The 70,863-nt window shown below is 44.8% G+C and overlaps 5 protein-coding genes and 1 pseudogene across 12 annotated transcripts; 4 read left to right on the top strand and 2 right to left on the bottom strand.

Annotated features, from left to right (window-relative positions):
- Positions 1-20,775: 20,775 nt before the first annotated feature.
- On the top strand, positions 20,776-21,455 carry LOC120681005 (heavy metal-associated isoprenylated plant protein 43-like). Its single transcript, XM_039962565.1, has 2 exons — positions 20,776-20,930; positions 21,043-21,455. The coding sequence occupies exons 1-2, from the start codon at positions 20,846-20,848 to the stop codon at positions 21,453-21,455; spliced, it is 498 nt and encodes a 165-aa protein (XP_039818499.1). The 5' UTR covers positions 20,776-20,845.
- Positions 21,456-22,631: 1,176 nt separating this feature from the next.
- LOC120681004 lies at positions 22,632-24,088 on the bottom strand (annotated as a pseudogene).
- Positions 24,089-24,127: 39 nt separating this feature from the next.
- On the top strand, positions 24,128-24,910 carry LOC120681003. The gene is made up of 3 exons (XM_039962563.1): positions 24,128-24,148; positions 24,324-24,686; positions 24,838-24,910. The coding sequence occupies exons 1-3, from the start codon at positions 24,128-24,130 to the stop codon at positions 24,853-24,855; spliced, it is 402 nt and encodes a 133-aa protein (XP_039818497.1). The 3' UTR covers positions 24,856-24,910.
- A 4,212-nt stretch (positions 24,911-29,122) lies between these two features.
- On the bottom strand, positions 29,123-33,460 carry LOC120681911. 8 transcript variants are annotated; one of them, XM_039963576.1, is made up of 8 exons: positions 32,915-33,454; positions 32,724-32,789; positions 30,828-30,859; positions 30,539-30,724; positions 29,856-29,918; positions 29,706-29,767; positions 29,417-29,579; positions 29,123-29,335 (listed from the first exon to the last, which is right to left on the bottom strand). In XM_039963576.1, exons 1-7 carry the CDS (start codon positions 33,396-33,398, stop codon positions 29,519-29,521), a joined length of 954 nt encoding a protein of 317 aa, XP_039819510.1. In that variant the 5' UTR covers positions 33,399-33,454; the 3' UTR covers positions 29,123-29,335; positions 29,417-29,518. The 8 variants fall into 8 exon arrangements, 4 of the variants coding, with proteins under 4 accessions (XP_039819510.1, XP_039819511.1, XP_039819512.1 ...); XR_005678130.1 differs by having other exon boundaries at positions 29,856-30,724; positions 30,828-30,952; positions 32,915-33,449; XM_039963577.1 differs by lacking the exon at positions 29,706-29,767 and having other exon boundaries at positions 32,915-33,459.
- Positions 33,461-40,693: 7,233 nt separating this feature from the next.
- Positions 40,694-45,346, top strand: LOC120680481 (transcription factor BHLH6-like). Its single transcript, XM_039961973.1, has 5 exons — positions 40,694-41,064; positions 41,243-41,474; positions 41,555-41,791; positions 41,915-42,085; positions 44,986-45,346. The coding sequence occupies exons 1-5, from the start codon at positions 40,952-40,954 to the stop codon at positions 45,094-45,096; spliced, it is 864 nt and encodes a 287-aa protein (XP_039817907.1). The 5' UTR covers positions 40,694-40,951; the 3' UTR covers positions 45,097-45,346.
- A 4,296-nt stretch (positions 45,347-49,642) lies between these two features.
- LOC120682648 lies at positions 49,643-53,802 on the top strand. Its single transcript, XM_039964627.1, has 3 exons — positions 49,643-49,968; positions 51,284-51,406; positions 53,134-53,802. The coding sequence occupies exons 1-3, from the start codon at positions 49,716-49,718 to the stop codon at positions 53,286-53,288; spliced, it is 531 nt and encodes a 176-aa protein (XP_039820561.1). The 5' UTR covers positions 49,643-49,715; the 3' UTR covers positions 53,289-53,802.
- The last annotated feature ends 17,061 nt before the right edge of the window (positions 53,803-70,863 follow it).

The following is a 70,863-nucleotide window of genomic DNA, read 5'->3' as shown; positions in this document are numbered from 1 at the left end:
AATTAAATCGGCTTAAGTGCGCTAACCATCACCGAAACAGCAACCAGGTTAACACGCAATTAAAACGGAGTAATCCGGCAGTGCTGTCGGGTAAAATCCCAATTAAACCACTTGAAACAGGATCGACAAAGTAGTCCAGAGAATGCAACATTCCACAAATTTTACAGTACATAGTATGAAAACTGATTTTTATTATTATTATTACAAATCGAGTTTGAATTTATAAAAGTACAACAGAGTTCAAGTTTGACGAAAAACGAACGATAGTCTAGCGTCGAAACCAGGCATCATGATGCCGCACATGACGTCAACCGTAACCTCCGATATACCACCTGAAAAACAAAGCCACAAGCAAGGCTGAGTATACTAATACTCAGCAAGGCTTACCCGACTAAGGGTATACTTAGCCCTTTATCTAGACATGCAAGGCTTTTGGCTTGAGAGGTTTGTTTTGCTGAAAAGCAGTAAAGAGTAGATCCTTAATTTCATATTTTAGCTTTCAGGTTCTAGTTCAATTAACCATTCTAGGTGAGCATCTATCCAATAGCATACATGGTGGGAAACAATTATCTTTCAGTATCCAACCAACCATATTCTTCATCATCATCATCTTCCACTTCTTACTCTATGTAGCAGAAGGGTTAAGCAGTCCCAAACCGTGAGAAGTGGACGATTCGAATCGAATTTATTAACATGGCCAGGCAGACCTAACACACACGTATGGGAACCAAGTCACCCACACAACTTTTCCCCTTTCTTTCCGGGTTGTGGATCAGGGTCACCCACCTCGACTACAAGAATCCACGCCCGGCGTGCGCCTTCTTGTACCAGCATGTGGCCGCATGTGAACCCAGTTCAAAGAGGGTGAAAGTAAAGTCCACTCGCCGGGCCGATCCGGTACTTAAGCTTACCAATTACCATATTTCTCGGCATGTGGTTAGTACGTTCAAACGCTTAACCACCACTACCACACACTGCGGACTTATCCATTTTCACTAAACAGACGGGCATCACAAGTATCACAGCCCCGCCCGTGAGCCTTATAGTTGCAGTATGTAGTAGACATTCAACTCCTATAATTCTCGCGAGTGACAGGAAATCACTCGACTTCTACCGAACCATTAGCCTAGCCATCTAGCGACCTTCACATACTAGTGTTCAAGCATAGGTACCTAGGAATTATGCAGCTAAGGTTCCAAGCAACTCCTATAAACTTAAATGCGCAAGTAGATAGAAACAATAATAGGTTGCATAAATTTAAAATAGATAGGGCATGCTCCGGGGCTTGCCTGGGATTAACACTAGGTTAGTGTTAGTTAGAGGATAAGTGCTCGGCGAGTATCTTCCTTCAGTCGTGCACATCTGGATCCATCCGTCCATCTTCTAGATGTGTCCACCATTCACAGTCTTCTGGCTCGGTTCCAACATCACATCCTTCACGTGGTACATCTATCGTACCTAAATAAAATGCAACAATGCATATGTATGAATGCAAAGTTCCGAGTTGCTCAACAATATAGATGTTATTATTTTTCTTTCACGATAAAGTTGTAGTCTAACATAAAGTGAGTTGGATGTGAAACTTCTTAATTAACATTTCCTGGGCAGTCATTTATAGAGTAGGAATTTTATCTATACTAACTCAAAAAAGAGCTGGATGTGTTGTTTTTCTTTTATATTAGTATAGAAAAAGCATTTCTACCCAAAAATAATTCTCCGGGCTAGGAAATGTAAGTGCTGGTAATGAAATTTGACTAGTAGGTTAGATTCCTTAAGATGAGATTGTGGTAAAAAATTTCATAATTTATTGAGCTATACAGCAAACATAGGAATTTAGATTCCTTTCCTAGGCATTTATCTAACTACAAATCTATAGAGTAAACTACTTAGTTTCAGTGGCTACAATTTTACAGTCATGATCAAGTTCTGAAAACCAAGCTCTAGTAAAAATATGAGATTTTTCTAATGAAGGAAACTAGGGTTTTTGATTTACAAAGGTTATTCATGAATAAATCAAAAGGACTAGTTATACATTACTAAAAGTTCCCAAAATTTTTCTATAGCATATAGAAACTAAGGTAAGGCTTCTATAAAAATTGCAGCTCAAGAAAACTAATATAGAACCCTGTGGATTTAATTCTATTTAACATAGGCATAAACCAAGATCCAATGAAAACTAGAGCTAGATTTGTTAAAAAGTCCTAACATTTTTACAGTAATCTACTCATCTAGGTTGTAGCACACTTTCCAAAAATCAGCTAAAGATCGTGGGTGGAGCTTGAGATACATACAAATGTGAATAAAACTAATATTTAATATAGAGGTAAAACTATTAGTCAAATGCAAAAGTGGATGTAACAAAAGTTGTATATTTTGTTGCAACGATTCCAAAATATTTGGATTTGTATTTTTATGATTTTTCTACGAATTTCTAGGTATTTTCAAAGTTCGCAGCTTTTGAGTTCTATAGTTCCTGTCGTTTTTACACTTGGACCCCTGGATTTCTGTTTTCTTCTCAGCGTGAGTCCCTGGCCGGTTGGAGAACAGAGGAGGGAGGGCGCACCGAAATCCAGTGAGGAGAGGCACCGGCGGTGGGGGCCTCGCTGGGGAAAAGAGAGAGGGGACCGAGGACTACCTCTAGAAGGTCTTGGGGCTCGAGATGGTGGCCTGCAGCGGTGGCTCCACGGAGAGGGGCGGACGGCGGCCATGGGTGGAGGTGGCTGGGCTTGGGAGCTCCGTTGGGACGAGGTGAAGCCGTTCCCGAGGTCGGTTGGAGCCGAGGGAGGGCGGAGGAGGGGTCTCCGCGTGGAGGCCGTGGGCGGTGGCGTTCATGGTGGCGATTGATAGCGGCGGCGGGTTTCCGGTGGGCGAGAGCGAGCGAGGACGGGCCTGTGAGGATCAGTGGAAGGTGGGGGAGGTGGCGGTACGCTCAGTTTTGGAAGAAGGGGACTGCAGAGGGGAGCTCCACGGAGCTTAGGCGGGGCCGACGGCCATGGCAGGCGGCAGGCGGCGTTTCTGAGCAGGGAGCCTCGGCTTGGGGTTCTGGGGAGTGAGGGAGCGAGGGAAGGAGAAAGCGAAGTCGGCTTCGTAGACGTCTTGAGCAGCAGAGTGCTGCACCGTCTGGGCACTGTATGGCTTGGCACCGACGTCGAGACGGCGACGGCGTTGGCAGCGTGTCGAGCAGAGCACTCGCGGGGGCGCGTGGCGAGCGCGGAAGGTGCCAGGGATGCCGATGTGGGGCAAAACCGGGGACGGGGATGGCGGTTTCGGACGAGGTGCGCTGCATGGCGCAGACGGCGTGCCGGCGGCGTACAGCGCCACCGTAGGCAGGGGACGCAGGGTGGAGATGATGGTGAGGGCAGACTCGTAATTAACTCAAAGTTCCAAAGTTCAGTTTGTAAATTCAGTTTTTCTCCTTACTCCCGAGGTCAAACAAAAAACTTTTGAATACCAAACTTTCTTAGAATTTCGAGATCTACAACTTTTGTTTTAGGCACTTTTTCATTTGAGACTTCGTTTGAAAGATAAAATTTGAAACTTGAGTGCATTTGAAAAGGTTCTATACGCTTCGAAATTCAAATTTTTCTCCCATGTTTGTGTGGCGAAACGAAAAATTGGTTTTGGGTAAAAGTCCATTTGAGCAATGTTTTGGGAATTATTTTCTAAGAATATTTATTTGAAATTTGAAAAGAATATAGTTTAAACCTTTAAAAACCTTGATTCAAATGACTCGTCATTTCATGTACAAAATTTCATTTTTTTTACTATGACTTCATCTAGATTTTGATTTATCATGACGTTAGTGACATGCCAACTCAATTTCATATGCACATAAACACACATACACATAGACATTCACGCATACACGTGCATTCATTTCAATGCTTCTTGGTTAATGATGTATGATGACAGGTTTAACATTTCTTGCTTAGCATTTTAAAACTCTGGGATGTCACACCTTGCCACGCTCAACTTGCCTAAATCGATTGAGTAGATTCAAAGCTCGCCGACTGCATTAAGATGGCTGAAGGCACTCTGCAGAAAAAGAAGCAGGAATCGGGAGGAGGAATTTGCGGGAGATCTGGAAAGACAAACCCCCGGCTTGTTCGGATGGGACCGTTTTTCTCCAGGAAACCTCAGAACCCTTCACCGAAACCTGCTCACATTCGGATTCCTGAACCAGTTGAATCCTTATTCGATCAGGACTTTGATCAATTCATGAATAGTCTCGACAACTTGGAACCATTCGACGATCTCAAAGACTGGTCAGATAACATCGACTTGTTCATGGATGCTATGGCCAATCCACCCCAGCATGCCGACACTTTATGGGAATTGGCCAAACTCAAAATGAGAAAATCCAAAGTTCCAGAACAATCCAACAGCTTGATTTTCAACAAACCCTTGATTAAGGAACCCGAAGGATTGACTCCCACGCAATCATGGCTACATTGGATGAACGAGAATGCCCTCCGCGTAGAGATGGGCATCCTGCTTCTTGCTCACCCAAAATACACATACTCTAAAATCGGTGGCCTAACTGATTCCGACTTCGAGTACTCTTCCAACTCGGAGCACGAGCTGGATGACCTAATCCAGTACAGCAAACAAGTCGAGTCAAATTCGACTAAGAATTCCAAGTCCGATCAGGACTCTCTCCCAAACTTACTCATATATGCAACGCCGCAAGGACGGACAGTGCGCCTGAAGGAGACACAAGATCCTAACGTCTCTGGCTCTCAGCCAATAGATCTACCTTTCCAGTATAGCACTCCACTAGACCTGTCCTCAAGCAAACAAGACCAAGAATTTCAAGATCTTTGCCGTGAAATCCTCATGGTTCGCATCTCCGAAGTCCATGAACCTGAGGATGATTCCACGGAGCGTCTCAACCTCGACGACTACAATTTTGATGATTTTGACGAGTATCTTTCCGACAACATGGAAACTACTCCCCCACGATCACAGAAGCCCAAGCTACTACCAAGCAAGATCCTCCTGCACCTACTCCAGCAGTGACAGTCACTGTGCAATTGGAAGAGCAGCACCCAGCAGAAGATCTCTACGAGCGTCGTCGCCTGCTTAACCAAAAGAGGGCATTTAGGCGCCAGTGCCTCTCCAACCGCCAGCAGGAACAGCAAGGCGACAACTACAACTACGACTACTCCAATTGCGACCTCCGCAATGTGATCAATGTTGGCCGTGACGCACGTAATGTCATCATCTCAAGGAGAAAGGAGCGCGAGGAAATTGAGGCTTATAGCCCTTCTTCCAACTATCGCATCCCACCACAGGCTTCCTCATCCTTTAAGAAGCACAAGCCGGCAAGTACCCGCCCTCAGGGTAATCCGCGCACCCAACCTCATCGAGAAACATCTCTTGCCAGAGACAGGATCAACAAGATGCTCCTTCGCAAGTGTTTCATCCACCCAAAGAGTTCTCATACGATCTTTGAGTACAACTCACTCCGCAAGGCCCTTGGGGCACCATTCCTAAAGGAGACTTTACCAATAATCTAGTCGACTGCTATGTTGACTAGTTTATCCCCCAAATAATTTTATTCTATTATGTAAAACCATTGCTTGCATCTACGAGCAAGGGGTAGGTCGTAAGAGTCAGAGTCTCTCATTTTACAATCCTAGTAATCTCGACAAATCTTCAATAAGTTGATTCCTTCATAAATCGACTACTTGACTCTCGCTCATCTGATACAAACCCTATCATAAATACTACCCTGAAAGCCATGCTCAACACTAGAGCAGCAATCGAGTAGTTTTTATGGTTTACCTCGAGTATTCTTCCGACATTTTCATCTTGGGTAACCCGACTGGGTTCATCCTAACAGACTTGTCCTAAGAGTTACTCTAGTCCTTGGTTAGGACACCCTACTCGCTGGCTCAAGTAGGTTTTGGATATCCTTTCGACATTTTCATCTTGGATAACCCGACGACGGGGTTCATACCTAACAGACTTGTCTTAAGGATTATTCCATTCTTTTGATAGGACACCCTACTCGCTAGCTCGAGTAGGTTTTGGATACTCTTCCAATATTTTCGTCTTGGATAACCCGACGGGGTTCATACCTAACAGACGTGTCCTAAGAGTTACTCCAGTCCTTGGTTAGGACACCCTACTCGCTGGCTCGAGTAGGTTTTGGATATCCTTTTGATATTTTTATCTTGGATAACCCGACGGGGTTCATCCTAATAGACCTGTCTTAAGGGTTACTCCAGTCCATGGGTCGGACACCTTACTCACCTTGCTCGAGTAAGTTTGGGATATTTCTAAAATATTTATGTCTTGGTTAACTCGACGGGGTTCATCCTAACAGTTCTATTCTAGAAATCAATCCAGTCCTGGTATAGGACATACTACTCACCGTACTACTCACTGGATCGAGAAGTCTGGGATATAAAATTGAATGCTACCTGGGTGACCACAAGAGGTCTATCCTAATTGGTCAACTATAAAAATTCCCTAAAGAGCATAAAATGAAGTTCTTGATACTCTAAAATAGGTTAACACGAGTCTCCTGCTTGCTCAGACCACTAAGGGAGCCTCAACCACAGAACCTTTTTGCCTTGGGTACTTGACGGGTGTTACTCGCTTGCTCGAGATACAAAAAGAGTTCTGTTTTCTCTTAGCACTCTAAGTAGTTGTCGAGAGTCTCCTGTTCACCTATCTATCAAAGAACATCTAAGCTCCTAAATACTCGACAAGAGCTTCCCCCTGTTGGACAATAAAGTCCACTAGAGCATTACTCTAAAGCATTTCTTTTTACAAAGAAATTTGGGTTAAGCTACGGCTTAAAAAACCCTCTTATAAAGTGCTTTTCCCACTTGGTTAATCCTGCGGGATTCAATCCTAACCGGTTAGCACTGGAGTTCTGATTGGAACCACTTAACTCGATCCTGTTCGAGAGTACTTTGCCTCTTAAGGCATCTTCGGATACAACTCTTCGTATCCACTACAACGATTGAGTGGGCGCAATGCCGCCAGGACTCATGACTTTCAAGTATATTTACTCGACACATCAAAGGATAGCATAATCCTACCATAAAGCAAGTACTTGACATTATACAAATATTCAACATTTGTCCAAAGTACTGATGGCCCACATGCCAAACAAATTTTACAAGCAAAGTTCAAGGGGATTCAGGCTTGTTCAGAGCCTCCACTATCTGATCAGCCACCACGGAGGTTTCTTACAAATACTGATTGAACTGTTCATCAGTACAATCAGACTTTGCGCCATTTCCCAGTGCATCAAGAGGAGTCTGTGGCCAGTAGGACTTCACCAACCCGAGTACATGTCCCACGTACTGTCGGGTGGTTATGGAGACGTACCTTTCGAAACTTTCGGGTACTTTTCGAAGCTTCCCTGCCTCGTCTTCATTCCCTTCTAGGATCTCCACAATCTCTGCCATGTCTTGAGCAGCATCCCTCACATGCCTTAGCTCTACAAGCTCCTGCTGCATCAAGTCCCGAGACTCTGACAGGTCCTTGAGTTGCTTCAGAATTGTCACAGCCTCTCGGTCAGAGTCCTCCTTGATCCTCTTGAGCTTCTCAATTTCATCTGCATTTCGGTACATAAGAATCTTTAGATCCAGTACCAAGATTTCCTCAATCTTTAACGATTTTGAGTAAACTGTGTACTCGATTCAAAGAAAATCTTATAAACACCAGGCAGAACAACTAGTCAACTGCATTATGTGATGAGGACACCACGAGTACGTCTACACCAGCAGCACCTTCTCCAGCGTCTCCAGATGCACCTCCACCCCAGGCGCCACCTTCTGGGCCAATCACTCGGGCCCGTGCAAGAGAACTGAACTTCGTCATGCTACTGAAGAATGAAGGCCCAGAAGAATAGAAGCTGGCCCAACAGAGGCCCTTGTGTGGGCGCCTAGGGCTACGCCCTCCCCCTTTGCCCTGGACACCAGGGGCGGCGCCCCCATCTCCTGGCCGCCCTTCCCTAGGGGCTGCGCCCCCTCTCCCTCTATTTAGAGAGAGGTTTCTTTTCAATTCAGACTCAAGTTTTGTTTTACATCTAGCTTTAGCTACTCTTAAACACGCGCAAATCAGCGCTGTCCTCGTATATCCAGAACTCCACCTTCGAGAGATAATCAGATTGCTCGCATCCTTTTCTTGTTCGTTCTTCGATTGCGGACAGGAAACGATCTTCGTGATCAAGCTGATCTTGCATCAACAAGGTCGGTAACCACAGGGAGTTGGTTCAGCGATTGCATTGGCGCTTCGGGTTCGCTCGTCGTAGTCGGATCGTGAGGGTCATCTTCCGCCAAGTCGAATTTATCCCCACTCACCGAAAGATCGGGCACTCCGGCTCTATCAAGTGGTATCAGCTTTCCAGGTTGATCGGTGAGTTTATCGAGTGTTTTTCCATTACCTACAGTACACAAAACCCAAAAAAAATTATCAGGTTAGATCCTTGTCCCAGCACCTTTTGAGCCATGCACTTTCTTTCAATAATTTGCATTGTTGAATTTGTGTGCTTACGCGTTCAATTGTTGCTGGTTACTTTGTGTTCTATCCTTGTTTTTCTTCTCTTCTAACCCTAGCGCCGCCACCATCTCTCTGCCGCTCGCCATCCCCCACGCGCCAGCCTTTCTTCGGGATCGCGCGTCTCTGGAACACGCCGTTCTGTGGGTCGCGCATGCCCCTGGATTGCGCCGACCTGCCCCTGATCGCCCTCCGCTGCCTTGTGTGTTTGGCAAGTCAAAAACAAAAAAAAGGAAAGAGAGAAACACAACCGCACGCGTGATTCCTGATCACACCTCCCTGTCCACCGGTTGTGTATTTCTTTTGGCAAGTTTAAAAAAAAAGGTTTGCCTAATCCTGATCGACTTCAATTGAGGAAGTGTTGGTCGCCTCGGCAGTCCTACCATACAAAGGGACGTCAGGATCTTGAGAGAGAGAGAGAGAGAATGGAAAAGTGTGTGTGGTAACTTGCTCATTTGTATTCCTTTGTTCATATAATCAGTTTGTGAGTTTCTCCGAAAAAAAAAACAGAAACGAAAAAAAAGAAAAGGGAAACAGAAAGGAGGTTACCTCATTTGGGCGCATCACGCAGGACGCCCAGGTCTGCGCACCTGCTGCTCCTTGTTCTTCCCTCTTGTGTTTTTCCTTTGCCCCCATACCCTTGCTCCACTTTTGCACCTTGTTTCCAGCAGCTTTAATTACGTGTTTGGCACTATAATTCAACCTTGCATTATTGTTTGATTGTGCTAACCCTTGAATTGAGTGCAGCCTACCCAGAACTCCACATAGTTCTACGACGAGTAGACTTTGTTTCTCCAGGCAATCGCTCCTCCAATCTGTCGCCGGTTCTACCTGTTGGTTGCAGATCACCCCTGTGTGCTTGGTAAGAACGGATAAGAATTTGATAATAGCACTACTGTGAGCGCCTTGTGAGCCGTTGCACCCTTGTTGTCGTAGGCTTTGTTTTTGTGTTTGCACTAACTATGGCAGGAGACGAAGGCACGCCGGATGAGAAGCTGCAGGACACGCGGACACGAGTTGATGGACTGGCCGCGGACATGAAGACGATGCATGAACGGCTTGACTCGACGATCACATCATCGACCAAGAGGTTCGATCAGCTCGACCTCGCTCAGATGGCCGCTAAGACCACGCTCGACACCATCGTGGCATGGCTCGACACATTGTCAACATCGATCACAGAGTTGCAGAAGGATTATGGTGGTGACACGGAACAGGAAGAGGGTACTCTCACCGGTCGTGCCCGCCGTGTGGTACGTCATCAACATAATGACTCATTTGCTAAGATCAAATTTAAAATTCCGTCCTTTAATGGCAAATATGATCCTGCTGCATATCTTGATTGGGAACTAGAGGTCGACCAGAAATTTTCATGCCATGATATTCCTGTTAATTCTCAAGTTAAAGCTGCTATTAGTGAATTTACTGATTTTGCTTTAATTTGGTGGCGTGAATATAAACAAAAACATCCCACTCCCACCACTTGGACTCAATTAAAAGCTGCCATGCGACATAGATTTGTCCCTTCATATTATGCACGAGATTTGCTTGAAAAAATGCAGTGCTTTCGACAAGGTCAACAGTCTGTTGAGGACTCTTATCAGGAGTTACAAAAAGGTATGATTCGTTGTGGTTTGTTTGAGACGGACGACGCTGCTATGGCTCGTTTTCGTGGTGGTTTGAACCGCGAAATTCAGGACATCCTTGATTATAAAGAATATTCTGATATGACCACATTGTTTGCATATGCTTGCAAAGCTGAACATGAAGTGCAGGGACGCCGTTCGAAGACATATCCTAACTCTTTTGCAGGAAGAAGCTCGGCAACCAGCTCAGCGCCTGCTCTACCTGCGTCATCCACGACCAGCAGTACACCAAGCGAGAGGTCGGCCAAACCTGCAGCACCCTCTCCCACAGGCGCTGTTCCTTCCACAGGACGTACACAGGATATTCAGTGCCATCGTTGCAAAGGATTTGGGCACATGATTCGGGACTGCCCAAACAAGCGCACCTTGCTTATCCGTGACAATGGTGAGTACTCTTCTGAAAGTGATTCCGAAGAAACTCAACATGCTATGCTTGCCACTGACCATACAGCTAATGTGGAGGTACATGTCACCCCGGGCGATGCAGATAGGTATGAAACTCTTGTTGTGCAGCGTGTTCTTAGTACACAGGTCGCCCAGCCCGAGAAAAATCAGCGACACACTCTGTTCCATACAAAGGGCGTTGTGCAGGAGCGGTCGATTCGCATCATCATCGACAGCGGCAGCTGCAACAACTTGGCAAGTACCGTGCTGGTTGAGAAGTTGTCATTACCCACTCGTAAGCATCCGAATCCATATCACATTCAGTGGCTTAATGATGGTGGAAAAATTAGAGTAACACGGTCGGTGCGTGTCCCTTTCTCCATGGGTGCTTATTCTGATTTTGTCGATTGTGATGTTATTCCCATGAAAGCATGCTCTTTGTTACTTGGTAGACCTTGGCAATACGATACTGATAGCTTACATCATGGTCATTCGAATCATTATTCTTTCATGTTTAAGGGACAGAAAATAATTATACATCCAATGACACCTGAACAAATTGTTAAAGATGATCTTGCTCGAGCTGCTAGGAATGCTAAACAACTTGAACCATCACCATCGCCCTCTAATTCTGAAATCAAGTTGAATGCTCCTGTTTTACTTGCTACATGTGCTGATTTTGATGATCTCCGCGATGCTCATTTGCCCTGCTATGCACTTGTATGCTCTAGTGTGCTCGTTTCACTCGATGATGCACCGTCTTTGGATATTCCCCCTATGGTTGCTAACCTTTTGTAGGAGTACGCTGATGTCCTTCCCAAGGACTTGCCATCAGGTCTTCCACCACTCCGTGGTATTGAGCACCAGATTGATCTCATTCCAGGCGCACAGCTTCCGAACCGCGCACCGTACCGTACAAATCCAGATGAGACGAAGGAGATCCAGCGCCAGGTACAGGCGTTGCTCGACAAGGGTTACATCCGTGAGTCTCTTAGCCCTTGCTCAGTTCCTGTGTTACTTGTTCCAAAGAAGGATGGATCATGGCGTATGTGTGTAGACTGTCGTGCTATTAATAACATCACCATTCGTTATCGATATCCTATACCACGCCTTGATGATATGCTAGATGAGCTTAGTGGTGCCATTATTTTCACTAAGATTGATTTGCGTAGTGGTTACCACCAGATTAGAATGAAACTGGGTGATGAATGGAAAACGACTTTTAAAACGAAATTTGGGTTATATGAATGGTTGGTTATGCCGTTTGGATTGACTAATGCTCCCAGTACCTTTATGCGCTTAATGAATGAAGTTCTAAGGCCTTTCATAGGATTGTTCGTTGTTGTCTATTTTGATGATATCCTGATTTATAGCAAGTCTATGCAAGAACATTTAGAACATTTGCGTGCTGTTTTTGATGCGTTGCGTACTGCTCACTTGTTTGGAAACATAGAAAAATGCATCTTTTGCACACAACGTGTCTCGTTTCTTGGCTATGTTGTTACTCCACAGGGCATTGAGGTGGACAGCAGCAAGATCGATGCCATTCGGGAATGGCCTACACCGACGACGGTCACACAAATTCGGAGCTTTCTTGGACTTGCCGGTTTCTACCGTAGGTTCGTCCGTGACTTTAGTTCCATTGCAGCCCCTTTGCACGAGCTTACAAAGAAAGGTGCGCCATTTGCTTGGGGCGACTCGCAGGAGGTAGCGTTCAACACTTTGAAAGATAAGTTAACACATGCTCCCCTCTTGCAATTGCCTGATTTTAATAAAGTGTTTGAGCTTGAATGTGATGCTAGCGGTATTGGGCTAGGTGCTGTTTTGTTACAAGAAGGAAAACCGGTTGCTTATTTTAGTGAGAAATTAAGCGGTGCTAGCCTGAGATATTCTACTTATGATAAGGAGCTTTATGCTTTAGTTCGCACTTTGCAAACATGGCAGCACTATCTTTGGCATCGCGAGTTTATAATCCATTCTGATCATGAGGCTTTGAAACATATTCGTACCCAAACAAATCTGAATCGTCGTCATGCTAATTGGGTAGAATTCATTGAGTCTTTCCCTTACATTATTAAACACAAGAATGGGAAGGAAAATGTCATTGCTGATGCTTTGTCTCGTCGATATACCATGCTGTCCCAGTTAGATTTTAAAATCTTTGGCTTTTAAACTGTGAAAGATCAATATGTCGATGATTCTGATTTTAAAGATATCTTAGCTCATTTTGATGAATGGCAAACCATGGGGCAAATTTCACATGCAGGATGGGTTCCTGTTTCACGCTAACAAGCTGTGTGTTCCAGCAAGCTCGGTTCGTCTTTTGTTGTTACGGAGGCGGTCTCATGGGACACTTTGGCGTCTACAAGACGCATGAGGTGCTGGCCGCCCACTTCTTTTGGCCCCGGATGCGCCGTGATGTCGAGCGCCTTGTTGCCCGCTGCACTACTTGTCAGAAAGCTAAGTCACGACTGAACAACCATGGTTTGTATATGCCTTTGCCTGTCCCTACTTCCCCTTGGCTTGATATTTCTATGGACTTTGTTTTGGGATTGCCTAGAACTAAGAAGGGGAGGGATAGCATTTTCGTGGTTGTTGATAGATTCTCCAAAATGGCTCATTTTATACCATGTCATAAGACTGATGATGCTAACAGTGCTGCTGAATTGTTCTTTCGAGAGATTATTCGTTTGCATGGTATTCCGAATACAATAGTCTCTGATCGTGATGCTAAGTTTCTCAGTCATTTTTGGAGATCACTTTGGAATAAATTGGGAACTAAATTGTTGTTTAGCACAACTTGTCACCCTCAGACTGATGGACAAACTGAGGTGGTTAATAGAACTTTGTCAACCATGATTAGGGCTGTTTTAGACAAAAATTTGAAACGTTGGGAAGATTGTTTGCCTCATATTGAATTTGCGTACAATCGTGCCACACATTCTTCTACAAAGATGTGCCCTTTTCAGATTGTTTATGGTTACATTCCTCGGGCGCCTATTGATTTGTTTTCGCTTGATGCTGAGGGCGCCCCACATATAGATATTGTTGCACATGTTGAACACATGCTTAACCTCCATGAACAAACACAACAAAACATTGCTGCTACTAATGCTAAGTATCAGGTTGCTGGTAGTAAAGGAAGAAAACATGTTACTTTTGAACCAGGTGATATGGTTTGGTTGCATTTGCGAAAGGATCGTTTTCCTACTTTGCGTCGTTCTAAATTGATGCCTCGTGCTGCTGGTCCTTTTAAGGTGCTAACCAAGATTAATAATAATGCTTATGTTCTTGACCTGCCTGCGGAGTTTGGTGTTTCCACTAGTTTTAATGTTGCAGATTTGAAACTATATGCGGGCGAGGATGAGGAGTTGCCGTCGAGGACGACTTCAGTTCAAGAAGGGGAGGATGATGAGGACACCACGAGTACGTCTACACCAGCAGCACCTTCTCCAGCGTCTCCAGATGCACCTCCACCCCAGGCGCCACCTTCTGGGCCAATCACTCGGGCCCGTGCAAGAGAACTGAACTTCGTCATGCTACTGAAGAATGAAGACCCAGAAGAATAGAAACCCTTGTGTGGGCGCCTAGGGCTGCGCCCTCCCCCTTTGCCCTGGACACCAGGGGCGGCGCCCCCATCTCCTGGCCGCCCTTCCCTAGAGGCTGCGCCCCCTCTCCCTCTATTTAGAGAGAGGTTTCTTTTCAATTCAGACTTGAGTTTTGTTTTACATCTAGCTTTAGCTACTCTTGAACACGCGCAAATCAGCGCTGTCCTCGTGTATTCAGAACTCCACCTTCGAGAGATAATCAGATTGCTCGCATCCTTTTCTTGTTCGTTCTTCGATTGCGGACAGGAAACGATCTTCGTGATCAGGCTGATCTTGCATCAACAAGGTCGGTAACCACAGGGAGTTGGTTCAGCGATTGCATTGGCGCTTCGGGTTCGCTCGTCGTAGTCGGATCGTGAGGGTCATCTTCCGCCAAGTCGAATTTATCCCCACTCACTGAAAGATCGGGCACTCCGGCTCTATCATTATGTATGCTAAAGACTAACCTTTTTTGGCCTTGGAGAGCTTCTTGAGCTTCTCCTGAAGGGCAGCCTTCTCGGACGAGAGCGTCTTTACTCGCTCTCTCAGAGTGTTCAGCTCCGAACCATCCTGGGCCGGGCTACCTTCCTGCCTCAACACTTCCTTCCAAGAAGCGAGTAATAAAAAGATCAGTATGCACCACTCGATCTTTACTTAAGTACTCGAAATATTCGACTACTTACCCCCAGCAGCTTGAACGCAAGCTTCAACTTCTCCTGCGGCAAGACACTTCCCGATGAGATCTGGGAAGTACTTGCCTGCACCTCAGAAATCATCTTTTTTGGCGCATCTTCAATCATCCCCACAGTATTCCCTGGATTTTGGGAATCTAGAGGGAAAAAGTGCAACTTAGTTAAATTAAGAGCAAACAACATGTACTTTTCTAGTACAAGGCTTTATAAGTTTACCTATAGGGGTGTCTTCAGACAGCTTCACATTGCCTCCCTCAGGAAGCTTCTCGCCACCCTCCTCCTCTGGAAGCTTGTCGCTTCCACGGCCCTTCGGGAGCCCATCATTGCTTCTATCAGCGTCAGGAAGTGGAGAATCCAGAAGCATGGCATTGGCCATGTCTTCTATATCACGAGCACTCATCTCAGGAGTACTCGGGGGGGCTTCTCCACTGCCGACTTGGGGGCTGAGTTGTCAGTATCCCCTTTTGTCTCCAGGAGCGCATCTCTGCCAAGACAAAGTAGTTGAAAAATACTTGATACACAAACAAAATTCTACAATTACAAGTTTTTAAGAAACTTACGTAGGAGACCTCTCTACGGCAAGCGTCTTGATGCCAAATTTCCAGATAGGCCTCATGATGACGGCCTGCTTACCCGCATCACCGGCATTATCTACACTAGAACTACTCGCCGGTAGAGTAGTCCCAGTTCCCTTTGATGGGTCCGCTGTGGTGGAAGGGACGGTTTGTCCCACCACAGCATCATCCCTAGATGATGAAGTTCGTGGCATCTTAGCCGCCGGACTTGGAAAAAGCAAAAATTCAAGTCAAAACCAACAAATCGAAGATGAAAAGTACTCGATTGCAATTAACTAGCTACTTACCTATCGCTAGTAGTTTGTGAGGAGCCGTAGCGCTTCCTCACCACTGACCGTGCACCCATCGGATGCCCGGTCTGGGTATCTGCGCTTGGAGTGGGGCTATGCTCCCTCTCACTCCTCTCCCCAGCGGCCTCCTCATATGCACAGCCAAGGTTAGACATCAGTATTGTTTATATAAAAATATGAACATGATATGACTTGGTTGACAACATAAGAGCGCATGGAGAAGTAAAAAGGACGAATGAGTACCTGGCAGTGGAGGACTACTTTTAAAACGCTCCACGTCCTCCTACAGAAAGCAAATTCTATCAGAATTTTACTAAGGTAAAGTACTCGATAACTATAAATTGACTACTCATATCAATACCTGCTTTGGAGGACTCACAGTAGAAAATGTATCAGGAACAAAGGGAACTTTCTTTACATCCCTTAATAGTCGTTGGACCCGACTAAAAACTTCCTCATCCGAGATCTCTTCCTCCGAGTACCTTGATGAGTCAGTTGTTCCCTGATATTGGAAACCAAAAGTCTTTCGAGCTTGTAACGACTGGATTCTCTTTTTCATCTAGTCGAACATGACGGCCTCTCCAGTCACATTCCTTTGCCTAAGATCGGCAATCCGTGCGAGTAGCTCAGGAAGTTGACTCTCATCGACTAGTTTCTTATTCCACTCAGGCCATTGAATTGGAGGGTCTGGAGTAATTGCTGGGCAGCTTTCCCACTGGTTCTCTACATAGAACCACTTGGGTTTTCAGTCGATTACTTTACTACTAAGACAATAAGGGATATAAACTTTATATTTTCTTTGTCTAAGCTGAAGACCCGCACCTCCTACTACATCTAAAACATTGGAATCTGGCTGCGGTTTGAGATGGAAAAGGAATCGAAAGAGCTCAAAATGGGGCTCGATGCCCAGAAAAGCTTCGCACAAATGCACGAAGATAGAAATATGAACAAAAAAATTTGAGATGGAAAAGGAATCGAAAGAACCGCACTCTAACGGATTTGGTTAACGCCATGTTAGATACAGTGGGACTTTCCAAGGAATGGTGGGGTGAGGCTATATTGACTGCATGTCATGTCCTAAACCGTGTTCCTACAAAGAATAAAGAGATAACACCATTCGAGCAATGGGAGAAGAAAAGGCCAATACTTTCATACTTACGTACATGGGGTTGTTTGGTAAAAATGAGTGTGCCAAAAACCAAGAAACGTAAGTTTAGACCTAAAACTGTGGATTGTGTCTTTCTAGGTTATGCTATTCACAGCGTTGGGTATAGATTTTTAATAGTGAAATCTGGAGTGCCTGACATGCATGTTGGTACTATAATAGAGTCCAGAGATACTACATTTTTTGAAAATATTTTTCCCATGAGAGATGGAACAAGCTCATCTAGGCAAGAGTTCATTGAGGATGATAGCTCTGCTGAGCCGATAGAACACAATGAACCTATACTTGTGGAAAATCCTGATGAGGATAACAATGATGCTCCAAGAAAGAGCAAGAGACAAAGGACTGTAAAGTCTTTTGGTAATAATTTCATTGTATACCTCATGGATGATACACCCAGAACCATTGAAGAGGCATATTCATCTCCTGATACTGACTATTGGAAGAAAGTAGTGAGGAGTGAGATGTATTCTATTATGTCTAATGGAGCCTGGGAGGTCGTTGAACGTCCTTATGGATGCAAACCAGTTGGACGCAAGTGGGTGTTCAAGAAAAAACTTAGGCCAGATGGTACTATTAAAAAGTACAAGGCTAGACTTGTGGCTAAGGGTTATACCAAAAAGAAGGAGAAGATTTCTTTAACACTTATTCACCAGTTGCCTGGTTGACCACAATACGAGTGTTACTTTCCCTGACAGCCTCTTATGGTCTTCTCGATCATCAGATGGACGTTAAGACGACTTTCCTCAATGGAGAGTTGGAAGAGGAGATCTATATGGATCAGCCAGATGGGTTTGTATCAAAGGGTCAAGAAAAAATGGTTTGTAAGTTGTTGAAATCTTTATATGGTCTCAAGCAAGCGCCTAAGCAGTGGCATGAAAAGTTCGACAGGACTTTGACGTCTGCTGGCTTTGTTGTGAACGAAGCTGACAAATGTGTGTACTATCGCTATGGTGGGGCTGAAGGAGTGATTTTGTGCTTGTATGTGGATGACATACTGATCTTTGGCACTAGCCTTATTGTGATTAAAGAAGTCAAAGACTTTTTATCTCAAACTTTTGAGATGAAGGATCTGGGAGAAGCTGATGTTATCCTTAATATAAAGCTGGTAAAAGAAAGCAATGGTGGGGTGATTCTTACACAGTCTCACTATGCGGAGAAGGTGTTATGTCGCTTTGGTCATAGCGACTATAAACCTGTCTCAACACCATATGATGCCAGTTTAATTTTAAGGAAGAACAAAAGGATAATGCGAGATCAGCTGAGATATTCTCAGATCATTGGGTCATTAATGTATTTAGCTAGTGCAACAAGACCTGACATCTCATTTGCTGTAAGCAAACTGAGTCGGTTTGTTTCAAACACGGGAGATGATCATTAGAAGGCTCTTGAAAGAGTAATGCGCTATCTAAAGGGCACAATGAACTATGGAATTCACTACACTAGGTACCCTAGGGTACTAGAAGGGTATAGTGATTCAAACTGGATTTCTAATGCTGATGAGATAAAGGCCACAAGTGAATATGTGTATACACTTGGTGGTGGAGCTGTTTTCTGGAAGTCTTGCAAGCAGACCATCTTAACAAGGTCAACTATGGAAGCAGAACTCATAGCATTAGATACCGCCACTGTTGAGGCTGAGTGGCTTCGTGAGATCCTTTTGAACTTGCCGATAGTTGAAAAACTGATACCGGCAATTCTAATGAACTGTGACAATCAAACGGTGATTGTCAAGGTGAACAGTTTAAAAGATAACATGAAGTCATTAAGACATGTGAAAAGACGGTTGAAATGTGTTAGAAAATTGAGAAACTCTGGAGTAATAGCCTTGGACTATGTTCAGACGGCTAAAAATCTGGCAGATTAATTTACGAATGATCTTTAACGGAATGTGATAGACAATGCATCTATAGAATTGGGCTTGAAACTCACGTGAGTCATTCTATAATGGAAACCTGTCCTATGTGATCGGAGATCCCGTGAAGTAGGATGGTGAAACAAATTAAAGTCTGACTGAGAGAAGAGAACCTTTATAAAAAGGCTCATTCTGTGTATAAGGTGCATTTCTCTTCTAATTTGTATGGCAGGTTGGTCTATACCTTAATGTGTTCCAGGTAGTTTCTTTAAAAAAATGAGTTGTTTTCTTGAAACAAAGATGTTGTCCTACAGAACATCTAAAAGGAATACATCTATATGAGTCTGACTACTGGTCATAGTCTATGAGAACTGGGTATTCTCTAGAAACTCATGAAAGGCCTGGAGTATGACTTATAAGCTCCAAACCGCGGGGATGCTTATGCAGCCTAGTACCAGTGTAGGGCTCTGATCAAACTTATTTGCACAAGACTGGCAATTCAAGGCATAGTCCATTGTACAGTTGTGAATAAGTGTAGCCTTTATCCTAGATGGAAGTTTAACTTAACAGTCTCTGTCAAATACTGGTATATCAATGAGGAAATGAGAGCATTTCTAGTGTAGCTTGAAATTTTTGGTGGGGATTGTTGGAATTATGGGCTTGGCCCATTTATTCTATTCAATGCATTAAAAGAATTCAAAGCCCACTATTAAATGCTAGGGAATCAATTGCTTAATTCTGTATCGGGAATTGAGGAGGATCTCAACCGACTTAAAGGGTGGACCCTATGTACACCACTTGTGAAGCCGGTAAGAGGAGGTCGGTGAACCACATGCGCGTGCGCGCTCGCTCGCCTCGCCGAGCCGGGCCGAGGCCGAGGCCAAGGCTGTGGGCGTGACGTGGAGTGGTGAGGCGAGGCGCGGCCGGACGTGACAAGCAGGTGCGGTGCGACGTGATGTGCTGAGATGAGAGAACGTTTTGCTATTGAAAGCATTAAATCAGAGACAATAAAACGTTGACATTTCCAGGTGAATGATGACATAGAATAAAACATTTGCGGTTAATGAGATTCCTGTGATTCAATTACACCAGTAATTGCTGCTCATCAAAGCCCATTATAACGTTCAGGTTCGTTGAATCTGAGGCACCTCCACGCCTATATAAACCACCCCTCCTCCAGTCATCCTAACACCTTCAGCTCTTGCTTCAGGTACTCCTGCTTAGGAGACCTCTCCCTTCTCCCTCAACTACTTTCTGCAATCTCCATCGCTAGCACTGCGCGCACAGTTCTAGCGAGAGCAGGCCTCCGGAACCTTTGCACGCTGAAGGCCCTGCACGGGATAGCGGGCAATCAGATTTTTGGGGAGCATCTTGACGCGACTGCTCGCTCCCTCTCTGAATGACTACCTCGGCTACTTCCTGGCGGCGTGAACGGCTTCTTCGTCTACTACCTGGTGATCGTTCGTGGTTCGTGGGACTGCACTGTGAACATCTTCCTGCATCAACGTCGTTCGGCTACTTCAAGGAAGGCCAGTCGAATAAAATGTCTATTCCAGCTGATAACAGCGCACCCAGTGACTCCGGCACTAGTCTCGCCTTGGGGTACACTCTAAACATATTCTAGTTTAATATTTTGTTCATGCTTATTAGTGAGAATAACATGAACACAAGTATATATTTTATTCACACATTATCACTCTTTTATGTCATGAAATTGCTAGTAATATTTAAAATTAAAATATACCAAAAATTGGCTAGTTTTCTAACACTATGTAGCCGATCGTCCTAGCACGATCGCTGCCTGGCTGGTCATGACACATGCTTGGTGGGAAGGAAAGAACCATTGCACGAGTGAAATGAGTTCTAGAACGGTAGAACCTGAAGCGTGCTAGTCGCCAATCGCTCGCGAGCTAGAGAACGTGTAGGTGCTGACAATGTTAGCAGCAGCCAACCAATGCAAGGACACGCCGATTGGACTTCTCCAGGCAAGGGGTTGAGCTATCCAATTTGTCCCTCAACCACCTGAAAACCAGCCGAAATATTTGTGGGAGCAAAAAAAACACCTGCCAGCACTCATCGTCGTGCGAGGCCAGACCAAAACGGCATCAGTGGCAGAAGGGATCCTGCATCCATGTCGAAGGTGACGGTGCTCAAGGTGGACACCTCCTGCGGCAAATGCAAGCGCAAGGTCCTGCAGGCCGTCTCCGGCCTCCAAGGTACGATCCCGGCAGCTTCAACAATGCGACATGAATTCCGGCAATGCAACGGCGTCGGGTGACATGGATTCCGGCAACGCAATGCAACCCATGATTCTTTGGTGATGGCCAGGTGTTGGCAAGATCGAGGTCGACTCGGAGAAGGGCACGATAACGGTGACCGGCACGGTGGACCCGGTGGACGTGATCGTGCAGGCGAGGAAGGCCGGGAGGCGAGCGTCGGTCGTCACCATCGGCCCGCCGCCCAAGCCGGCCGAGGAGAAGAAGCCCGAGCAGCAGAAGACCGACGAGAAGAAACTGTCGGCGGGCGCGGAGAAGAAGGCGCCCGAGCAGCCGGCCACGGTGTTCGTCCACCACGTCCCCTCGTGGCCTCCGTGCCCCAGGTACCAGGAGAGAGTAGTCTACGAGCAGGACCCCCCCGCCTTGCTCCATCATGTAACTAACCGATCCCATCTATCTGACCACCATTGGTTCATATGGAACGCATGCAGGAACTCTGTAAGATCTTGCATAATTTCACCATAAATGGTTCAATTCACTCAAACACAGGGTGTCTTTAAAAGACCTAAAACGGGGGATTTTTGCCCCCCCCCCCTTGAGCCACGTCAGCCAAAATACCCCGGCCGTCGGATCGCGCGTGGATGGTTCAGATTATCTGGAAGGCTTGGCAATTTTATAAAAAACTCTTTGAACTTTATCAAAATTAATATATAGTCCAGCCCACACTAAGTTAATTTTATAGAAACCCCCTTGAACTTTAAAAAAATAGCATTTGCTCAAGCCACCTCGCAAATAGTTTTACAACAACCCCCTCGAGCTTTATAGAAATACAATTTGAGCCACACCATCCGGAATTTCTCGCCCATCGAATCGCGCATGGATGGCTCGGATTATCCATGAGGCTCGGCAATTTATAAAAACTCCTTGAATTTTATTAAAATTAATATGTAATCCAGCCCACACTCAGTTAATTTTATAAGAAACCCCCCTTGAGCTTCGCTAAAATAGTATTTGCTCAAGCCACCTCTCAAACAGTTTTATGGTAACCCCCTCGAGCTTCGTATAAATACAATTTTAATCAAGCCAACTCTTAGGCAGTTTTATGGAAACCATCGCTAATTTTGAATGAATGCCAGCAGGGATGCCAATTTTACAAAACTCCCCCAAATATTATCGAAATTAAACTACAGTCTAACCACACCTCCGACAATTTACTGAAACCCCCCTAAGCTTTTCATAAATACCATTTATTCAAGCCACTTCTCCGGCAATTTTACGACAACCCTCTCGATCTAGCCACCTCTCAGATAATTTTATGACCACCAACTCACGATCCATGCATTTTTTACAAACCCAAGCTCTACAACAATTAACCCACGCTCCATAGACTTTTACGAAAAAAGCCCTAAACTTCCTAAAATTATACCCGCAGCTCGAAACTTTGCAGAAAAGGCCCCCCAAATTCATGACGATCAACCCATGGCCCCTGCATTCTAACTAAATAATAATACACTAAAGTTTCTATAAATTAATCCATAGCTTAAAATTTCGCGAAAAATATTTCCAACCTTCATACCAATCACTAGGCTACAGGTCATGGCGCGGCAACGCCGCGCCAGTCTTTCTAGTAAATAAACTAAACTATGGTGGCTTATTTTAATATCAGATTTATTAATGCATCTAGTAAGGTCAGAAATGATTTTGATGAACATAAAAAAATGATCATATGGAATATATGTATACTGCATCTGTCTCTATGCTCTGTCTTTGCTCCGTTGCCAAGACTGTGAACTAGATAACCAATTCGGAGGAGTGTCATGCTGATGATATTTTTCTCACATCTTATGATACTCTTGATACTTCCATTGAGATTGGCCTTAGGAGCGCGGCGTCAATCTCGCTTGTGCTCCCATTACTGTCCGGTGCCGGCTCAGGTACGGCAGGGGAGTCAGCGGTCTTCTCGCCCTTGTACTGGTAGAAGTGCGCGCAGACGAGGAAGTAGACGAAGTTGGCCGCGGTGAGCATGGCCATGGCGTAGTAGAAGTAGTCGATCCTCCCGGCGTTGATGTCGTCGGTGACCCAGCCGGCGGACCCGCCGCGCCGCCTCGTCCGCGGACTGCGGCGCCAGGAGGAACACGGACAGTGGGGACGCGCCGTCGCCGCCCGCCAGCGCGGACCGCCTCCGCCGGCGCTCCACGGCGGCCGCGACCACGAACGCCAGCGCGCTGACCACCAGCCCGGCCCCCTGCCTCTGGAGCAAGGTGATGCCGCGCCCGCCCTCGGTGAGCCGCCGCGCGGCGCGGGCGATGAGCAGGTCGTACAAGGGCACGAAGAGCGCCACGGCGAGGTAGAACACGGCGACAATCGACACCGGCGGGATGGTGAAGTGCCTGCCCATGTGGAGGTACATGGTCAACGCCTGGAGGAGCGTGTAGTTGGTCAGCTCCGCCACCGTGGTGAACCACAGCGTGCCGGAGATCCACACGGGGATGATCTTCACGAGGCACTTGGCTTCCTCCACCTGCTGCACGCTGCACAGGTTCCACGGCCCCGCCGGGGAGCCGTCTGGCCGTATCGCGTCGGCGTCGGTCACGATGGCCGCCTTGTTCAGAAAGCTGAGCTGCAACGTGAGGGGGAGCCTGAACACGCGGCGCCCGTTCCCGTTACTCCCCACGGCGGGAGGGTTGTACAGGAGCTCCTCCTGCCGCCGCGCGTCGTCGGGGTGCGGCAGGCGGAGCCTCCACTTGCGGCACGACGCGACGACCACACGCGCGACGCTGGAGAAGATGCTGCCCTCGGGCGGCACGTAGACGTACACCTTGGCGCCGGCGAGGAAGACGGCGGCCATGAGCACCGTGGGGATGGCGAAGCCGAGGCCCCAGCCCACCTTGACCTGGACGTACACTATGACGGTGAGCGCCAGGAACGTGGCCGCCATAGAGATGGCGTAGTACCAGTTGTAGAAGCGCGCGAGCCCTCCCTTGTGGTTTTGTTGGGCAAAGGGGGGGGCCTATAGCTATGTGATTTTGTTGGGCAAAGGGGGGGGGGGGCACGGCCCACTTTTGCCGATGAACAGCCCACTTTTGCCGATGAACAGCTCCGCCAGTGGGCAGGCTGGTCGGGTTCGTGCCGGCCGCGGTCACCACGGGCAGCCCCATGCCGACGTAGAGCACGGCGCGCTGCAGCTAGGCTTGACGATGGGCCATGAAAATCCAAGGGCTATGAGGGCCTCCAAGCTCATGGGCTAAGAATTTAGGATTTATTATGGGTTTTTCAGATAACAGATAGGATTGGATCGGGCTTCAATTCAAAAAGATTGGCAAAGGCTGGATTTTGGATTTAGCCCAAGTCAGTCCGTGAACTGAAAGTAAGGGCATGGCCCATGGATAATAGCAAAGGGCTTACCTGTGCACACCTCTATGGTTGGAAGAAGGGCGACCCGCGGGAGCGCCGCCAGGCGGCCGCGACCCTCTACGAGCTCCGCATCTGCCGGAGAACCGCTGCCCTGCCGTGTGCGAAGGCGCGGCGCCCGCGCTCGCCGACTTCACCGCCATCGGCTTTGCCTGCGCCGTCGAGGTGCTCGGCCTCCTCGCAAGTGCTGCGAGGTGCGCCAGCAGCTGTGCCAGATTCGCCGCCGCCGCCGCCGCTGCCGCTCATATCCAAGATCAGCGTTCGCTGAAGGTGGAAGGTAGATACCGGCCAGTCCAGATGCAAGGCGACGCAGCACAAGACCCCCGCCGCCCCAACGTCTCCAAGGTCGGGGATCTCCGCAGCTCCAAGTTACTTGTCAGCACGCTTCTTGTTTGTCTCCGCCCTTCTGGTTAGTTTATGCTGCTACGGTTTTCTTCTTCACCCCGCCTCTTGTTTGTCTCCGCCCTTTTGAGGCTCTCAAGGTCCTTTCTTGTAGGCGCTGTCGCAGATCTGAAGCCGACACAAGAGCGGCCGGCCCCTGCTTTCCCCCAATCGAAGCGCCCCGCAGGGTGAGTAAGCATTATCACATGTTTTTTCCTCCCCGAAATACTATTTTCCTCAGATCTACGGTTACTAGCTTTTGCATCATGGCAAATTCTAACTTCCATTTGGCATTTGCAAGCATCAGGCCACCAATCGAGAAGCTACAAACTTAATTAGCTTGCCGTGTCGCATTACATGACTACAAATTTGAAATTAGAAGCTTCTATTTCAATATTGTTAGCCAATTAGCTCCGGTTTGTAACTTCCAGTATCATGGTACTATAGGATCATCAAAACGTGAGTGCCTGAGCTGCTCTGTTCATGCCATATCATAATGTGTATTTGCCACTAGCATACACGTCTTGCTGCAAAGATTGATCTATTCACCAAAAGAAGAAATAATAGCAGTGAAAGTCTTTTTTGCTTTGCCATATCACTTCTGCTAGGATCAGAATTAGTCTGAATTATAATGGTAACTGCATCATTTTGGGTTCTGAATTATACTAGTTTTGGTTTTTTACTTAATTAATGCAAGTTTAATATTTCAGCATTTTATTTAGATCTATTATCCATTGGTACCATAAGGTACTGAAAAGGTAGCTAGTCTGAATTTCTGAATTAGAATGGTATCTGCATCATTTTTATTATCTGATTGCACTAGATATAACTGGAAGGCGTTTATTCTGATTGCATTATTTTTATTTTCATCAACTTTGTTAGTGTTCCATACTTAAAAAAAGTTTATTCTGATTGCACTAGATACAAATGGAAGGGGTTTCAGCTGTTCCAGAACTTGTTGCAGAGAGTCATGAGTCTATGTCAACTGACCTGTCAAGTCGGTCATCCAAAAAAAGAGCTAAAGTTTGGGAACACATAGAGTCAGAAGTAGTAGATGGAATAGAAAAGGCAATCTGCAAATATTGTAGGACTCCGTTATCTTTGGTCGCTGGGAAAGGGACATCTCACCTAAATAGGCACATCGGATACCACTGCCCTCAGATTACACAAGAAGATAGGGATAGGTTCTTAGCAACCTTGAAGTCGAAGCCTAGTGATGGATATTTATTTGGAGGACCCAAGGATCCTTGTGAGGTCAGATGAGAACTTCAATGTTCTAGCATGGTGGAGGAAGAATTCAGATGCATATCCAGTCTTGTCTTTGATGGCTAGAGATTTCCTCGCTATCCGCTCACAGTATCCTCAGAGTCTGCATTTAGTGCTGCTGGAAAAATCCTTGGTAAAGATAGGACTTCACTCTCCCCTGAAACTCTTGAAGCCCTAATTTGTACTAAAGATTGGTTGATTGGATTCAATGATGAAGAGGAAGGCGAACCAATGAGTGGAAAAAGGATGTTCAGTTCAGATGATGATGAAGATGATGAGTGAAGGTAAATGGGCTTTACAATTGTAATCAATTCAGAGATTGGTAGCCGCCTGTTTGCTTTTATACGGTTTGTTTTCAATTCAAACTCATACCATCAATATTTTGTTGCCATTTAACTGACTACAATGCATCAAATCATATTTCAGGTGCTGCAATTGATCTGTACATTTATGGACTTGTGGTCAGTTCTGATGGTAACCTACTAGATGCGTTAGCTGCTGCTATAAAGGTGAGTGCTGCAATTCTACATAACTCACTGTATAGGACAAAAGTAATAGTTATCTGAATTCTAGGCTAGTTGCTTTGCTGTGTATAGGCTATTTTGGTGGTTTCATATTTTGCGAACAGATATTGTGTAGTCCGATATCTGACATGTTACATTTCCCTAATCTATTACAGAATGGGTAGCTCTTATTCATGAGTTCTTTATTACACAAAGTCATTCAAAGACCATCTGTAGACTAGGCAACAAGCTCGATGCTCTTGTGCATTAAGCCCATGGCTAATTATGCTTTTGCTGGTTTGCTTATGCATTTTAATACAATATGTTGCCTTCTGAATTGTCTAGTTTTTTCCCATGATCAGGAAAGGTTATTTCAGGTTCATCTAACCAAACTTTATTTCAGGTTCGATGAAGGTCCTTCACTGACAGCTGTATGCGATCATCCAGCGCTCTGCATCTGAACAGACTCCCTGTAGCGATTTTCCAAGAAGGCAGAGTAGCTCAAGCTGGTTCCTCCGGGCATCACCTGCCTCAACATCTCAGATTCCCTCTGCAGGCTCCCTTGGTATTCCCAGGAAAAGTTGTTGTTGTTGTTCCTAGCGGTTTGAATGATTCTCTGTTCATACCATGGATGCCCGAGGAGTGAGGAGAGTGGTGCTTGTGATTCCGCCCAGCAGTGGAGGAATACCAACTGGAGCACCTAAAGCATTAAGTGATGGCCCTGGCATGCTGAGCCCTTTTCCATTCAGTGGTGTGGATGTAATTTTCTAGTTTATTTGGTTACACGTTGTTGACAGCAACTTTGTTTGCTATTTATTTGTGACGTGTGGTGGCTGGCACCTGATTTATATTTGCTTTGTTGAGCCACGCTGGCTCACGGGCTGTGCTCTTTTAATGAAAATAGATTGGTCCATGAGCATATATAGGATTAGGGCTGGGCTATGATAATATTACTTAAAAGATGGGATTGGATAAAATACAACTAATTATTTGAAGGGCTGGATAAGGATCACAGCCCATTCCCAGGGGCTAGCTGCAGCGCCGACAGGGCGGCGCACGTGCCGGCCTGCCGGGCCAGCGGGCTGCACGGCGGCGGCTTGAGCCGGTGGACTTGCCGACAGGGTGATCACCGCCATTCCCTGTCATCATCAGCGACACGTCCAAAAGCAACGCCATTTTAGCCAAATGTTTTAAATTTGAACAAATGCCACTTTGTTGTTTGGGGATAACCACATTGTTCAATGTTCGATTGTGATGACGAAGGAGTACTGAGCATGAACTAATAGACGAGTAATGGCTTTGATCACAGCTTACGAGAACTCCGACGGCGGTTCCGAACAGCAGGGTCCTGAATCTCCCCCATAGTGCGTCGGCGACGAAGGCTCCAACCACGGGCGAGAAATTGAACGTGCCGGAGAAGACGTTGTTCACGTTAGTGGCGGCATTCGCCTTCATATTGTAAGGGTCGATCAGAAAACTCGCGAGAGAAAAGGTGAACACATTAGTCACCATATAAGTTATCGCGTAGACCCCTGCATATGCATCCACGCATATAGAAGAAAAGTGAGTGAAATGCGTGCATATAAGATTTCCATTTATACAACTACAGGTGCATTTTCGCGTTGGAGCGTCTACATCTGTACTTTATTTTAAAAATAACTTGTAGAGCTAAAAAACATAGTGACAGACCGATGACGAAGATGACAGCTGCCCACCCTCTCGCCCTCCTCCCGCTGCCGCCAGCCAGGGGCGGAGACAGTGGGGCGGGCAAGAGCCTGGCCCCCCTAATGCTCCCGCAGCACCATTAGCAAAGGTGAAATTCATCCTATCGATGGACGGCGGCAAGACTGTTGGCCTCCCCAATCACTGCTTGCCACCTCCCCCCAATGATCAAATTCTGGCCCCGCCTCTGCCGCCAGCAGCCTCTCCCACGGCGAGGCCGCCGGGCCCCTGTCGCCGCCGGCTGCCAGAGGCCATGGGTGGTGCTTCCGGCCGTCCACCTCGCACATCTCTACGCACTGGCCGGCTGTAGTAGATCGGGCAAAAGGGTACAGTTGTTTCGTCTCCAACGCTCGATCGGACCATGTGTCCAGAGGTGGATTGCTGGGATCAGTATTTGTACTGGGCGTTCCTGGAGAAAATGAAGCAGGTTTCATCCAGCTGCTTCCTGCGGACTTCTCCCTGCACCACGTGCGCGAGTTGTTGGGAGGAAGCTTGGGAGCCTCGTGCTCTGTTTGGAAACTAGTGCATGAGGCGCGCCATTGGCGCGCGGCGAAGAACGCTGCATGTTAATTTTGCGCGAGAAAAGAAAGTGGTGACTTAGCTGGAACGGCGATTGACGTCGCTTCTAATTGGAAGGCACAGCCTTGTTCATTACATAGTATTTTGCACACGACGCTACGAACTGTCGAAATATACAGCACATACTGAATGAAAGGGGCTAACAGGCGAGCGCAGCATTACACGCGCCTTGGCGCGCGGCAGGTTAATTTGTATAATTTTTTTCGCAGATATTTTCAGTATTTGCGTATTTAGCACGGCGCGAGGACGTGCAAAGTGCGTAATCTTCTTGTTTCATTTCATTTATATTTTTGTTTGGCTTCATCAGCAATATTGGTCAGATGTTCCTCCTTAATGATCAGGATGCCTTATAGCTTTATAAGGAACACTGCAGTGATAATTAGCTCTTTGATCAAGGGATCAGGAGGTTATAGATGGCACTTATCCAGGAGCAATACTGATTATATTACAAAGTAAATCTCCATTCGGTTCAGCTGAGGGGCTGCTGGAGTCCAAGAGGGGCTGATGATCCAAACAGCTAGTGTTATTGACAGCACTAATTTCCTGAAAGCGGGTAATGAAATAGGATTAGGCATTTTTTTTTTGAAATTGGATAGTCCAAAGAAATAAAGGAAAATAACTAACCATCTGAGTTCTCAAGTGCAGTATCATGACCCTCTGGCGCACTCTTAGCCCAGTCCTATGACTTCAGGTGAATGGAACCAAATAGTATGTTGCTAAATACTGTCATCGCAGGATGGCTGTGAAGGGGAATAATTGCTGATTTCGGTAAACAGAAGATACCAAACTGCATAAAACATCCAAAGCTTCAGCAAGAGGCATTTGCTAGCAAGTTGTTTAAGAAACTTTCAAACACATTTTTCTTGTAGGTATGCAAAAAAATCAATACACAAAGATTTAGAAACTAAATTACCGAGAAATGTGTTTCATGGATTGTGTTTCCCAAAATCCATACAAGCTCTGATCACATTTGAACTGCAGGAAACACAATCCATCGTCGGCTCAAAAAGAATATTTGGATCCAACTATTGAACTGATGGGCACAACCTCAGGAATCACTTACGGGTAGCACTTTTACAGAATACTTGTTGTTGTTAGGATCCACGCTCTTTTCTTGGCTTGCAGCCTGTGAAAGTACAGAAAAAGTCATTACCAGACCAAAAGGAACGAAAGCATATGCCACCTAAATTACGGTCGCAAAAGGAAACTATCATCATCTCGGCAAACAATTAACACAGAATACCTGAGAATGTGACAACATTTGAGTGTTGTACACAGCTGAGCAAGTAATATTTAGCCTTCAGGTACCATTTAAAAGCAACAAACAAGTAGTAAATGTAGATGACATGGGTGTTCTCCTCAAAGTGGGAACACTATACCCCTGAATTAGGTTCTAAAGTTCTGAAAATTCATGAAGGTGGTTGAATGGACATATATCCACAAGGACTTTGTTTATATTTATAGTATCAAATAATTCTTGTACTGAACTTTTCATCAAACAAGAGCACAAGACCTCCAGCTTGTTGAACATCTAATGCACAAATAGTTTCCTCATCTGGGATCATCCAACAAATATCTTATTTATAGATTCCAACTTTTTATTGTCTAGCCGTGAGTACTAATGGAATTTTAAGCATGACATAGGACCGTCGAAAAAATGCTCGCAAATGAGTGATAGTAAATTTGCAGACACTAAGGTCACAGCCAAATTGCATTAAAGCTAGAGTGGATGCCAGCTCCATTTACTTCGTTGCCCTGAACATAAAGCCTACGGACGGATGGACCCATTCCCTTGGGGCATACAGCAATCACACTGATGTTCTTTGTGAATTCAAGCCCAAGCGATTGCAAATGTCCCAGAAGAAATCCATGAGATAAACCAAGAATGCTTTTCGGTTCCATGTGACAGAAGATCTTCTCATAGTTGTCTGCCTGTAGAAAGTAAAATACAACTTTATAAGGACTAATAAGACTGGAGAAGTGTCACACAGAAAGATGCACATGAGGCCACACAGCTAGTGAGCATGAAGCAAACCTGTGAAAGCAAAAAAGCAGCAGCATGTTGGACTGACAGGATAGTGCCGTATATACCAAAGGAGGCAGAATATATCAGGACTCATAATTGCCATGTCCAAGTTGCACAGAATAAAGAAAGATACACTGCCTCCGCTCCAAGTTAACAAATACAAGAAAATAGTTCAGAGGAATATAAAATTAGAAACTGGATACTTCAGTGAAGCCCCACTCCAAATTAACAGTGTGTAAGGAATATGGCCACATTAGACCATTGTTTGTGATTTTGTTAATTGTGTGACAACATAATCAATGGGACTAACAAGTTTGTGAAGTCACATTTATATGATTTTTAGGTTCCATGGATGATGTCCAAACCATCTCCAAGATGTCCAATTCACCGTTGAGATGTGTCCAATCCACCGCTGAGACGCCAGACCATAGTGAAAAAGCAGAGATGGAATATTTGTGAAGTATCCAAATGACCGCAACAACAAATTGGACAAGTGGATGCAAAGTTAGTTGCACCGGTTTAACCAGTGACCAAGCACCGGTCTAACCGGTGATCTCCGGATAAACCGACACATAGGCACCGGTGCATTGGACAAAGCGCATGGCCAAGTCAAGAAATCTCAGTAGCACCGGTTGAATCGACAGTCAAAAATTAAGGCACCGGTGCAAGCACCATACTATCCTTCAGAGACGATGTCAAACGGTCGAGAAGCAGGTCTTTAGCACTGGATGAACCGATGGGGGCATCGGAGCAATGCACCGGTGCAACGACGTCAGCGTTGCAGGAAGCTGAGAAGGAAAAAGTTCAGGACCGGTTGAACCGGTGCACCACCGGTGCAATGCACCGGTCTAACCGGTGGCTTCTGAAGTACTGTGTCAGAAGGCCAACGGATAGTTGAGAGCCGTGAGTGACCGGTTACATCGGTGCTCCACCACCGGTCTAACCGGTGCTCTGCGCAGAAAAAGGCACAACGGCTACAAACGGCTCTATGGACTTGGTGGGCTATATATATGCCATCCCCCGGCCATTTTGGAGTTGCTGGAGTTCAGGAACATCACACCCACACCTAAGAACATCTCCAATCCATCCAAGAGCTTAGTGATCATATCTTTAGTCCTTAGCACATATTTGAGAGTGTTAGTGCTAGGTTAGCTCTTTAGAGAGTGAGAGAGCAAGACTTTGTGCCCTTGTGTTGTGGTTCTTTAGTGAACCAACAAGAGATCTTGGTGCGTCGGCCCCTTGGAGCTTTGAGGCTCGCCGGCAATGTCAACGACTCTCCGACTTGGTGTGGAGCGGCGCGGACGACCTTGTGCGGGGAACGTAGAGACCTCATCCTTTGTAGAGAAGCTCTTTAGTGAAAATTGGGATCAAGGTGACCGTGGTTTTGTCCACGGAAGAGACTTGATTGCCGGAAAGCGATACTTTTAGTGAGTGCTTCAACAACGTGGATGTAGGTGTACCTTTGTGGCTAACCGAACCACGGGATAAACACCCGCGTCGAGAGTTTGCTTCCTCCTATCCCTCTGTTTACGTTTCCGCACTTTTTACTAGATTCCTTGTGTGCCTTTACTTTCGTAGAGTAGTATCTTGATAGGAAAGACTATAAGTTGCTAAACTCTTTTGGGATAGGAGTTTCACACTAGAAAAACTGTAGTTGCACATATAGATAGTATGTTTTAGTTTGATATTGTGCAATTTAGTTGGAGCCATAGGTTAAGATTTTAACTTGCCTAATTCACCCTCTCCCCCTCTTAGGCTAGAGCACCCGATCCGATCACTTTCACAGTGTATTGTGTTTTGTAAACCAAAAATGTAAAGATAATTCAGTGAACATGATTTCCATATCAAAAGATACCCCATGTACCAGGGCTGAGATATACTCCTCAAGCGAAGAACTAAACTAACCTTCACAACAATGTCTGACTTTGCTTCGGCCAGTGAATCTCTCAGGTTCTGGGCTTGTGCAGGACCCTGCAAAACGAACATCAATCTATTATTAAGAGCCAGAACATCAATCTTCTTTGTTTTTAATAAAATTTTTCTGTAGGGGCTTGCCCCTCCAGTTCCCTAAAAAAAAAAAGAGCCAGAACACAGACATGTAATTAGAAGTGGTTTCCTTGCCCTGAACCCAATTAGCAGTAGAAATCCATGTGAATTTAGGTGCCACCACTCTAGCGGACGGGATGGCGGCACCAAGACTACGGAGGAGACGCCGCCCCGACAGCTTGCACGGGAGCCGCAAGGGACTCTGCCGAGTTCCGTCGCCGCCGCGTACGCCCGGTGCCCTGCTCGCCAGATCTCGGCGGCCGCCGTGCCCCTTTTGGCCTCCACCGCGGAGAGGGACAAAGGAGGGGGACGAGCGTCCGGATCCGGCCGCCGCCGTCGGGGAGGGACCAGGTGAGCGGTGGTGCGGCCCCAGGGCAGCGGGGGCGGGGAGGAAAGCAGTCCCGCGCGCCGCCGAACCGCCGCGGGCTCCATCGCGGCCCGGCCGCGGTGTGACGCGCCTCCGCCCCGCTGCCGCCGGTGATGCAGGGAGCAAGGGAAGGAAGGGCCGCCGGCATGCCGGAGCATTGACGCCATGGGAGAGGGAGGGAGGGAGGACGCTACAAGAAATCCTTGGCTTTTTGTCGTAAAATCAATTTGGGAAAGTTCATATTTCAACATCCAACTATCACCTTCGTCCGATTTTCAACCTCAAACTGCAAAACCAGACATCTTACACCAGTGAACTGTTAAAACCGGACGAAATACCCCCTTAAGCCAAACCACCTGGTTTTGATCCGACTGCAGCGCGAGAAGGCCGATTTCACCTCCCATGGCCGAGCCTCGCTTCACTGGAGAAATTCGACGCCGATGAAGCATCTCCATCCAATTCATTGTGCCACCAGCTCCCTTGGGTAGCCCACAGATCCATTTGTGCCGTTCCTGAGCTAAATCAGTCACCGGAGCCCCGAGTTCTCGGTCATCTCCTTCATCAGCCCGCCGCCGCGCAGAAAGGGGCAGACTGCCGGTGAGCCATGCCTTCCCGGCGTTCCGGGCCATCACTTGTTGGTTTGTGGGGTTCAGTAGAGCGCGTGGGTGGTGTAGAAGCCTCCTGTCGGCCTGTTCCGTGCCCCGGGTGGCCGGAACGCGAGTGCCGCCACGCTCGCGGGCCGCGGCCATGGACGCCGTCGTGGAGCTTGGTGCTCCGGCCATCCAGGGACCCGGCCAAGGTGTGCAGCGTGATCAGTGGGTCGTGACGGAGCTGTAGGTGTTGCATGTCATCGTCGGGAGGGCCTGTAGCTCCGAGTCGTCGCGAGCCGAGCTTTGGCTGACCGCCGGCGATGGTGCGCGCAGCACTAAGGTGGCGCGGTGAGGGAGACAGGTAGCCAGTGAGGTTCTAGAGTGGTGTGAAGGAGCTTGCAGAGGGGTTGCTGGCGCCAGTTTCGCCGGAGCTCGGCATGGCGTCGCAGCCCGTACGTCGCCGGTGATGGTGCCGCTGCGGAAGAGACAGAGAGAGTGTTGACTGGGCAAGTAGCGCCACGTGGACGGGTGACGTGGCCTAAAACCGGAGTGAATTCGGCTTAGGGGGTATCTTGTCCGGTTTTGACAGTTCAGTGACGCAGAATGTCTGGTTTTACCGTTCGAGGTTGAAAATCGAACAAACGTGATAGTTGAGGGTTGAAATATGGACTTTTCCCAATCCATTTATGACACTGTCTTTATGACATTAATTATGACATAGTTATGTGAATTATGACACAAATTTATATCAGAAAACATGAATTACGATATAATTTTGTGCATTTTTGTCATCATACATGTAATTGATGTCATAATTCACATAACTAATGTCATAATTCACATAACTAGTGTCATAATTCATGTCATAAAGCCACTGTCATAAATGGATTTTACGTCAAAAACCCAAGGATTTCGGCCCCAGGGCAGCGGCGGCGGGGAGGAAAGCAGTCCCGCACCGCCGAACCACCGCGGGCTCCATCGTGGCCCGGCCGCAGTGTGACGCGCCTCCGCCCGCTGCCGCCGCTGATGCCGGGAGCAAGGGAAGGAAGGGCCGCCGGCATGCCGGAGCATTGACGCCATGTGAGAGGGAGGGAGGAAAGATGTGGAAGGGGGGTGAATCCGGCTGCCGCCGCCATGGGAGAGGGGTGCATCTCCATGGCCTGGGGTGGATCTTGCCGGGGGCGGGGCCCTTGGTCCGCTGCGCCGCCGCGAGGCCCGCCGCCGGCCCCTGCTCCGCCATTGCGGCTGGCGCGCGCACGCGAGCCGGAGCTCCGCCGCCGGCGTCCTCTGATCGTGGAGGTGAGGAGGCGGCATGCAAGCTCGATGCCACGCGCGACCTCGGGGAGGCGAGCCGGGAGGTGAGGAGGCGGCCGGCAAGCTCGGAGGACGCCGGGTCCAGACGCCGCCGTCGGAGTTCAAGATGGAGCTCTTGCGACGGCCTTGGAGCGACAGCCTGGGCGGTCTGAGCGGTGGCGGCCCAGCAACCAAACGACTGCCGGAGATCCAACCTACAAAGGACGCACAGGTGAGAAGAAGCCAGCATCCACGGGCACGCAGGCCGTGCGCTTGCACGGGCACAGCCGGAGACGAGCGGTAGCAAAATCTAGTACCGGCAAGCGGCGTTACCTGAGCACAAAGACCTCCCCGAGCAGCAAGAGGAGGGCAACCGGCAATGGCGGATGGGGGAGCAGGAGAGCCGGGAAGAACTGGAGGAGCTCTGGCCGGCTGAGCGTTTGCAGTCAGGCAAGCACGCCGCACGCGATGATGAATTTCCGGGTGACCGCCCATGTGTCCCACACACCACGTGACTTCTCCCCCATCTTTTTCCAGAGGCGCGCCCCCCCCTCCATTCCCTTCCCCTTCCTCCGCGCTCTCTCTCTCCATTCCCTTCCTTCTCTCGAGCCATGGCGCCCCTTCCCCATTTCCTTCTGCTCCATGGCGAGTCGGCGGCGGGGCCGGGGCGGGAGGAGCGGCGGGGCCTTTGGGGCCGGCGGCGCGAGGGGCGGCGGGGAGCGGCGGGTCCGGCGGCGCGAGCGAGCCGGCGGGTCCGGCGGCGCGAGAGACGGCGGCGCGCGGCAGGAGGCGCGGTGCGCCGGCAGGGACGGCGGCGCTCGCCACCAGCGCCGCCCCTGCCCAGATCTAATTTTCTTTGTTCTTTGCATACATTTTTTTTTTGAAAAATAATAGCCGAGTTTTTTTGTTGGATGTACATTTTTTGTTTCTTCCATTTGATAAATTTCTCTCTGTCAAATTTTTTCTCATAAAATTTTTTCATCTCACCAATTTTGTTTCTTGAAATTTTTTCTACCCACCAATTTTTCACTTTGAAAAATTATTTGACTCATAAAAAAATGTCTGAATTTTTTTTCTTAGAAAACGACAAAAAAATTTCTAAAAACGGAAAAAAATAATGTCGGGAAATCGACCGTACGGGAGCTTCCCGTACGGTTGACCGTAAATTAGCGGTACCCCACGCCGCACGCGGTAAAAGGTAGAAGCAGAGATGACTGTTGTCTCAAGGGGGCGCAGTAACGTGGAAATCTGCCGTGTGGAACTGTGCGAACGCGGGGTTTCCATGTGCGGCGGCAGGCAGACCCGACGACCTGGCGACGACCTCTACAGCACGGAGGCAGTGAACGCGCAGCCGTCCGATTGCAATCGCATGGTTCACGAATTAGAGGTGACGTGTGTCGGGTACCATAATTAGGAGCACCCTAATCTAGGGACTAAACCGCCCTAAAAACGCAAAATATAATTAAGCAATCGGACCCACAATGCCAGCCACCTTGTCAGACTCTACAGTCACACCGAACCAAGGCCAACAATATTCCTCTGATCCGAAGGGGAAGAAGGATTACTCGATGACGATCCTGGAGAAGAAGAAGCCACCAATGATGACAACTCTATCGTCACTCTGCACCCGAATACCATAGAGTCCCTCCAACTCTTCCACAGCACTAGATCCCCTCCAGGTCCCAAAGAGGCCCAATCTACACTTGGCTCGCGGCCCAGCTCCACGGTACGGCCCATCCGAGGCTCTCTCGAACCCGTGGAGTGATCGCCGCCTCGCTCGAGGCCTCCCCGCCGAGGCCTCCAGCAGTGCTCTGCATCTCCGCCTCGCTCGAGGGTAGCGGACCTACCCTTGGAAAGCATGCCAACTCCACCTCGGCCGGGCCCTCCGCAGGGCCTCGGCTCAGGGGGAAACTCCGCCTCGCTCGAGGCCGCCCCTTGGCAGTTGGAACTAGCAACCCATCTGTTCACTCGCCCTTCTGACAGAGGCATTAAATGCCAACCACTCCACCGCAGAGTGCGGAGTCAGACGGCGTCAGGCCACCATGCCGCACAGCAGGAGTGACCGGAGTCCCGTCCGCCAACTCCGGCCACTGTACCACCATCCCCAGCACATTTCCGACCCTGAGGGAATCTGCGACGCACTGCGCAGACGTGCCTGACGCTATTCTCGCCACTGTGCTGCATACTCCTTGTACTTCTTCAGCTGCAGAACCCTCGACAAGCATGGGCGCAACCCTCGAACGGTGTACGGACCTTGACCAGAGCAAGACCCCCGTCAGCTGAACCTTCGGCAGTCCGCCAGCTCAAGCATGGAGGACGGTACCTTCCACAGCAACCAGCACGACGCTCACAGGGGTCATCAAGACGCCGGCGCGATCCCCGCTAGGCTAAAGGACTTCCCAGGACGGCTGCCGCGCCCAGCGCCATACCCCACAGTGTACTTTTCACAGTGCTCATCCACTGCACTCCCCCGATTCAGGGAAAGACAATGACTTCTGAGATTTCCCGTACGTGTACTCCGCCCCTCCTTGTGTCTATAAAAGGAGGAGGCGGTCTCCCTCCCATCTCATCTCCCTTCCACCCATTCACTCGCACCCAACTCGCAGAGCACTTGCTCACTCTCCCGATATTGGCACTCGCCTCAATCATTTAGCAGAGACTTAGGAGCTTCCCTCTCTTTCTCGCCTCGCTTGTACCCCATACTACAGGCACTTCAGTGCAAGATAATACAGTGCATTCACACACCCCTGCTGGACGTACGGCCCATGGCCGGAACTAGGATAAACCCTTGCGTTACTGTGTTACCTCTTGCATCAACCACCTAGGGTAGGGACATGCAGCATCGATTACTAGTTGGTGCTAGGCCGCCGGGTCTGGACACCGACAACGTGTCTAGTCTAGCCTGACCGGCCAGCTTTGCCCGCCCTTTAATCTTTAGAAATTTGTTTCAATTTTATGTCTATGTATTCAGATTGAGATAAATAACCCTCAACCAATAATCCGCAGCACGAAAAAATCATTTGGAAAACCTCGAAGATCTTGTTGTTGAGGATATGTGTCTCATGCTAGTATACATAATGCCAAGCAAATAAAATTGATTTGGGTGAATAACAGTGTACTCTTAAAATCGGACCACACCTGCTGACTCAACGTCCTCGTCAGGTTCAGGATCAGACTTGCGCACAATACCCGTGCACTGATTATCTCTTGTGCTGGTCTCGCCCAAAAGATTGCAATTTGAGTTAATAACTTTCTCAAGTTATCTATTTAAACTGGTCTAACTCACCTTGTATAGATAATATGGGACTATTTTCCTTAGCTGCTGCTATTAGCTACGCCCTTGCCCTATTCTCCCAAGCAGGTGGTGAGCAAGAAAAGGAGAGTATACTGAGGACTGATTAAAGCACCAAGAGAGAGTTCCCAAAAAAAAAAGCACCAAGAGAGAGCTCGCAGGGATCTTTCCTAAATGAATAAATTGTCCAATGAATCAATCATTCCATACGCTTACAAGTTTATTTGGTAACTCCTACTACTTTAACATCACCTACTAGCACGCATGTTAGATTTGGCCCAACAGCCATACGGGCTGGGCTGTTACAGCATGACCGGAAAGGACAAATGCATTTAGATAAAAACGGCGCCCACGTTTCCCTTTATTTGGATTTGTAGGCCAACCTCAAGTCTGCTGAGGATCCGCCGTGTGGTGTCCAATCTGTCACCATCTTCCCTTTGGTGCACTCCAGAGGCTTCCTCCCGCACCAAAGCGAACCTCCAAGTCAAAGCCTAGATATAGGTGTACTATTGTTACTAATTCCTATTCTAAGCTCTGATTGCTTTTGTTGTTGAATAGAGACAATGTAGTCGTGCTGGCCAACTAATTACCACGAATGGCCAATATAATTTCCCTTAAAAAGGATTTGAAGTACAAGTTGGAACACACTTTAGTTTGTGTACAGTTATTCCAACCTCAAATCGGATTGCGGAGAAAATACGAGTAACACTGCTCGGAGTCCGAGACTCGAACCCTAGGATAACCTACCTGAGCATCAGTTCTCCAAAATTTAGCTGCACTGATCTTGGGATAATTTTTTTCGCGAACGAATCTTGGGATAAATTAGCTTATAAGATTCGCTGTATGTTTCATCTCGACCGAGATCGTCGCAAAACAATCCGTATATTTCTTCGTGTAAATGTTCGACTGACTCGAATAAAAAATATTGTTGTTTTAGTAGTTTCTGTGGTTTATCATCCAAACACCTTGCGGCATTTTAATACCTAGTAGGTTTTGAAAAAGCATTGTATTTTTTTAAAACTCTTTAAAAAAGAACTGTGGTTTTAGTATTTTGTATGGTGTCTAAAACTACACAACCCGGTACATCTAAATACCTCTTTGTTTTCGGCTAAAAAAAACTCTTTGCCTTTCAATACCTATGAACTTTTTAAAAACATTGTATTTTCACACTAAAAAAATACTGTGTACACATCCATACAGGCCCAAGGTGCATCCATGTGTTCACAGTAGGCATATGTTCTTTTCATAATCTAAAATTATAATGCAGGAAAGGACCACATATACTGAATTATTAATGAAAGACGTCGACATGCAAGCACAATCTCTAGATGGATCGACGACACGGGACGGGGGGCCAACCGGCCAGCCGGCTGCCAACGCTAGCCGGGGTCCGACAGGGTCGCGCTCTGCTACGGCTCTGCCCTGTTTGTCTCTCCTCCCATGCCTCGCCGCTCAGACTGATGTCATTTTGTTTGTTTTTTAAGTAGCTCTCTCTCTCACATTCAATATTTGCATATCGATTTCAATGTTTGAATATAAGTTAGGTCTCGTTTAGTTGTCCGTGTAAAATTATAAAAATAGAATTTTTATATATTTAAAGTATTAAATATAAATTAATCACAGCACTAATTACAGAACTCGTCTGTAAACTACGAAACGAATCTAATGAGCCTAATTAATCTATAGTGTATTGTAGCAATTACTAGCAATTTAGTGTCTAATTATAGTCTAATTAGGCTTATTAGATTCGTCTTGCAATTTACAAACAAACTATGCAATTTATTTTTTATTTCGTCTAGATTTAATACTCCACGCATGTAAGTTTTTTTTTGATGTGGTAGATTTGAAATTTTGAATTTCGCAACTAAACAAGGCCTTATTATAAAACTAATTGCATGAATTGCAATTAAGGCTTTAGACGAATCTATTAATGCATGATTAACGGACGGTCATTGTAGCAATTAGTGGTCAAATTATGAACTAATTTAGTTTAATATATTTGTCTCATAATTATTTTTATAAAATTAGTTTGATAAGAAATCTATATTTAGTACTGCTAATTGATGTTTAGCATATGATATGATGAAACTTATAACTCAATCTGAAAAAACCAAACCTCACCTTAGCAACACACATCCACATCGCATCGCATCTGCTGCGCCCGTCAAGCTGCCAGCACTAGCTTTCCTCTTTCTTGGCCCACCCATCTATCTGCGTCTCGCATCGCTTGGTAGCTGCAAGCCTGCAACAACCACTCCATCTAATCCACACATTGTTCTTATTCCTTTCCAGGCTCAGCCACAAAGCCAGCTCCTGAGTGCTGCCTGCCTCTCAGGTCAGCATTTGCTTGTACTGAGAGGTCTGCTACTGCTAGTAGTAGTCGTATTTGTATAGGGGTGGTGCTAAAATGGCAACACGCAGGTGAAGTGAAAGTAGTGGGAGGCCAGAGCTCCCTGCCTGAAGGCTTGCTTCTTCCTCATTGGTGCGCCTGCACCGCAACAAAACACCAAGAACAGCAGTCGTGGTCTCCGCCTCCCTAATCCCAATGGAGGCGGCAGACTTGCTGGGCCTGGGCTTCGACTTCTACGGCCAGTCACCGCCTCGCTTCTTCGACGACCAGCCGCCCTACGAGCAGGACTGCCTCGCCGTCGCCGACAGGTAGCCGCTGTTGACCCGCCCACACAGATCGATCCTTCTCCTGTTGTAGCTTAGCTTGTTCTTCTTCTTCGTTTTCTTGGGGCCGGCCACCAAGAACACATGGTGGCTTGTTGCCTGACTGCTGCTGCTGCTGCTTTTGGTGATCTCTGTTGGCCTGGCCGCCGCGGCTCCGATCCAGCATCATGTACGCGCCCACCGAGGCTGAGTCGGTCACCGGCCTGTACCCCTCTTACCGGGAGGCGTCGAACTCCCCCGACGGCGCCAACTCCTGCTGCGCGCACGTAGCGCCGCCGGCGTCGCCAGGTCCGGCGGGCGCGGCCACCAAGAACACCGCCATGGAGAGGGACCGCCGCAGGAGGCTCAACGAGAAGCTCTACGCGCTCCGCAGCATCGTCCCCAACATCACCAAGGTGGGTGAGAAACTGAGATCGACGTACGTGCAGTGACGATGTTGTAACGCCGCCTCGTCGTGTCCGGTGCGTTCCTGTAGATGGACAAGGCGTCCATCGTCAGGGACGCCATCGCCTACATCGAGCAGCTGCAGGAGGAGGAGCGCCGGGTGCTCGCCGAAATATCTGCGCTCGAGTCATCCGGCACCGCCACCGCTGCCGCCGTCAAGTTCAAGGCCCAGGATGCCGCCGGCAGCTACCCGTGGCCGAGGAAGAGGACGCGAACGGCGCCGGGCGGCTCATCCATCGACGCCGCACCGCCGCTCCAGATCCTCGAGGTAACTAGCTAGCTAGCACGCTAGGGACGAAGATGACTCAAAACTTAAAATCGAACTGAAGGTTGTGGCCGGATTCGTTTGTTTTCAGTCTTTCGGATCGGAGTATAATGCGCGCGCGTGCAGGTGCAGGTGACGGAGGCGGGGGAGAAGGTGGCGGTGGTGAGCGTGCGGTGCAGCAGGGGCAGGGACGCCGTGGCCAAGGTGTGCCGGGCGCTGGAGCCGCTGCGCCTCGGCGTCGTCACGGCCAGCATCGCCGCCGCCGGCGACGCTGTAGTCCACACCATGTTCGTCGAGGTAAGCTATAGCCTGCGCGCCATGCAAATGGTCCTGCACGCTCAGATTGGTTGCATGTGTCGCCCTCGCTTTAATTAGTTGCATCGTGTCCTATCCTTGAGGAGAGGGGGGTGACGCCAGCTCGTGTGACATCACCGCCACAGGGGGCGAGCCGTCTCGATCTCTCGGTCGCGTGATGTGCGCTCTCTGTCGTCGGAGCTCACGATTTAAAAGGGTTTCGAATGTACTCCCTCCTTCCCCGTTTATAAGGCATGGTGGAACATGACACGGTCTTCTAAACAACACTTTGACCATTTATTTATCATATATTATATCACTTTTGATTATAAACTTATAATCATTGTAAACTATGTTTGATTATGAATCCAATCATATGAAATTTGCATTATAAAAATAAAAATTTAATAGTCAAATTATTGGTCAAAGATGAGAAGGTTTGAATCTTGATATACGTGTATGCCTTATAAACGGGGAAGGAGGGAGTAAAAGGATAAACTTTAGCTCATTTAATTTATTTACATATCAAATTTTAGAACTAAATATAAGGTAATTGCTGATCTAATTACACAGATGATGGCTAATTGGTCGTTGGAAGCTATTAGTTCTTGACTAATAGCTCTCATTAGGGTCTGTTTAGATCCCAAAAGTTTTTCTTCAAAAACATCACATCAAATATTTGAACACATGCATAGAGTACTTAATCCATAATTTGCAACAATGATGCTACAGTAATCATTCGTTAATCATAGATTAATTATATATTAATTACTATCATTAGATTCGATCGTCACACGATTTACAACCCATCTGTGTAAAAATTTTTGTAAATAGACTTCATTTAGTACTCCGAAATAGCAAGATTCCGTTCCAAAAAAAATTTAGTCACTCATCTAAACACGGCCTTAGTCCATATTTAGTCCTATTAGCACCTCTAGTTTAACACATCCGTTATTAGGCAAAGGTTCAGAATTGGAAAGCTGATGATTCTCGTGCCTATCTTCATTTGGCTACATATCTTACTTATGCGGCCGCTTTTTTGGGTGGTCCATGACACATTTCATCGAGTAGGTTTAAGCTTTTGAATCTTTGAAAAGTATCTTCAAAGTTAAGCTCCTATCCCCCCTACTTTTGTTATATCAAACGATTTATAGAAACGTTATTTAATTAAGAAGAGGGAAGCAAGGCGATCAAGACAATCTTAGTAGCCTAGGGTTCTAAGATCTGTGAAATTTGTCATTGTTCAATTATATTACAAAACTGAAGAGAGCTTTCTCTTCAGTCTGTGTCAACGTAAAAAAAGATTAACCGCTAGGTGTTACTGGACCACGGTATACTAGTGCATATGGCTTCATTTGTCAATGAAACATGCATGTAGCGTGGTGGTGGTAACTAGTGAGGGTTTAAGGTTTTTGTCAGCTTGCGCCTGGATTGTTTGTTGGTTACGCCTGCGGCTTTCATGTGCTGCACGGCGTCTGTCTCGCCTCTGCTATACCTCATCCGTCAAGCTCAGTACCATTAATCACATATACGTACTGTCTGCCACACATCAGTCTTAAACACAGGCGACAAGTCGGACACAGCACAGCATGGGCTACCTTTCACTTTAGGGTGTTTAGTTCATTTTATATTTTGTATTTTTATATTTTTAGAAGAGAATCTTCAATATTTGAAGTATTAAATGTAGACTAATTATAAAAGTAATTGCAGATCTCGTCCGTAAACTACGAGACGAATCTAATGAGTCTAATTAATTCATCATTAGAGCTTATTTACTATAGCATTACTGTAGCAATTTAGTGTCTAATCACATCATAATTAGGCTCATTAGATTCGTCTCGCGATTTACAGTCCATTTGTGTAATGCGATTTATTTTTTGACTACATTTATTATATCATGCAAACGATTTACAAAAAATTTACATTTTGCGTTTTGGAATCTAAACAAACCCCTTACTTCACTTCCTCCCGGTCCTGGTAACCAGAGAAGATACTGCTGAAATATTCTATGCAAGAACACCGGTGCATCACATCTGTCAACCAAAGAATATACAATTCTCGTTTTTTGAGCTTTAACTAAAGTTATATAACAGCTAATATTATTTAGGGGTCCATATTATTCAGGAGAAGTCCAGTTTACACCCTGAACTATCGCAGAAGTCCGATTTTCAACCTTTAATTATAAAACCAGATAACATAGGACATTCAACTATCAAAACCGTGTAAATTTGTACTTTGGGGTGGTTTCCAAGGTGGTTTTATATTTTATGAGAAATAAAAATATTCAAATTTAAACTAAGATATTCATAAGTAATTCATTTTAGATCAAAAAATATGAAAGGGGTATCAAAAGTTTTCTAAGAATGTAACCTATCTATTGCCATGATACATCTCAGTAATTCAGATCAAAATTTTTTATTTCATAATATTTGTTTGCTTTTAGTTAAGCCTATTATTTTTAAATAACTAAGCTTCAAATAGAGCAGTAATAGATAAGTCATATTTTAGAAAAATTTTGGTACTAGTTTCATATTTTTCTGATTTAAAATGAATTAGATTTTACTTTTTAGATCTAATTAGAATTTTTAACTTTTTTAAAAATATGAAACCACCTTGAAAAACCATTCCAAGGTTCAAATTTACATGGTTTCGATAGCTGGATGACCTATGTTATCTGGTTTTATAGTTAAAAGTTGAAAATCAGACTTCTGCGATAGTTCGAGAGTGTAAATCAGACTTTTCCCTATTATTTACTATAAATTTGGTCAAATTTAAACTAGTTTGACAAGCACGGATCTCATAATTGCATTCTTTTGTGGATGGATGAAGTATTAGTGATTCAGTTCAGTTGACATGTCCAATGTTTTCTTTTTGCTCAAATATACAAGTGTTTCGGTATGCAGATTAAAGATACGATTAGTGGTGCTCAACTGAAGGAGAAAGTTGAGGCTGCTCTCGCCCAGCTAGACGTGACCAGATGCCCACTCAAGACCACGAGATACTGGGAGGACTGATGACATGCAAGCTTTTTTTTTTTGAAGTAAATGACATGCGAGCTTGACTTCTCAATAACCGGCATGTTTTCGTATTAACTATTTTTATCTTTTTCCAATTAAGATAGTACTACTACTACTACTACGGTATCAATCCGATGTAATGCTCTAGGCTTTTCCAAAGCGCGACAGGGATTGTAACTGGATACTAGTACTTTCTGGATGCGAAAAAGAAATGCTAAACATGAACACAATTTGATGCATTGACTAACAGTGTTTTTTCTATAAAAGTGTATGATATCGAAAAGAAAATAATCATCAGAGTGCATTTTCATGATGGATCTAATAACATCGATCCTATATTATCAACTAGGTTTGACCCATATCATAATCAAAGAGGAGTAAAATTTTATGGAGATGATCTTAATAATTACAATTAATATTTGTTCACAATTTACAATCATTCCATGTATCTTGTTCACAATTTACACGCTTTATAATACATTGATTTAAAGAAGAAAGCAGAGTTACCCAGCAACCTTGTGATCTTGTATTGAAGCAGAGTTACCCTGCAGTACCCTCATGATCTTGTATGGCATCAACTCGTGGAGATGCCTTTCCTAATCTATGATGCTACCAATAAACCTATCCCAAACATTGATTGTTCATTTGCAAACTGATCAAAATTGTAATCTAATAACATCAATTATAGAGGTAGGTTTGATTCAGATGTTCCAGATGCATTACAAGATGTGATATTATGAACTGGCACATGCTTGCAACCATTAAAGCTCTACAAAACTACCAGAGCGCCATGAAAATAGAAGGATGCAAGTCAAAATGCTGTTGTTGCCGCAAAATTCGGTCGGATGTGGAGCATGATACGCTAAGGCATGGGAGCTCTGCTTATATCCAGTGAAGGTCTTGCTCTTTTGGTGACATGTCAATCATTTTGACCTGTACATGACAAGGGAAAGAAATTATGATGACATGATGAAGAAAAACAAAGATTTGCTCGTGAAGAACCAGAGTAAACTTCCTTGGCTCCTAGTCTTGTTGAGTAGTAATATTCTTCTGAATAGACTAAGTAGTTGTTTACTCCACCTTCCATAGATTTCAATAGACTAGAGCGAGCCTTGATTGACTGGAAGTGTGATATTTATCGCCTTTTAGAAGAAAAGGCTCGAGTATTCCAAGACTTTAAAGCCTTTGCAAAAGATCTTGGAAAGTACAAGAATACCACTGTGAAGGAGCTGAAGGATGCGGATAAATAACTTGTTGAGTGCATGAATACCATCAAGAATTTGAACCGCGATAAGGAGCCCAAAGACAAAGAAATCACTGAATTTGAAGTCGTTGCGCGTGTAATCATCAACATGGTGGATTCCCCCGAAGATGGTGTTATGAACTCGAAGGCCTTTGTCGGTACCCCAGGACTGGGGTACCCCCTCTTGCTGTGTCTAGGCAAGAAGAGCTTTGTAGTTATCCTTAACTACGTCCAGCAGCCGGACCCCTGCGGTCCAGAAGCCCTGTTCACCTGACAACGGTCCCGGACCCGTTCTCTGGTTGGGAAAGGTCCGGGAGCACCACGTGTTCCGGAAGAAGCAAGCGCTCATTCCGAACAGCCGGGGGCTCCGGACCTCCCGTGGAGGTCCGGATCCCCGCGGAATCCCGGACCCCCTTTTTTGGGGTCACGGACCCCCCTATATAGTGACCGGACCCCTCACCAAGAGAAGGAATCGACACCCCGCCTCGGGGTGGTCCGGGGCCGCCACGTGTCTGCAAGCGCAGAACACATATATAAAGCCGCTTGGTCTCCATATTAAGGTTCACCTACCGCTATATTCATTGCGGTAGGAGGACGTCCGCATTGATGTAGCAGAAGCCGAGGCGATTCTTTGACCAGGGGGCACTATTGATCGCGTATTACCAAGATGCATAGTGGGGCTGCTGGCGCCGCCCACGCCGCGCCTGTTAGTCTGCCATAACAGATGGATACGATGGCTCGGCTTCACCCATTATGACGCCTACATAATAGCCTCAACAGGTCACGCTGCAAGCTACGTTCCCCCAACGGGCACCTTGCTGACGGGACAAGAGAAGACCACCCTTCGTCAAAGGGCCAGCAGGGCATGGAAGCGTATCGGAGGAAAGATTCGTGACCACTGTAGCCATTTAAATACTCTGCGCAGTATGCTGCACAGTCACGTTGGGCCCACTTGTCGGGGCCCCAACGTCCTATGTATCCGCACCCCTTGGTCTATAAAAGGGGGCGCCCGCTAGAAGAAAAACTCAGGCTGGGTAAAAGCCAAGACTCGACAGAGGATAGATTGATACACAACAGAGATCAAAACCTCTCCCAGTGGATGTAGGGTATTACGCTCCGGCGGCCCGAACCACTCTAGATCGTGTGTTCTTGTGTGCTTGTCTCAGAGCTAGATCAGCCCAATCGCCTAGTATCTTCCCGAGCACTCCCTCTCTGGGGATAGGCGGGTGCGTTCTGCCACCCGGCTGTGGGTACCCTAGAAATCCCGCGACAGCCTTGTTGGAGCGGCTTCGTGAAGCTCTGACTCGGATCTCTGAGTACATATCTGGGACCACCAAGACAGTTGTGAAGCACGTACTGGAACTCTTCAGTCATTTTATCCAGATGCAAATGTGGAGACACCAGCTGATGGAATGGTTGCAGATTGCTCAGTGGAGAAATTCTCGGAGTCCTAAAACAAGTACAACCAGTGGCTCTCTTTTGCTTCTTGTGCTCATTGCGGGTCTGCAAGGATCACTTTTTTTTTTTTTTTGCTTCTTGTGCCCATTGCAGGGCTTTCTAATAACACGTTGTTCTTCTATCCCTTCTCTTTAGTTTGCTTCTAAGCTTTGGGCTTTAGGAGCTTTCCTTTCTCTTTAGCTTGTTCAGCTGGTTTCTTCTCTTTTGCTTTGGTTGCAACTATTGGATTTGAGCCTCTAGACATGGGAAACTCATTGCTAATGGGCTCATACTGGTTTGTACTACTTGCTGACTTGCATATGTACATGTATAACAAGGAAAAAGTGATAGAACCCACTGGGTTTGGTCCCGACCTTTCGATGAGAGTGGGGGATAACTCGATTTGAAGGAGGATCAACGTTGTGCTGCCCAACTACAACACCACAAGGAGCTACGCCTTAGCGATAATTACACCACCTCAGAATGTGATGTTCTTGTTGTGCTAAGAACAACCTTAACCTGCAAGCAAATCAAAAAAACAAGTAAGAACAAGTGGGCAAACAAATAACACATAGACCTTGCCTAAGGGATAAATCTAATACACACGAAGTTGAGGTTCTAAATCAAGTAATCGGGTGGTCTCGTTCGACACACATGAATACAAGAAAGTAGCAAAGGCTAAACTTATATGAAAACAAAACCTAAGTATTTCTTGGTGGCTACTACTAGTTTATATAGGTGGGAGAGCAGCCATAAGGGTGCTGAGATCGAAACCCTAACATAAAGTGGGCGCCTAGTGGGCTGGACGAGATACAAATGACCCAGTCCATCAAGAGTTGTAAATACAATAAGAATGATTTGAAGCAAAATAAAATTCAGCAGAATTGGAAGCATATATTAACTGATTGAGCCTCCAGAATCTGATGTACTTTTTCTACTTTTCTTATTAGTTGTAGATTCTACCCCATGGCTATGGTGGAAAGAAAGAGAGATAATTAGATGTGAAAGTATTAAGATGCACATAAACATAAGTGTAAAAGAGAAATCTTGGTGGAAAAGTCATATAGGATGCTGGCGCTTCACCATCAAAAGGTACTATACTTTCCTCAGTTAATCCATCCTGTGAATTAAATCATCCTCCACGCATCAGCAATACTATTCCATCTCCTAATCTTCTCTAAACCCTAAATAATATTCCATCTCCTAATCTTCTCTAAACCCTAAAGAACACATGTGTGCATACAACACGCACTGAGCCTGCGCTCCGCAACGCTAGCACGACCCTGGCTGCCGCACTTGCACGTCCCTAGCACACGTTCCTATATCACCGCGCCCGTGCGCGCCTGGGGAACCGCCACACCCGCACGCGCCTGGGGGGCTACCGCGCCCGCACGCGCCTGAGCATCCGCCTGTGCTAGTCCCGGCCCGCCGCCGCCGCCGGTGGCTAGATCTGAGCGACGATTGAGCGTGGGGGCGTGAGGGGCACCTCTGATTCGAGGGAGTGAGCCGGAATGGGCAGTGAGTCTAGGGATCCTGTGAGTGTTCCAAGGGGTAGTTTGGTCCAGAATTTCGTTTAAACACATAACACTGGGAACCCTAACGGGAGTAGTATAATGGATGTAACGGCAGGACCATAAAAGGGATGGAAGATAACAACAGGGTTAAAGAAGGGAGTTTTAATTTTCCAGGACTATAGAAGGGAGTGTATTTGTTTGAGGGCCATACAGGAAATTTTGACCTATAAATATCTGCTTTGGTATAAACTGCTTTTGGTATAAAAAAACACCTTTTACCGGTGTCCGTGGCAAATTTTCGCATTTGTTTATGGGCCGGATGCCCCAGATGGACCGAACGTACGGACCAAATCCCTTGTTTCTCAAAGATGCCGTCGGATGCGGAACGAATGGCAGCAGCAGCTTGAGAGAACCGGATCCGAATGGAGAGCCCTTCCTCTCCCCGTCCTGAGAACAACGGCCAGGTGAGCGGCGGCGGCGGGAGCTCGAAGGTGCGCCCGAGGTCCTTCGATGAAAAGACCCGGTTGGCGTGCTGGCGGAAGGCGGCGGTGGTGGCGGGGCGGCACCCGGAACGCTGGCGGCAGGATGCCGCCGGCAACGTCGTCTGCCGCCGATTCTGGAGCTGCCACGGCTGCCTCTGCTACGAGTACGACCACATCGTCCCCTTCTCCAAAGGTCTCTTGCTCTTGCTCTATGCCCCCCCCCCCCCCAAACACCAAAACCCAAACGGGGGGAGCCCGTTCTCCTTTCGTGCTGGAAAATGTCATTTGTGTACGGACTGCGGATCTTTCAGGAATCTAAATTATTTGAATTCTGCACCCAATTTTATGTCATTAGAGTTCGATTTGTGTAGTGAGGACGACAAACAAGCTTTCGATTTGGCTGAATATTCAAGCGATGCATAATGGCTAGATGCAGGCATGGTTTGGCATGTGCATACTCTGCTAATATTTGGGTGCCGGTTTACATTTTGATGACAGAAACTACTTTGAATAAAATATATCTATCGAAATGCTGGTGATGTATCTACTTAAGATTACATCATCTTTGCTCCATCGATATCATATCAGCTCAACTGTTCTTGAAAATTTACTGATTTATACTGATGGAGAGTCCTTGACAGTTTGATCTTGGGAAACAGTTCCTTATGCCTCTGCAGTCTTGATTTAAGGGAGGTGCAGTCAAAGTAACTTATGGATCCATCTCATATGATATGATTGTTTTTGTCAAGAAAATGAGTTGGTCACGCTAAAATGCTTTTGCTGCTTTTCGTCATAGTATTTGCTTGTCTAATAGGAAATATATTCATTTTGCTGCATCTAGCCAAAATTGTAACCAGTTGGTAGTTTGGCACAACTTGTTGGAACATTTCAATTGTCAATTTGGCACAGCTTGTTGGTAGTTTACTCCACCTTTCACAAAGGGCGTACCCAGTGCCGTAGGCTTCCCGCACTGTGCGGGGTCTGGGGAAGGGTTGTTTTTAAGCCCCAAGCCTTACCCACACAAATGTGCAGAGGCTGGGGCTCGAACCCGGGACCTTCCGGTTACAGACGGTAGGCTCTACCGCTGCACCAGGCCCGCACATAAGGGTAAATTTGTAAAGGTGAAATCATGACTGGCGCGTGCCACGATTTCCTGTTTTTGTACTTTGGTTAGGCAGCGAGTTTCATTACTAACTTGTTCACCTAAAAGCTCTAGCTAATTAGCACTAAGAGAAGTAAAGAAGGATCCATACTTGTTTAGTAATGGATATATTGCTATCACTATATAGAGATGAATTCATAAGTAATCAGCTTTAAGTAAACTTATCTCAGGGTGTGTGGATTGTCTTTTGGAAAATAAACTCATCTAACCATGAAAACAATTCTTCTGTATAATAACAAACTAATGTTGCTCCAGCAAGTCCCACATAAATAGTGTCAAACACCTTGCTGGTGCAGCATCTTATGCACAACAGGGACTAACATTGTGGTTTGGTAATCAATTTTAGGAGGAGAGTCCACTGTTGACAACTGCCAGATCCTTCAGACTAGGGTGAACCGATCCAAATCTGATAAAGCATGGGTAGATGATGCAGAGATGCGGGGTTTCTCTTGTGACATCAAGTTTACTGGTGAGTACATCAACTTCTTACTTCTTTTTCTTCGTTAATAGTAGTCTTGCCTCCTCATATGGCTGCCAGTTTACTATGGAGTGTGGGTACTAGAAATGGTAGTAAGTATAAACATAGCTGTAGCATATATTGTCTTTGGAAATAAAGTGCATTGGTATGTGTCGATGCTTGTGAAATGCATGCCATACAGTTATAATTGGGAAAAAAATTTACTGTTGGAGGAGGGAATGAAGGCAATGCATATTAGCTTTTCACTTACTGGGATAAATGTTTTATTTTTCTTCTTTTCCTGGGGCTACAAACAGCTTCATTAATAAGAAAACATGCATATCATTGGAGGTAGTTCATTTCCAGTCTTTAATTTTTGGAATCAGATCATCTACATTGGATTGGATTGTAATGTATTTTATACACATAAAAACATGTACAACTTGGTCGCATTACCTGGCCAGTTTCGACAATTTTTTGAATGTAGACATATGTTGTTTTCAGAAGTTGACTCAGAGTGTAGACTGTTAGGAACTGGAGTCGCATTTCATGCACCTGAATTATAGACCGCACTATAGCATGTGATTAGGTGTATCAGAGTTGGTTGTTATCTTATCTCATAGTGAGCAGTCAGGTCAGGTCAGATTAGATTGGTTAGGGGTTAAGTTAGATGAGTTTGAGGAAATGTTTCTACGATCATAACAAGACTAGGCATGTACTTATGCTGATGACTTCACTCTCTTTTCTGTTGTATTTCAGTGCCAATTCTAGTTCTCGTGAATATTTTAACTGTCGACAAATTAGGATATTTGTTATGCTTCCTTGCGACCAAAAAGCATGCTGACGTATCTCACATATAGGCTGATTGTTAGTACAATCTTGGTATGAATTTGTAAACTGAAGTGAGTTAAAATTGGCACCCCACATAGCTTCTATCTGAAGAATCCATTTTGAGCAAATTTGTCCGCTAGCATCTAATCCACTTGTTGGAAGAAATTCAGAGGATCCATATAGTGTCTGTTTGTAGCGTTCTCAACTTCTTATTTCTTTTGTGGCCTTTAACTCTTACATCAATTGAGAGCTATGTTACACGGATACTGGTACGGGTATCGGATACGATACGTATCGGATACGCGGATACACACTTTCCCAAAAAACACTGATACGGGGATACATCTAGGATAATTAATAATTATATATAAATATCACATAGATATTCAGCAAGTGAGATTTTACTCTTGAGTAACTTCTCCTATACTCAGATGTGCAATACTTGCATGTCCATATAACATTACCTCTATAACTAGCCTTCTCTAAAAGCATAACTGATTCCACAAGGGGTTCTTCAGTTGCTGCTCATCTAGTTCTATTGCAGCAAGTTCATCATTTTGTATCATCTCTTACTACCAAAACAGCATTTGGGTGGGCTGATTACTGCTTTGGCCTGTATCCCATCTGGCCCAAAAGTATCGGATACGCGTATCCAAGCAAATACGTATCCGTTTTTTCAGGATACGGCTAGAAACGTATCCGAGGCGTATCCGTATCCGATACGTATCGGATACGGATACGCCACCTCCTACGAGTATCTGCGTAACAGAGATTGAGAGATCAACAAAAGCTTCCATTCAAGCATAGCTTGCCTTGTTCAACTCTAATCAGTGTGGAGAATTTTTTCTTATAATTTTAATCATAAGAGTTCTCTTATAACGAGAAATGTTATCTCTCTCTCTGAACAGACAAGGAACTTGATATAATTGAGATGGCCATTTATGGGGATGTTATTCGTCCAGGTAAGCAATGCCATTGCAGGACAGTAGCTGAGATGCTAGGGAAAGTGAAGACAAAGAATCGTATGGCTGCTTGCGAGCTACCAGACAAAAACACATCTTAACATGTTCTAGGGCTCTTTACATGAAATCAATCCCAGTGTCTTCTGCTCCTGTCAGGGAGTACAACATATTGTCTCAGCTGATTCCATTGAACAATTGTGCTCTCAAATTCCGTCCACCAGCATGTCATTTAGCAAAAACAATGCGGTTGAGTCCATCTGAGCTCTTGCAAGTAACTGCATGATTGAACATTCTGGTGATGTATGTTTTTTTGTTGGAATTTGATTCTTGATCTGTAGCATATAGATGGCAATGCCATAAAGATACAGTCAATTTCAGCAGCTGGGCCTGGATATCACGAATGGTTGTGCATGAACTGTGCTTGGTAAGCCTGACGTGTAGCAGACAGCAATTGCTGTATCCTAAGCAAGTTTTTTGTGATTAAGCAATCTGACATGTGGCAAAAAAAAGGTAAAGATGGGCAGAAGAAGCACTGATCGATCTGCTTAATTATTGGGTTATTACTGTAACTCAGATGCTTGTGTGCTTAACTTGGAACGTGCAGATGTTTCATAATTCATAGTAGTGTGCTGTGGCACTTGAGCCCATGTTCCAATTCACTGCATTTTTGCAAGACTGATTTTTTTTGGATCGTGTTAATTTCACGCAGTGGATTTAGTTCTAGAGACAATCTGGGAATTACCATGGTCTTAAGCCCAAGCGGACAAAGTTACAACCCGAAACACCGTCTGGCTTCATGGTAGGATGGTTTCATGGTCGTAAAGTTCAATTTCCCTTATTGTGATATTCTGTTTGTTATAATTTTGTTAGGTCAGTGGCCAAGTGCTGCAAGTATTAAATTCCATTGCTATCCTATGGTCGTGGTTTTCTATTGTTATCCTAGGTCCTGGGTCGCTATGGAATTGCCGCAACAGGTTTGTCTTTGATGGAGGGTCACCAGACTTAGCTGGTACTCTTATCCTGGCCAGTGGCCCCCCGAGTACGGGCTAGTTTGGAGCTGGTTGCACCCCAGTAAATTGGTTGCTTACATTTTCTCTATAATAATTTGTGTGCTTACTTGTGGGTGTACGGCATTTCACACGCAGAGCATCTCCACAGCTAAACTGATTTGGTTAGTTAAAAATAGAAAAACGCTGATAAAGACTGGATCCAACCGTCTTTCTTTCTTCCTCTCTTTTGTAAGTTAGTCATCCCCTTCCGTCGGCTGGCTATCTTTGCCGAGCACTTGGACTCGCCCTCTCGCTCCTCCCGCCTGTGCCTCTTACTCGCCATCTTGCTCCTCCCGCCAGTGCGCCTCCCTTGCGCCCTCTTGCTGTCATGCCGCTCTTTTTCCTTCGTGCCCTCCTATTGTCGTGCCGCCACGCCCCTCCAATCATCAAGCCGCTCCTGCCCTCCGCGCTGCTCGCTCCTCTTCCCTTGCCTCTGCTCGCGCCGTCACACTGCTCCCAACGTTCCGTCTAGGTGGTGGCGGGCTGGCGGCGGCGGCGGCGGCGCGTCCAGCAGTCGATTCAGCAGTGGCGTCCTGGTATCCGGGCGTCGAACTTCGGTGGTGGCAACGATCTCTGCTCGCACATGACCTCCACCGCCGGCCGCCATTGCTGCCAGTTTGCCCCCGCACGCAGAGCTCCCATTCCGTGCCCCTCCTGACCCCGACCAACCGCCCAGGCGCATTCACCACCACCCACTCCACCTCCCCGAGCCGCTAGACAGCCGCCCCAATCACCGGAGCTCACTGCACCCGAGCCACACCACTATCAAAGCTCCTGCTCACGCTGGCGACCCCCCTTCCCGACCACCCTAACCCCACCAAAACCCACCGAAAGGTAGCCCTTGGTCTCCTCTTGCTCCTCCCCCACCTTGCCCTCGCCGCCGCGAGTGAGTTCGCTGGATTTTGGCTAGACGACCCTCCCCAGCCATGAACAGCAACTAGGGACCCAATTACTTTAATTACAAAAACTTCTAGGGTGCTTTCTGCTAGATCTAGGGACCTATCTACGAGAACTGGAGTTAACTTTTATTTTCAAAAGCTGTCACTTGTAAAATTGAGAGTCAAGATTTGGAGAGTCGGTTGGTTTCCCCACCCTATGGGATGTCTTCTATTTTTTATAAAGTTTGAAAAAACTCTAAATTTAACTAGGATTATATTTAGTTTGTTGGAGATGCTCTGAGTTTTTCATCCTGGTTGTCCAAATTTAAGCACAATGCTTATTAAAAAAAAATCAGGCACCAAGCATCTACCCAAAAATAAGAGTCACAATGGAATGTTTGTTTATGCTTTGATCTTCCATTGATGAGCAATTATCTATAATTGTAATATATTATTTTACCTTATTTATATCCCCATACAAATAGCTTTTGGGTTCGGGGTATGTTTAGGTGTTCTAGGTTGTGTCCTAATGTCTCTCAAATGTGACACTGTAAATTGACAAAACTATTTTCTCCGTGTGTGTTGTGTGTCGAGGGAGTGGGGTTATAAGAGTTTCTATACACTTATTTATTTTTGAGTATAACGATATGCGGCTCTTCCTTGTGTTGGAGGTTGTTTTTGGGCTATGGATCCTAAACCGTTTGGAATACAAGAAGAAAGGGAAAACAAAGGCACTAATGTAGTCCAAAGTATCTTCAGACTTTATAGTTCCAACTTATTTTCTGGATACACTGGTTTGTAACATCTTAACATACCAAAGCTTAAATAAATATATCAGGTACAATCTTCTCCACGATGCATTGATGCCTATAGGCCATACCAACAATGTCCACTTCACGTACTACTTACAGAAAAAATTTCCATGGAAACCATATGGAACCCTTTGTGGCAAAGTAATTTTTGCTATTGGCTCCTCCGAAAATCTTTTGGCGTCAATAATGTACACCTATAGAAGATGAGTTTTTTTTTTTACAGTGAGAACATATGCACGGGAGATATTGAAGTCGCATGTTTTTTAAGACCACAATTATATTACCTGAGAGATGTTTGCTCCCTCATCATGGACATATGTAATTACCCACCCATCATCTTCGTCTCTTCCATTTTTCTTTGCAACGAATTGAACTCCAGAGCAGAACTGTCTCTCTTGTAAAGCATGAAACTCCACAGAGATAAATCGTTTGTTTTCCTGTTTTTTCACTGGCACATTAGTCTTTACCAAAAAGTATAAGCAGTTAATTGTGTGATACTTTATACTTAATTGCTAACCTTATCTGGCACGTCAAAGTGCAGCTTAGCTATCATCTTGTACTTAAACAATCCTGCATCAATAATACAGACTGCACATATTAATTACAATATCTGGGAATAGCATGAGCTCTTTATGCTGCCATGTGGTTTGATCTATGTCTGGTGACAAGCAAAACTCGAGAAAGTGTGCAACATATTTCCACTATACTACTGTAAAGATGTTACCTGTTTTGCTGGTTGCCACCAAGTCAACAACTTGAGTATATCCGTACTTGTTCTTTATCCCTGTAAAGTCTTCATTGATAACGGGAAAATCCATTGCAACATCCTCACTAGTAATATAACCTTCACTTGCGATGCCATTTTCCAAGTTTAGCCTCCATTCGTAAGGACGTGAAAAGAGAATGCCATCTAGTGAAGGGTCAAAATCTTCCGAATTCCTATCTGGTGGGAGAAACACCCTTCTATACCAATTCGACTTGTTTACATTGTGAGGTGGACCAGGGATTACCGAGCCAAGTGTGCGACAGCCTCTGACAACGACCTGCTCATAAGCTTCTCTGGGTCAGTAGATCGGAAGGAGAATACAAGCCACACTGATTATTTTTATTTGTGGTCATATTATATGGGACATATCCTTATTTTCATATTTGTAAGTGAAGTATGCCACTACTTTTCTCATTTTGTAAACTATATCTATACTTAGGCTGTGTTTAGTTCCCCCCAACTCCTCCAAACTTTCAATCACATCGAAACATTAAATATAGCAAATGACTCATGCATAGAGTACTAAATGTAGGTAAATAAAAAAACTAATTGCATAGTTTTGATGTACGTTGCGAGACGAATCTTTTAAGCCTAGTTAGTCTATGGTAGGACAATATTTACCACATACAAATGAAAAAGTGCTACAGTGCTTTTCGCAAACACTTTTCGCATCCTTTTCGCAACTAAACACAGCCTTATTTCTTAACACTACTACAACATTACCCTATCACTGCCGGTTCGGCCACCCATTGAATTAGGTTCTTGGACAGTGATAGGGTGGTGAATCACTGCCGGATCCAGAGCCGGCAGTACTGTTTGTTAAAAAAACACAGAAAAAAGAAAAAAAATCAGCACTGCTCCCCTACGCCGGCCCAGCACGCCGGCCGTTCTGCGTGGCACTACTCCCTCGTGCACTGTTGCCTGCACCTGTCATTGCTCCCCGTGAATTGTTGCTTGACCGCGCTGGTCGTTGCTTGCCCACACCAACCACCTTTGCTCCTCACGCCAGTGGACCTACGCACCGCGGCCCCACGCGTGGCTGCTCCCCTGCGCACCACCACGGCCGTCGTGGCCCCCGCATTGCATGAGAGGAGGAGGGAGAGGAGCGGTGTAGGTGGCATCAAGGGAGGGATGGAGGAGGTAGCGGCGATGGAGGGAGGAGGAGGTGGTGGCGGCGAAGGCGGGAGGTGTGACGGAGGGAGGGGATCCAGCTAGGGAAGAGGGAGGGGAGGTAGCGGTGGGAAGAAGGGAGGGTAGAGGAGTGGTGGGGCATCCTAGAGGAGGTGACCTGCTGGGGAGAAGGAAGGGGAGGGGGGCAGTAGAGGAGAGAAGGGAGCTGCGGGACAGAAGGACCGGGAGTCTGGATGAGGAAGAAATGAGGGGCAAAAAAGTGAGAGTGGAAGAGGGAAAATAAAATAGTGTGGTGATTGTATCCCCGTCAGGGCCTGACGACCCGACGATGTTGGGATATCACCGCCGGCTCATTTACAACCCGGTTGTGATACCTGTTGAGGTTATCACCGCTGGTTGGTAATACACCGCCGGTTCCAGATGGACCCGGTGGTGATAGACTATCACCGTCGGTTCGAATCGAACCGGCAGTGACGAGATGTTTGCGTTGATAGATTCTGTAGTAGTGAAAGCACCTACCATTTCCACTTAAATTTTTGGTTTGATATGCCTTGTGTCATGATGAGTGGGCCTTAGTTTTTTTTGAAGAAACAGGAGAGGGGGATCCCTACTGATGATAAGTGGGTCTTAGTCCATCTCGTATGCGAGTCGAACGAGCCCTCCGTCCATGACTTGATCACGTAGATCACTACAAATTAACGCACAAACAACTATATGTGTCCGATACTTATACCAAGTTTATCTGTAGCAATGCATAGTCATATTTGCGTAGTTACCACTCAATTGTTAGTAATCAGTTCCTTCTTGAGCAAGTGTAGGCAAGCAAGCCACATCTTCAGTCCATGCATCAAGAGGATCCCACAACATAATCATGCCAGCCGACTGCGTTTATTTGCTATGTTTGCGCCACCATTGCTTGCTTGGACCATTTCGCCAGTGAGCCAATATGCCATCAATCTCACCTTTTCTACCATCGAGACACCATGCTCGTAGGGCATGGACAAGCACGTGATTGAGGATGACAACCACACTGTGGCGGCCGTTCTCGACGCTCAGACAGATGCAGTAAGGGATGGCCTTAGTGCCTGAGAGGTAAGAGCGAAGAGGGGACTTCAACCTGCATGTGGTGGATATTTTGCCCGCTGCTATGGAAGATAAGAGGGTCGAAGAAGGAAGAAATGGAGAAAAGGAGGAAGAGGAAGTGAGGTAATTTGGTACATGAACACAAATTTTCATCAAAGCGGACTAGCATGTGCCTGGATATACGTGAATACTAGTGGTATTTTTTAGGGGTGCAAATTGCGCACCCATAGATGCAACTCGAATCCTCGTTAGTTTAAATATTTATACTACTTTTCAAAATGGGATATTAGTTTTAAGATAAGAGAGTTGGAGGTACACCTAAGAGTAACTAATTTACACTCCAAGTATATTTTAAAGGCGGCAAAATTGTAGTAGTATGACATGAGTATGGTTCATCCTTCTTTATCAAAATTGGGCAGCAAAGTTTTTGGATTTCTTAACAAAAAAAGGTTATTTTCTAAGATAAACTCCAACAATAATCTTTAAATTAGACCCATGATCCTAATGCTAAATGAGAGCTGCCTCTAGTAGTTTTTACTTTTTAGGGGCTTCCAAATTTGCTTCAACTCCAACAATAGCCCTCAATTCTAACTTATAATAGAGGGCTCCCTAGAAACCCTCTAGGAATGGAGATTGGAGGAGATTTGGAGATGTTCCAAAATAGAGGGTCTGCTCAAGTGCATCTTTTTTATCTAACCCTCTAAATTTGAGATAGTGACTATTTAGATTTGGAATAATTTTCATACAAATGTTTTATTTTTGATAAAATAATAATTTCTGTGTGAAAAAATCATTTTAGATATTCCCGAATCTAAATAATTTTCAAAATAACTTAGATTTTGCAACATGAGTATATATTAACACTTTAACTTCATAGATCTATGATAAGTGTTAAGTATGTTTTGCAATGGATTCACACACTAAATCTGTAAGTTTGCAACTTACTTAATTATACATAGATAATCCCATTTCATGATTGTACACTATTTTGAACCATATCTATGTACTATTGCTTTTCATAAGGATTTACCTCATTTCCATCTTCAAAGCAGTTAAATAAATGGTAACTACAGTGATTCTCCACATCAAACCATCTGATGGCCTCAACATTACCAAGTCGTGGCATTACTCCAATACGTGATTTTCCATTCATATCATTATCAAATATGCTGAAATAAAAATGAGCATACAAATATGGAAAAATTAAATCAATCAGCATTGTTCCTCACCCAAAAGATATTCACATAGTAATCAAACTGGAGAAAGCAGATAACACAGTTCACTCACGGTTTTTGTAGAAGTGTCCTTGATATGCCAAACCGAAGAGGATAGTCCATTATAATATTGTACCTTGAATATACAAAATTGCAATTAGAAGAAACACTACCGGACTGGCCTTGTTTGCCGAGTGTCGAATACACTCGGCAAACCGCACTTGGTAAAAAAAGTGACGGCGAAGGCACCTTTGCCGAGTGTCTTTTTTCGGGCACTCGGCAAAGTCTTTGCCGAGTGTCAAAAAGCACTCGGCAAACTTTTCGAAACCAGATTAGAAAAACAGCGTTTAAAAATAGCAAAACATTTTATTTTCACCCGGTAATCACACCAATCATCCAATGTCACAAGTCACAAGTCTCGCTATTATTTCGCGTTAAATAGCGCGCTACGCGGCTGCCTTGATTCGAACCCGTGACCTCTTGCTTCGCGTGTAGCCTCCTCTACCACTCCAACCCTGTATTACATATGTCTAGATTCTGTTTTGATTCTCCACATATTATACTAATTCGAGATTAAATTACTTGTTTGAGGCCCTAAATGTATTCAAATAAAAAACTTTTGAACTACAAAGTTCCATAACTTTTCGAGATCTACAATTTTGATGTTGTAAGTTTTTTGATCCGAGGTCGTTTGCAAAATTTGAATTTCAAATTTGAGAAATTCAAACACATATTTGAAATCCTAAATGCATTCAAATAAAAAAGTTGTGAACTACAAAGTTTCTTAACTTTTCGAGATCTACAACTTTGCTGTTGTGAGTTTCTTCATCCGAGGTCATTTGAAATACTCCAAAAATTCTAATTCAAAATTCATCCGAGACGCTTTGCCGAGTGTATTTTTATGGCACTCGGCAAAGCCTCTTTTTGCCGAGTGCCAATAAAATACACTCGGCAAAAAAATTAAGTAAATTTTTTTTAAAATATCAAATGGACTTGAAAAATTACCAAAATTGCACGTTAAGCAATCTATGTTGTCTATTGCCTATACAAAAAGTTTTGAACTCAAACAACAATTCGACCATGAATTTGACTCCAATTCTTATCGGATCATTCTCAACTCTATGATTTTTCTTCGGAGATGTATTGGTTTGTAAGCACGTACATGACAAAAGTGTGCGAAACCTCCTCAACTTTTTCTCACAACCTACACATATGATATTATGACATCTTGCCAAATCTCATAATTTTTAGACTTTGTTTGCTATTTTTAAAATTTTTAGAAAATTCAGAAATGGGATGTTTGCCGAGTGCCCACCCCTTGGCACTCGGCAAACACCTCTTTGCCGAGTGCCAACCTCTAGGCACTCGGCAAACAACCTTGTTTGCCGAGTGCCTTTTTTTGCCAAGTGTTTTCTCGATGGCACTTGGCAAATAGATTATCTATTTGCCGAGTGCTCGAAAAATTGTACTCGGCAAACCCCTTGGCACTCGGCAATGTTCGGGTTTCCGGTAGTGAAAGGAAATATTTTAGGCAGAGTTTAACATCGAAATCTTGTAGAAGAATGAGCGTACTTGGCAGTTACTCCAATGTCATGAATGAATTTTGCTTCCTCAAATTTGAGATCAACTTTATGTAGAAGCCTTTCACCATCAGCTTATTCATGCGAAATATTATAATAGTCAACAAGTTTAATATAACAAAACTTTCTTTTGCTTAAATTAAATTGTGCATGCTATAAGAGAACGTCTCATGCCACTATTAAGATAAAACAAATATTAAATGGCCGGTAAATTGGAACAATCACTTAACTGTTATAGCATCCAGACATCACTGTTATGTTTTCTTTACTGCGCCTAAACACTGCTAGTTTAAATTCATATATTTTTTAAGTCCTCAACCATGATGGTTTGCAGTACTTGATAACTTACATGAGATTACTCCAACCACGTAGTGGGGCTTTTCAGGGTTTATTCCCATTATCACAAGTTCTCCACTTGAACAAACTTTCTGTAATATAAATCATGTATTCAAGTGACCATTTGGTGCTAATTGGTTATAGTTCAGTAAAACTAATGTTATTTGTTGCATACCTTTGGATGACTCATAAAAGGTTGCTCCCAATCTCCATTAATGTTGTATGGTCCTAAGGTCTCAAGAGTGTCAATGTTGATTTCGTATGGCAAATGGTTTTCCGTAATAGCAAAAACTCGACCCGCATGCTCAAAGATGTTAGTATTTGCACTGTCCTTCACAGGTTTTCCGAATCTCAACTATGACATAACAAAATCATAAATACAAGTATTTCATAAGAAGCAAGTCACATAAGTTAAAATAATTAATGTTTTCAATAAAAACAGATTGAGCTGACTTAATCGATCAACTAGTAGCACGGTGATAAGAAATAGTCTATATCTGTGCGATGCCTTCTGAAAAAGTGAAGCTAAAATGCCAAGAGCCTGATAGTAATAAATGCTCAAACAGCAGCCTCATTATCCATCTTCTAATATCCATTCAATATAATTTTTTTTGTGCTTCTTGGTAGATACAACAAAACACTAGAGCTTCAGTTATTTTTAGCTTGATCTCAACTTTATATATGCCTCTAGCGTCAGTAATACTTACCATATTGAAAACAATCCCAACTAGCATTGCATATGGTTGTCCAGCAGCGGCTGGTATAAATGTCACTTGATTCATTTTGCTCTCTAATTTAAAGGTTTCTGAGTCTACATACTTGTTCCTATATGATATATACCAATCTCCTACAGTGTTCTTGTTGAAGTATACAGCATGTAGCATTCCGTGCCCTTCAAAATAGGTATACTGTGTTGAACCCAAGATAGAATCTGCGATTGCCTTTGTTGGGTTGAGAGGGTTTGGACCTGTTCAAATAGTTCAATATATATTAGACACTGATATTCTCATAATTCAAAATTAATTAGATTATAACCTGGTAAATAACATTACCATAAACTAACTAATTGTCCATTGTACATGCACTATTAGAAAAAGTGCCAATAGCACCGGTTGGGGATGGCCTTTGGTACCAGTTATTCAACTGGTACTAGACATCCGGGACCAAAGGGGTACCTTTGCACTACGTCAAAAGAAAATAGGGGCGCATTGTAGTGGTTAGGATTGGAACCCGTGACATCTTATCTCACATGTATGTCCTTTACCATCTCATCATCTACAAAGCAGTTGTGACTGAGAGGAAGATATTTTCCTTTTGAAGTAATCTGTGAAGCACTTTTAGTACCGGGTGGTAAACGCCACCCGGTACCAAAGGCTAGACATAGGCACCGTGTGGTGTTTTCACCTGGTACTAATGTGGGAGGATTCATTAGTACCGGGTGGTAACACCACCCGATACCAATGTCTAGTCTTTGGTACCGGGTGGTGTTACCACCCAGTACTAAAGGATCTCTAGACATTTTCATGCACATCAAAAATACCGGAACAAAGCTGAACCGGTACTAATGCTAGAATTAGTACCGGGTCATCTTAGTTTTGGTACTTTTGAGGTGGACCGATGACCTCTTTTCTAGTAGTGACAATAATGTTCTATCTAGGTGAAGAAAAGAGTATTGTCAAATTACACGCTTTTTACATTCCTGATATACGCTAACTTCATAATCTCTAAAGGATCGCTAGGTATTGGGTGTGATATTTGCATGTACAGAAATCTTAGGAGTCAGAAGGAAAAACATTAAGATTAAGAACCATGATATAGAGCATTGTTGGAGCTGAGCAACATTTACTTGGACCATGCATTAGTGCACTTGGGGCCACTTCTAACCACTTTTGTATGTAAACATATGTCACTTTCAACCTTGTAGTTATGCTAACCATTAATCATGCACCATGGGTTAGTAGCTAATGACCATTCTCGTGTGGCAAACAACTCCATCCACCTAAACTTCATGTATTCAATATATATTGGGAAACCATCTACCTACACATGACCCTTATGTATAAAAATAATCTACCTATACATGGGCAAAGCACTAGAGGCATTACTGCATATGCTTCCATCCGTATTGTTATTGTCGGCATGTGAGCACCGTACCACAAGGTGGGGAACAAAGGTGGCCATGGACAAAGCTGTGACTAGACTAGAACGAGAGCCCAACCGAAGGAGGTCACACTAGGATCACCGGTATCCGCAAATTGAAAGATTGTCTCCCACTTGAATACTTGAGGAGCTAAGGTATACATAACTGTTCATGCTGTGAGCAGTCAACGGTTCATTCTCTAAACATGATGCAAACTAAAAGGTTCGCACTATATACATGGTTGAAACAGACACTTGTTGAAGGTTGTAAAGCACTTCTACAGAAACGATTTGTAGAAGCGTTCTATTTTTTCTAGAAGTGGCTCAATAGATAACCACTCCTACAAATGGAGTCTAATTACTATAGTATCCGATCAGCCCTTGGAAATGCATTTTAGGGGCTGGCGACATTGCCACCCACTCCTAGAAATGACCACCATTTTCAAGGGCTGCATCACCCATCCCTAAAAATAGCATGACCCATTAAAAATGGCGTCACCCATCCTTAAAAATGCATTTCCAGATGCGGTGATGGCATGATCCACTCCTAAAAATGATTCATAGGGGCGGTTGTTGGCATGAGGGACCCTTACAAATGGTCATACACAAATAAATTCATAATTTTTTCATATGATCTCGGATAAAGCCAAACTTTTTTTATCAAAATTGTATAGGTTGATGAGACCTAAAATTTTGCAGTTGATAATTTTTCATTCAAGGTTATTTAATAGTTTAAAAAATTACTATAAATTATCTAATTTTAAAATCTAGAAGTTTTGATTTTTCAAACAACCTCGGATGTAGAGTTGCTCCATATCAAAGTTGTAGGGGTAAGATCTAAAGTTTTATAGTTTATACATTAATAATTTAAGACCTTTTGGAATCACATGATCATTTAATAGTTGTAGTCTACATATGGCTATGACTATATAGCATCTAATACAACTCAAGTTATACTTTGAAGTTTTCACAATCTTAATATTTATATACATTGAAGGATATTTGGTATATTTTTTTATATCTATAGTTCAGAATAAATATAGTATAGAAGTTTCAATTTTTTATTTATTTTTCTTTATTTAAAGATTTAAATGAATTTTCAAAATAAAATAGAAAAAATATTTTCAGAGGTGGGTAGTGGCATCACCCGCCCTTGGAAGCAGATTTCTAGGGGCAAGTGATGGCGTCACCCACTCCTACAAATCAATTTCAGAGTTAATACAAAAGAATAGCATACCTCATAGAGTCACAAGTAATTTTGTAGTGTAGTGGAGAGAAGGGTACACGCGAGGCTTGAGGTAAGCTATTTGAGCCCCGATTGATGCAAGTGTGCATATTTACAAATCGATTTGTAGGGGTGGGTCATGCCCTTTATTAGTTTCCTATTTTCAATTTTTTTCAACTTTTTTATTTTCTAAAAATCTATTTTTAGGGGTGGATGACGACATGACTCATCCCTAGAAATAGATTTACAATAGAAGCGGATAATGCACCCACCCCCTACAAATGGTGTTTTACCTGCCCCTAAAAATTATTTTTTTAGTATTAAATTGCACAAACTGTAAGCTAACACTTGGTTCAACGGGAACTTTTCTCTATGTTTAAGCATGCATTTGTGCAATACTTTTGTACTGCATGCTTCATTAGTTGCTTGCTACAAGAGAGATATTCTTATGGTCATTCATGATTTAGAGTTCGCGTCCTCTGGAACTGTGCAGTTAAAAGATTAAGGAACTCCTGTAAATGGCACAACTGAATTACGTTATTAGAAATTAAAAAATCTATCGCAACATTTTAACTCTTATGTGGATATTATTACAAGAACTTTATCTCAATGAGGTGCATATTCTCTGTGCTTCTAGAATATTACTCATGATTTTTATCTAGTTAATTGTATACTTGCACTCAACATTCCATGCTTAGCAACTTGAGCACATCCAATAATTTATTTATCATGTATCATGACTTTCAGGTCAACTATTAAGCACAGTACAAATTTGTAAAAAAGTAGACCAAGAAATAAATATGTTTTGCCTGCTGTCTCACTGGTTTTTTTAGAGGTGTTAATTGGTAATCCTTAGGTGCACCTCCAACCCTATTTAGTTCAAAATTTTGTACTATTTCTTCAAAATGAGATCTCGATTTGGAAAATTAGTACAAAACTTTGAACTAAAGAGGGTTGGAGGTGCACCTAAATGTCACCAATTTGCACCTCTAGTTTTTTTTGATAGATCAGTGGGTCAAGTTGTTGAACCGACCTTTGTATGCAATGGCGTAACATAGAAATCCCTTCTAAGCAGTGATTCACCAGGTCTCTAGCTCCATCTGGTTTGCCCCGTTCTAATAAGGGCTATTTTGCCACCCAAAGAGGGGCCATTTTGGGACGAACATTCTTAAAATAAAATAACAAGAACACATGATTGGAACATCGTACCACACTGAATCTTTTGAATGAAAACATAGGAAAATTACACGACTAGATATTTGGATGGAGCATGGAAGAAACACTGGAATTAGATGAGAGATTGACACAGGGGCAGAGCTGCTCATAGAGTCATAGGCTAACATGGGCAATGGTCCTCCCTAAATTTTTTTACAATTCAGCGTATCAGCTAAGTTTCATCCGAACCCTGCTACAATTAGAGCATCTCCAGAGTCTTTGTAAATTTTACTCTCGAAATTATAAGTTAGAGAGTCTTGTGCATAAAAATCGCTTTTATATGTTTTCACTTTCCGATAGCTTTTCTATATCTTGTGTACACTCTAGAAAGCTATTTTCATTATCTTTGGCTAGCGAGAAATGTGGAATGGAGGATGACTGCATTTGGATAACCACTTGGAGAGAACCTGTTGGAGGGTATTTTTCCATCAAAATCTACATTGCTAACTACTCCCTCCATCCCAAATTATTAGTCACTTTGTTTTTCTATGTGCATCGATTTTGTTATACACCTAGATATATATTATGTCTTGATGCATAGCAAAATCTATCTAGAAAAGCTAAAACGACTAATGATAATTTGGGATGGAGGGAGTACTTGGTGTTGCTCTTAGGTGGGAGCTCTGCCACTGGTTGGACTACATGTTAGATATTCTTAAATATTCTTATGAATATATTAAAGTTTCCACTAGAATATAAAATTTAAATACTTAGGAATGCCTTAAGTATTTAATTTAGACATAAGAGATTAGCACTGAAGGGCGGGCCTAGTGCAGCGGTAGAGCCTACCGTCTGTAACCGGAAGGTCCCGGGTTCGAGCCCCAGCCTCTGCACATTTGTGTGGGTAAGGCTTGGGGCTTAAAAATAACCCTTCCCCAGACCCCGCACAGTGCGGGAAGCCTACGGCACTGGGTACACCCTTTTTATAAGAGATTAGCATTGGGTGGTATCTAACCATTTCTTATGTAGACACCTTCCGGAAAATCTGCTGGAACATTTCCCTGAACATCTTTAAGCAAAACTGCCTCGCCAATTTCATTGATTGGTTGGAAATTTCCCTGTAAAGTACCAATAATTGATTCTTCTTTAAGAAATTCTTTCATGTAAGTAACATATTATTAATGAAACAAAAAAACGCTCATACATAGATACTGAAATTTGTAATATTTTTTATACAGGATAATAGATTGAGAAGTACAATACATGCTACGAGGCAAATAAAAGTGGGTTGGAAAATTATGCGCAACATATATGCTATTTAGTTATACATGTCCTTCTCTAAATGTTAAACTCAAGCGGTAATCTTTGCAGTTTTAAGAAATAACAGAAGTGTAAAATTTCTATTTGAAATATAAATAAAACAATTATGGTTCTAGTTTATAAATAGCTATATTTACCTCATTCAAAGCAGGCTGCTCTGAAAATCTGTACGATGAGTTTACCAATAGTTGTACGAGATTTGAAGAGACAGATTTCACAGCATTCGACATTTGTTTCATCAGTGCTTCCTTCTTCCAACCAACAAATAACGAAGATTGCACCTAGTTGAATGACAGAAACTAATTTAAAACCGATCCCTTCACATAACGCTTCAATCAACTAATTCTAGAGCAGTTAGAGGAGGCACAAGGAACCACTACTTGATGGATGACAACAAAGTAGTAGCAAGAGTTCAGCTCCATTCTTAGGCTTATAAACACATCAGAATTTATGTGCTGGTTTCCACCTCTACAAACTCGTGAAGCTTGTGCTACTACAAGTAGCAAAGTCTGGAGGTATCTGATAGTTGGTGCACCCTGCATATCGGTTTTCCGTGCAATCAGGAAAACAAAAGCATATAGGTGGTGATGAAGTCGTGAATGCATGACTGCATTTAGATATTTGTGGAATTTAATGGCTTTATGCATCCCTAGTTAATGCAGAGATCATATGTTTGTAATTCATTTATCTAAAAACCTAAGCTAGTTGTAACCTTCAGTGTAGCTGCAGGTGGGGGAGATGGAAGCTAAGGCATCGTCCGTGCATGATGCGGGTATCAATCTTTAATTAGTTCCAACGCACAAGTGGCATGGCTTACGCTGACTTTTGTCTAGTACCACTACATCATTTGCGTGACACTGTAACAGCGATACCGTGGGGATATAGCTGGCCTTATAGAGACAGTAGTGAATAATTCGTCGATCCAGAACCAATTGAATCGCTGGTTTGCATGTGCATGATACATACGCACCTTGACAGAACGAGCCCTTGCTCGAGATTTGTGACCATGGCTGCGCTCGCATCCAGTCCATTTCAAGTTGCTGCTGCATCCAGCTCTAAGCATGGCTGGGTCGCCAACACAAGAGAAAGAAAAGAGAAACATGGCTCCTGGAGCAAAGCTAAGGTTGGCTTTAGAGATGCCTGTCAAGCATGGCTCGAAGCTCGGTACCTTATATAGAACGTGACGTGCTGATTGGTTCATCGGCTTGGGTTACACGTAGGAACCACGTGCCACTTTTTTTATTCTGAATCATATGAGTGTCATGTTGTTGACGCAAATATGATCAACACACTGAATGCGCTATATCGCACGGCTCTCAAACGACTTCACCGACGGAGTTCCTGCGCAGTCCGGTTAGATCGGTGCAGCCAACTAGCTAGTCAAACCAGTTCGTACAGAGATGCCACGAAAACCTAGATCACCAACCCGGGAGGGTCCCCGTTGAGGCTGATGGAACTAGGGTTTTCTAAGGCTGGCAGGCCAATCCGAACATCCTCGAATGCCGTAGGGACGCAAGAAGAATAGAATTAGAGTTTGAAAAATAGACTGGGATAAAAAAATAAAGGCAAATGTCGTTGAATTGACTGGGATTACCCTTAATTGGCCTTAGCCTTCATATATATAGACCAGGGAAGTCGTGCCCCTTCACAAGTTGATTTACAAAAGATCCCAAACTATCAAACCTAAATCTACTTGGATTACACTGGCCAGAACGGTCTGACTGGTCAGCCTCATCTTTGCGAATTTGGCTTTTAACGTATGCCCCCTACCTTTTTGGTAAGCTTTGCAAGCCAAAAGGCAATAACTAGAACCAGAATGCTTAACATAGAATACATCGGCCAAAAATAACTCAAAGGACGTTGCTAATATATCACCCATCTCCTTCTTCAAATATATTTCCATGCTTATTATCAATCTGATGCTCAACAATTAAATCTGTTACAACTTGGCCTTCACAAGCCAAATTACACTCAACAAGCACATAAGCCCGTTCGCTGATTCTTCCACTCAAAATCGGCCTTATGTAACATATGCTTAATCACATCGGTTTGACATGCTACTATGCAAGTATTCATCTTCACACCAACAAGTCACCGGCTCACATGAGTAATCCAATACAAACATACCATGTTGACCTCTATGTTGCTGCATTCTGGTGATGACCCATAATCCATCAACTCCTCATCATCCTATACCTGATGAGCCAATGGCATTTCTTTATGACAAGGAGGAGAAATGAGTTTCGCCAATGTAGCTTTCTGTTTTGTCTCAGGAGTAACTGGTCTGACTAGTTGCACAAGGCGGTCAGACCTGTCGGTTGTACCGTTCAGACCGGTCAGCTGGGGTTTCAACCGTCCTATTGAATGAGTAGTAACATCCCCTCCCTGTGTCCTAGGAGATGAAGGCTTGTCTTGGCGTGGAGGCGATTTTGGTGGCCCATCTCTCGGAATGGCCTTTTTCTCACGTATTTTTTCATAAGTTGATGAAATGTGGGCTTTTGCTTGGCAAAATTTCCTTGCACCTTTGACTCATTTACCTTCGAACTACCAACTTCCGGGCATTTGGGCTTGATCATCCAGGTTTGGACCTGGATCGGACCTGTCTGACTGGCATGAGGAACCGACCTAACCGGTCGTACTTGGGCAGCTGGCCAACTCGAGTCTATCGAAGTATTTGCTTGCCCCCCTCTCGACTCTAGAAGCTTCTACAGTAATTTTCAAGGACTTCTTCCATCAGGAGTTTCTCTGCACCACTTTCCTAGGCAGAATCTTCTGAAATTTTCAGCCTTGCCTCACCAATGGTCACATTTTTTCTTTAGCTCCTTCGGCTTGCTGTTGATGCTCGCCAAAGACCGTTTTCAAGCATCAATTTGACCAGAAAATCAAGAGAGTTAGCATTTCTTACATGCATATATCTAAAATAATGTCAAACCCAACATGCCTTGGAAAACTATGTAATGCTGAAAATTGAGAATAAATGCATGCTAC

This window comes from Panicum virgatum, chromosome 7N, assembly GCF_016808335.1.
Source record: "Panicum virgatum strain AP13 chromosome 7N, P.virgatum_v5, whole genome shotgun sequence".
In the NCBI taxonomy this organism is placed as follows: domain Eukaryota; kingdom Viridiplantae; phylum Streptophyta; class Magnoliopsida; order Poales; family Poaceae; genus Panicum; species Panicum virgatum.
This window is presented reverse-complemented; position numbering and strand designations above follow the sequence as displayed.

Bases quoted from the DNA above. Each gene is read 5' to 3' on its own strand.
- LOC120681005 (XM_039962565.1), top strand. From the start codon at position 20,846: ATGTCGAAGGTGACGGTGCTCAAGGTGGACACCTCCTGCGGCAAATGC. The intron at 20,931-21,042 runs GTACGATCCCGG...GGTGATGGCCAG, and splicing joins GGCCGTCTCCGGCCTCCAAG to GTGTTGGCAAGATCGAGGTC.
- LOC120681003 (XM_039962563.1), top strand. From the start codon at position 24,128: ATGGGCCATGAAAATCCAAGG. The intron at 24,149-24,323 runs GCTATGAGGGCC...CATGGATAATAG, and splicing joins TGGGCCATGAAAATCCAAGG to CAAAGGGCTTACCTGTGCAC.
- LOC120681911 (XM_039963576.1), bottom strand. From the start codon at position 33,398: ATGGCGTCAATGCTCCGGCATGCCGGCGGCCCTTCCTTCCCTTGCTCC. The intron at 30,860-32,723 runs GTTAGTTTAGTT...CTATCCTGTCAG, and splicing joins AGTCAGACATTGTTGTGAAG to TCCAACATGCTGCTGCTTTT. The intron at 30,725-30,827 runs GTTTGCTTCATG...TACTTTCTACAG, and splicing joins CTGCTTTTTTGCTTTCACAG to GCAGACAACTATGAGAAGAT.
- LOC120680481 (XM_039961973.1), top strand. From the start codon at position 40,952: ATGGAGGCGGCAGACTTGCTGGGCCTGGGCTTCGACTTCTACGGCCAG. The intron at 41,065-41,242 runs GTAGCCGCTGTT...GCTCCGATCCAG, and splicing joins TGCCTCGCCGTCGCCGACAG to CATCATGTACGCGCCCACCG. The intron at 41,792-41,914 runs GTAACTAGCTAG...GCGCGCGTGCAG, and splicing joins CGCCGCTCCAGATCCTCGAG to GTGCAGGTGACGGAGGCGGG.
- LOC120682648 (XM_039964627.1), top strand. From the start codon at position 49,716: ATGGAGAGCCCTTCCTCTCCCCGTCCTGAGAACAACGGCCAGGTGAGC. The intron at 49,969-51,283 runs GTCTCTTGCTCT...AATCAATTTTAG, and splicing joins CATCGTCCCCTTCTCCAAAG to GAGGAGAGTCCACTGTTGAC. The intron at 51,407-53,133 runs GTGAGTACATCA...CTCTCTGAACAG, and splicing joins TTGTGACATCAAGTTTACTG to ACAAGGAACTTGATATAATT.